This window comes from Benincasa hispida, chromosome 10 (assembly GCF_009727055.1).
Source record: "Benincasa hispida cultivar B227 chromosome 10, ASM972705v1, whole genome shotgun sequence".
NCBI lineage: Eukaryota > Viridiplantae > Streptophyta > Magnoliopsida > Cucurbitales > Cucurbitaceae > Benincasa > Benincasa hispida.
The window spans coordinates 12,649,216-12,705,457 of record NC_052358.1 but is presented as its reverse complement, the minus strand read 5'-3'; the positions used below and the strand labels follow the sequence as shown (position 1 = coordinate 12,705,457).

Below are 56,242 nucleotides of genomic sequence, written 5' to 3'. Positions count from 1 at the left end.
TATGTCACCCTCATTATAATCTTGAACTCTGTTGAACTAACTTGCATGATCCCATATACTAGATTTACTAGCTCATTATAGTCAATGTGCTCGGAACTAGCAAACCTTCAAACGACCTCCAATATAGCATCTTTCTGTGTCGTCCCATGTACCACCATAATGTATGAATAGATACTTCTCCATCCTTCAAGAAAAACAATACAAAAATTAAGCATTTAGGAAAATTGGTTACTGTTAACTTCTTGCTCCCCACTACTAGATACCCGACACTTGTCACTCGATATTCGGTAATCTTAACTCGATGCTTACTGTTTCATAGTTTTCTCTACCCTCATCCTCACTCTATTGGGAGCTGTCGCATGTCTCAGTGCACACTCACGAACTCACACTCACTCATTCTCTTTGCTACATTTGTATGTCTTGCACAATGTGGGAAAAGTAAAAAACATGAGCAAAAAATGAGAAAAAAAACTAGCACATTTACTTACTTGAGGTATGAGACATGATAGTGAAATGATTTGAATGCCTTTATAGTTTGATTTGTCAACAAAATTAGGTTTTGTGAAGTGTTTTTTAGGAAAAGTGAGCTCGATTTTCTCTTTTGTGTTTCAATTCTGTTTGTTTTTAGTTAATAAAAAATATTTCATTTTTCAAGAAATTGATTTGAAAGAATTGTGAGAACTGTCAGGAAATTCCCCAATTTGTGTATGTTTGTACATGAGCATTAACTACAGAGTAGGTCTCCAACGGCACGGGTAATTCAAAATGATCGAGTATAAAGTAATCGAGTATCGAGTATGACATGATATGATCGAATATGATGGATCATACACTGTGCATTGGGGTATCGAGTGACCATGCATCGAGGATTAAGTGGCGTGTCATCGAGGATCAAGTGAAAGCCACCGAGGATGGAGTGGTGAACCATCGAGGATCGAGTTCCTTGGTAGTGTAGGCGCGTGGGGTGCATCTCAAGGGCGAAGCGGTAAAATCACACACAGATGACGTAGCCCCTTCTTCTTCCTCCATCTGAGAGCGTTTTCTCTTTTCTTCCTCCTCATTACCATTGTAGCCTCTTTTCTTCCTCCATCTGGCCGTGAGCTTTTTCTCTTGTTGCTGCCACCGTGAGCCGATCTACCACCCGCTGTCTCCAATCTTTGTCATTGTCCACCTTAGGTAAAGTCTTTTCTTTAATTTTTTCCAATATATGTATTTGTTTATAAAAATGAGGATCAAGTTCGAAAATGAAGATTGCTTCATATATATATCATTTTATTTGCATTTGGGCTGAATTAAATGTATAGTTTATGGATCCATGAGTTAAATGTATAATCTTGATATATGTTGAACTTAGAAATTGGATTTTGTTGAGCTGATTTTGTTGGGCTATTTTTTTGGATGATTTTGTTGGCATATTTATTGGGTTGATTTTGATTTAAGAAAATATATGTATTTGTTTATAAAAATGAAGATTGCTTCATATATATATCATTTTGTTTGCATTTGGGCTGAATTAAATTTATGATTCATGGATATACTATTTTATTTTTATTTAGACTGATTTAAATGTATAGTTTATGGATATTAGATTTTGGTTGATTTAAATGTATAATATTTAGATCTTATATGTTGAACTTAGAAATTGGATTTTGTTGGGCTATTTGTTGGGTTGACATATTAACATATTTTTTGTCAAATATAACAGTTGAAAAAATCATAATAAATATGTCGATGCATCCTAAAGATTTAATCATTCTTGAATCTGAAAATGATGGAAACAGTGATATTGATATTGAAATTGATGAATTATTTGGAAACGATAAGAGTGGGGAACATGATCTTGAGTTGGTACCATCAGATATGTTCATCCAAATAGATTGGGAAATTACTAATTCAACATGTGAACTAGGGTCAACTTTGGAGGAAAGGAGTATATATGTAGATAATTCTAGTTTAATACAGAAAGGAATGTTATTTAATACTAAAGAAGATTTACAACTTAATGTAAAAAAATACTGTGTGACAGAACACTATAAGATTATTGTCGTGGAATCAAATCAAGATATTTGGTATGTCAGATGCAAACAGTGGAAGGATGGTTGTGATTGGAGGTTACAGGCATGTCGGCATAAAACTCATGGGATGTTCGAAATCACCAAACTTGAAGGGGAAAACTCATGTTTGTTTTCAAAATTGACACATGATCATTCACAGCTTGATTCAAATTTTATGAGCATCGAAATCCAAAATTTGGTTAGAGCTAATCTTGGGGTACCTGTGGCCCTACCCCAAGAAGCAATTAAAAAACAATATGGCTATAATGTTAATTATAGACGAGTGTGGCAAGCCAAGAGAAAACGTTGATTCCTGTGCTTAGTAATTGGGAGAAATCATATTCAGAGCTTCTGTATTGGTTGAGTGCTCTTGTACATTACAATCCAGGAACACGATCAGATTGATATTTCCTTTCGTCTGATGTGTCAGGTACGACTATTTTTTGTTGAGTTTTCTTGTCCTTCGGTCCTGCAAAAGAAAGGCTCAAATATTGTAGACCATTAATCCAGATCGATGGAACTCATCTCTACGGAAAGTGGAGAATTATTGACTGCCTTATCTATTGATGTAAACGGGCATATATTTCCCCTTGCTTTTACTATTGTTGAAGGTGAAAATTTGTCCAATTGGTCATGGTTTTTGTGGGCATTGCGTGAATATGTCACCCAAAGCGATGGTATTTGCTTGATTTCTGATAGACATAAGGGCATTCTTGCTGCAATTAATAATAAGAAAATTGGTTGGAATGAACCTAGAGCGTACCATCGATATTGTCTTTGCCATATTGCCAGTAATTTCAATACGAAATATAAATCAAAGCAACTAAAAGATTTGGTGTTTAAGGTAGGAAATCAACACCAAAGGTGCAAGTTCATTCGGTGCATGAAAGAATTGAAATAATTGAACCCTGAATGCCTTGAATATTTTTCTGATATTGACTTGGAAAAATGGACCCAATCACATGACGATGGGTACCGCTATGGGTGGATGACAAGCAATGCAACTGAATGCATGAATGGTGTTTTCAAAGGTTCTAGAATGTTACCAATTACTTCTTTGGTTAGGCTAACATTTTATCGAACAATACTGTATTTTGAACGTCGAAGACAAGAGATTAGTGAAGTACTCGACTATGGGGACATATATACAGAATATGCCCTGAGAAAACTTAAGAGGTGGGAAAGACAAGCATCTATACACACAGTGACATCTATTGACAGGGAAACTCAAACTTTTAAAGTACAAACTGGCATAAATATGATTTCTCCCTATAAAGGACAACACACACAAGTTTTGAGCTTGAAAGAAGGAATTTGTTCTTGTAATAAGTGGCAGTCATTCAAGATTTCATGCTCTTATGTAATTGCAGTTTTCCTATAAAGGACAACACACATGAGTTTTGAGCTTGAAAGAAGGAACTTATTCTTGTAATAAGTGGCAGTCATTCAAGATTCCATGCTCTCATGTAATTTCAGTTTGTAATTACATGTGTTTGACATACATACCTCTTATTGATGAATGCTACAAATTGTCTCATTTCAAACGATGTTATGAAGGTCGCTTCCATCTAATAGAACACCCAGATTATTGGCCAGAATTATCATTCATAGAAGTTCGTCCGAATGCAGACTTACTAAGAGAATAGGGTCAGCCAAAAAGTACGTGCATTCATAATGAAATGGATTGGAGAGAGGCAAACCAAACAGTTCGATGTACAATTTGCAAGAGAGAAGGACATAACAGACGTATTTGTCCACAACGTACATTAGGTGCTTCCTCTTCGGGTCATTAAATTTTTTAGGTAATTGTATCTTTTATGCACTTGTATTTTTCATGTAATTGTATCTTTTATATACTTGTATTTTTTTTATGTAATTGTATATTTTATGTACTTGTATTTTTTATGTACTTGTATTTTTTAAGTATTTGTATTTTTTATGTACTTATATTTTTTATGTAATTGTAATTTTTATGTAATGAATTTACTTTATCTAATTCATTCTTAAGAAATAGATTTTGTTATGTGATGGATTTTGTTATGTAATGTAATTTGAACTTCTTAAGTAATGGAGTCTGGTCTTCTAATCCTGTACAACTATATCAACAAAATACGCATCGTTCACAATTGATATGTGATAGTTCTTCTAACGTAGTTTTGAGTTGTCAGAGAAGGGAGGCATCTGCACAACATACTATCCCATTTGATCAACGTATGTTCCTATGTTGAACAAGCAGGTTTTCTTGGGGTTGCACAGATCGGATTTATCCAACTTGATTGGCAGCCCATTACTGCTTTAGTTGAGCCTTGGAGACCAGAAACCCACACAGTTCACCTCGCTTGTGGGGAATGTACAATTACCTTGCAGAATATTGCCATTCAGTTTGGGTTACAAGTGGACGGAGAACCATTGAAAGGTTCATTACAACATTATTGGAAGAATGTTTGCGAAAGGCTCAAAGATTGAGCTCTTAGGCGTTCTACCAGATGATCTGAAAGGCTCAAGATTGAGTATCCCGTGGTTGGCGTCCCAATTTCCAGAATTACCTCCCGATGACGATGACATCAACATATGTAGGTATGCATGAGCATACATTATGCAACTTATTGAAGGATTTTTGTTTGTTGACAAGTCAAACACTCTAGTACATCTCATGTTTCTCCCGCTGTCTGATTTGAGCATGCTGGTACGTACCATGGGGTGGTGCCTATCTTGCGTGACTTTATAGAGAACTCTGTCGGGCTACCAATGCACAAGCGTTAGAAATAGCGGGGCCGCTGATACTACTAAAGGTATGGGCTTATGATAGATTTCCAATTATAGCACCACAAGTCCAGTTACAAGCCCCAGGTCATCATCCACTTAGTACCAGGTATTATTTCATTTATATATTTATTTCATGTAAGAATATAAAGTAATTGTATTTTTTATAATTTTAGATGGAGTAGTGTATTAGCTGCCTCTAAATAGTCAGCAAATATATTGCTGGTATACCAAAAAGTATTTGACAGACTGATGCACAATCAGGTAACAAATGTATATATAAATGAATATTTAAAACATTTTTTATGTATAATTATCTTTCTTTTCTTTTTTTTTTTTGTCAGATTAATTGGACCTATACAAGATATTTGGTCATCACTACCTGATTACTATCGTGATGATGAAGACATCTGGTTGACCGTTAGCCCTCTTATATGCTTCCATATAATAGAGTGGCATCATCCAGATAGTGTGTTGAGACAATTCGGCCTTCGACACAAATGATTACTTCGTTGTCCTATACATCCCAGCACTACACCAGATTGATTTGAGAGGTAAGCACGACAAAACTGACGTTGAATTAATTGATACCTTCGTTTAGCCCTCTTATACAAGATATTTGGTCATCACTACCTGATTACTATCGTGATGGTGAAGACATCTGGTTGACCGTTAGCCCTCTTATATGCTTCCATATAATAGAGTGGCATCATCAGATAGTGTTTGAGACAATTCGGCCTTCGACAAACGATACCTTCGTTGTCCTATACACTCCCAACACTACACAGATTGATTTGAGAGGTAAGCACGACCAAAACTGACGTTGAATTAATTGATACCTTCGTTAGCCCTCTTATACAAGATATTTGATCATCACTACCTGATTACTATCGTGATGGTGAAGAACATCTGGTTGACCGTTAGCCCTCTTATATGCTTCCATATAATAGAGTGGCATCATCCAGATAGTGTGTCGAGGACAATTCGGCTTCGACAAGATACCTTTCGTTGTCCTATACACTCCCAGCCTACACCAGATTGAATTTGAGAGGTAAGCACGACCAAAACTGACGTTGATTAATTGATACCTTCGTTAGCCCTCTTATACAAGATATTTGGTCATCACTACCTGATTACTATCGTGATGGTGAAAGACATCTGGTTGATCCGTTAGCCTCTTATAATGCTTCCAAATAAATAGAGTGGCATCATCCAGATAGTGTGTTGAGACAATTCGGCCTTCGACAAACGATACCTTCGTTGTCCTATACACTCCCAGCACTACACCAGATTGATTTGAGAGGTAAGCACGAAATATATATCCTACTGGCATGAAAGACATGATCGTTGTGCACAGGGAGAAATAACAAATGGGCCAGCTGTATCAGATGACTACTTTTCCTGGTACGATTCAATCACAAGGCAATTTATCACACTTGACAGCGCTTACTATTACTGCATGGTAAGAGATTTAAAATCAGAAATTTTCCAAATATATGATATGAATATTGTTTAAGATTTATTTTTTTCATCCGAATAATTTTATCGGAGACGTACAACAAAATTTACCAGAGTTAGGTGCTGACACTAATCGAAGACGTATGTGTCATCAAATATGTGTCATCAAATATTATTCAACAAACAAGACGACTCAATGTTGCTGACACTAATCGAAGACGTATTCTTCGTAGATGACAACGACAATAGGGTGAAGCTAATTTAGAGGCACATGAAGGCAACCTCATGTGGGGTGAGGGTCAAGGGGTTGTCTTTAAATTTCATGTAAACTTCTATTTTCAAATTAAAGAACTAATTGTAAATCTTCTTTAATATCATGACATCTTTTTTTTTAATATGAGTGCAGAATAATTATGTTTTCATTGTAAATTAAATATATAATTAAGTTTAATAATGAAGAAATTTTTGGACCTAGTCCTAAAGTCTTAATATTGTTGTACATCTACATGATGATTGGATTAAATGCTAATTGTGTACGGGACCACAAGATTGATAGTATGAGCACTATGCCAATTGAGCTACGCTTGTTGGCAAAACTATTATCCTACTTTTGTCAATACTTTTCATTCCCACCCAGTTTTAAAAATAGGTTCCCATGTACCCTATTTTTGTCAATAATTTGAAAATCCACAATATTTTTTAACTTGATCCTAAGTGAGACACTCCTTTCTTTAAATTTTTTTTAAATATATAAGGCAACAAATAAGCAATTCTCAAAAAAGTATTTAAAAAACATAAAATAATTTCATATCAAATCCAATTTTTTCATTTAAGTGGCGAAATCAAACGTGAAATTTAAACATCATTTTAAAATTTCAGTTGATGCCACCAAGTGTTGTATCACAAAATATTTAGTTATTTCTTTCTTTTTTTAATGTCCCTTGAAGAGGGAAAAAAAACTACAGATAGAAATATCTTAATTTCACATATCAAACTATATTTTATTTAATTCTAATTTATATTTACTTTACTTCGTTCTTTCTTTATTTTTTTAAAGAAAAAAATTGTTAGTCACTATCTAACTAAGATTTAACAAACAAAATCTCTCATTGATGTGTTTAATTCCAATGACTAGCAATGTAAACATTTTAACTTAAATTAAAAGAAAATTAATGGATATAAATGAAAGATTTGACAAAAATAATTCAATTTTCTCTCCCTAAATCCATGCAAATTCAAGAATTAAGTGTTACTCTTGATAAAAATAAAAAGGTTAAATAAAATTGAATAAAAAAAATAAAAACTTCGTGCTCAATCAAGAACTAATAGTGGATGATTCGACAATTGATTTGTATGAGTAACGAAACAAAGAGAGATTCTAAGAGTGAATCGTCCTCTTCGTCTTCCTCCCTTCTTCATTTATGAAACTGGGATTGAGTTTCTACCCCTGCGGTTTTTTTCCGTTGCTCGGATTTACACTCATTATGCTTTGTCAAATTTGTTATCACCTTCTACCTTCTTCGATTGCTCATCCATGGCCGGTTGTTTTCCTTCTTTTATCGATGAATGGTTTAAAGAACCTAACCATAAAATAGGAAAATACACTGCAAAATGGGAAGAATAAAAGTAAAATTTTTAGAGAGTGGAAATTAAATGGGTAGTTTATGAGCGTACATCATAACAATCAAATGAAAATCAAATCAAATCATTAACTAACCCTTAAATCTAAAATTATGGAAGGGTAGGAATTTTACAAAAAGGTGGGTTGAATGATAACTAACCATTAAATCTAATTTCATTTAGAAGGAAAAAAAAAAAAACCATAAAATCCAAAGGGTATAGTGGGTATATGTTGAAGAATGAAGGGCAAAATAAAAATGAAAATATTCTCCCATTTTGGCCCTTTTAATATAGTATAGATATATATATATATATTTTGAGTTCCATCACAAAAATGAAAAATCTAAAGGCTAGGTTGCAAAAGTAATTGCAAAAAAAATCTTAACCATCTACATCAAATTATATACTAATTTATCATTTTAAATTTTAAAGCAAATATCAATTTAAACTCTAAACTAATAATTATATCAATTTAAACCTGGGAGTTTGATGTGATCTAAAGAGATAAAATGAGAATTAAAAAGTTATTTAACCGAGAAGACAATCTCTCTATTTATTGAGAAATAAAAAGCAAACTAATCTTAATCCTAATTAATAAAAGAAACTAATTCTAATTCTAATAAACCAAAGAAACTAATCTTAATCCTAATCAATCGAATAAAGTAATTGCAATCCTAATAAATCAAAGATTTGACCAAGATAACCTAAGTTACTCTACACATCATTCTATCCCTCCCAACAAAAAAAAAAAAAAAAAAGGAAAGAAAGAAAGAAACTTGTCCTCGAGTTTAAAAATAAAATGAAGGTAAAAATAAAAAGTTAAGCCACTTGAATGGAAATAATTCTGAACAACTAATATCAACAACATCAAAATTACACGAGTTGAGCCAAGATTTATCTTTTGAAATGGAATAAAATTTTTAACAAAATCGTCATGAATTAATCGAAGAATTATGTTGTTCAAGAAATCAATTGCTAGTATAACCAAATCAGAAGAAAACCTTAGTCTCCAAGTCTGAAGTAATTTGACTTAAGTTGGGCCATATTTGGTGTAGTGGGTTTGAGTATGTGCTGGTATGAAGCCTTCAATAAAAGGAAATGGACTCTAAATTAGAATTGGGTCTGGAGTTGTTTTAAGTTAAAAAAAAGCATGAGTAATAAGTCGGTTGGGAAAAATGAATAAGGGTGGAAAATTGGGTCACTTCGGCGAAAAAAATTGTACGAGTGGAAAAATCTCAAAATAATTAACCTCGTGTTGCTTTATCTTCTTCTCTCTTGTGAACGATTGCAATGGGTGAACAACCTTCGATAATCTTCTTCATTAGCCACACAATCTTCTTCTTCTTCGAGTCTATCGATTCGACCACCTCAACCTTCCTCGCAATTTTGCCAGAATACCCACATTTTTCTGATTCCAAACATGTCATCTCTTACGTTGCTTCGCAATCAACATGAATTAGGTTTTCAAGTTTCTTCAAATAAGTTTGTCGTGGATATTTTCTTCTTCTACCTTTTCAAAAGCTTCGATTTCAACATCTCTTATGTTGTGGTGAGATTTGCAGGTAGGGTCACTTTCCTCTTGTTTCAACGTTGATTTCCTTTCCAATTTGAGTCGTTCAAGCACCAATTTGAAAACAACTTTGTAGTCGTTGTATTCCTCTCTTTGAAAGTGTGGTATGTGAGTTCTATCCATGTCCCACTCCTTATTCTCTTCTTCCTCATCTATTGTCGTTGTCTCTTCTGTTAAACACTCAATCTTGATTGTTCTTTAGCGTTTCTTGGAAAGATTTGAGGTTGGTATGCGTTATGTTGTCGTTCTTGATCACCAAGATTCCTTTCGGCTTCAACTTTTAGGTGGGGTTTACCAAATCTTGAAGTTGTTTCTGCCCTTCGGATAATCAATCCAATTGAAGAAAAATTCTCTAGTAACCTCATCATACCATCGACAGAACTTAAACTTTTGGTCGTAGTCTTTAGTGATAGGGCGATGGGTGTCTCCGCATCTTTGTTTTGGGAAGTTTATGTTATGGAAGACTTCTTTCTTTCTATTAAGTCCACTTGATCTTGATGCTCTAATACCAAATTGATGTATCCTAAAGAGATAAAAGGAGAATTCTCTCCAAAAATCTAAAGTAGTCTTTATTATGAATCAAAGTTATCTAAACAAGAAGACAATATATCTATTTATAGATAATTGAAAAACAAACTAATCCTAATCCTAATTAATAAAAGAAACTAATTCAAATCCTAATCAACCAAAGAAACTAATCCTAATCCTAATCAATCAAGGAAACTAATTCTAATCCTAATAAATCAAAGATTTGACCAAGATATCCTAAGTTACTCTAATTCTACCACATCGAAGTTGTATCAATTTAAAGCTTAAACTAATTATATCAATCTAAACCTTGAATTTCACAAGTATATCTATTTAAACCCTGAACTTTCAGAAGTATATCAATCTAAATCAATACACTTGTGGAAGTTTAAGGTTTAAATGGACACACTTGTGAAAATTCAAGATTTAAATTTATATAATTAGTTCATCGTTTAAATTGATACATTTATGAAACTTTAAGATTTAAATTGATACATTTACGAAACTTTATGGTTTAAATTGATACAATTATTAATTTGGAGTTTAAACTAATACAATCTCAAAGTTCAAGGTTTAAATTAATACAATTATTAGTTTAGAGTTTAAATTGATACATTCCAAAAGGATAAAATTTGACGCTTTGCCCTAAATTTTAACTAAAAATGATAGAAACATTTAGATTTAACTTTTCTAAAAATTTGCTATCTTTTCAATAGTATAAGTAAATATATTATAACAATATCCTTCACATTAATGTATTTTGTCACGTCTATTTTCAAATTTTAATTGATTCAATCTTCATAACAATTATCTTTAACTTTTATCAAATAATTCAAATTAAATCAAATTAGTTGAAATTCAAATATATAAAATTTTAATAAACTACAAATAGTTGAAATGATAAGTCTACTTTGATTCATATAACTAAATTACACGAATTTAATATTAATTTATCAAACATTATAATTATTTTTTTAAAATTTAAAATTAAAATTTACTCAACATTATTTTCCCTTCTTTTCCCAACTGATTTTTCTATCTCATATGTAGAGTGAAAATCAAACAAAAAATATATATATATGCTCAATTCTCAATTTAAAATTATAATCAAAGTAAAATATATTATTGTTAGTTATCTTTTAATAATATTTACAGACATGGAGTAAAATTTTGAACTTTCAACACCAAAGAAAATTTTGTACTCTAAAAAAAACACCAACAAAAATTATAAATGCATTCATCGTAGTTTTTGTCCCCCAAAAAGGCATTCATCGTAGTTGATTCATGTAAATGCTCAAATTATAAAAACAAATTTGATGGAACGAATTTAGTTTGCATCAAAACTCTAAAATTATTTTCTTTAGTAAAAAAATCTAAAATAATTTTTATTCAGCACAACATCAAATTTTATAATTGTTTTAACAGTTAATTTAAACCCTCAAACTTCCTAAAATAATAATAATAATAATAATAAATAAATAAATAAATCCACAAACTCATTTTACTAAAATAAACTTATACAAAACGAGTGTTAAATTCTATATATATATATATTACAAATTTAATAGTTCTATCTAGAGAATTTTAAAAAATAAAGAAAACTATTTAAATAGTAAAATTTTAATTTTTTTTTAATAGAGATTAATAGAAGGAACTCTATTAGTGATAAAAACAGATAGAAGTCTATTAATATTTATGAGTATTTTTTTTATTTTTATAAATTGTTTAACATTTTTTCTATCGGTACAAATTTTTCGTCTCTAAAATACACATAACTATTTTCATGATTTTTTAAAATATTTCTCCATTTTTAGTTTTGTATTTATTCTATATTATTTGTTCACTTTTCTTAACTTTTGTGATTCCAATATCTACTCTAAATAACATACTTATTCATGTAAAAAAAATAAATCTATTTTTTTCTAAATATAAAAACTTTAGGATAATTACAATTGACAGTATTTTTAGAGATAATAATCAGGTATATAACATCATTTTAAAAAAAATAAAAAAAATATAGCAAAGTATATCAACAACAACCTATAATAGCTAATAGACTTTAACCAACCAGATCTATCACTAATAAATTCTTATCAACGTAGCAGCCTATCTCGATAGATTATCTAAATTTTGTCATATTTGTAATTTTTTTACATTATGTTTATTAATATTTAAGTCTGATTGCTATATTTATAACTGTCCCTAAACTTTATACACATTCAAAGATTTAGAGATTAAAAAGAAATAATACGAAAGGTTTTTTTTCCACGGACGATCAATATGAAGGTAAAACTAAAATATCAAGAGAAAGAAGAACTAAGATAATAAATTGTTATATATTCGATCCTATAACGAAAACCATAATTCTATTTTCCATCTTATTTAAAAAAATAATTGTCATATCTAAAAATATTTGTTTTAATCGTAAATTTTATCTGGATGATATCCCTATTCTTATACTAAAGAAAAGTATGAATTTTTTTCTTTGGGAACTACAATGGATTAGTGTAATGCTAAAAAAATGAATGTTGCATCTCTCTTTTTTTTTTTTTTTTTTTTTTGTATAAATTTCAGTTTCAACCATTTAAATTGACTCAAAACTAACCAAATCCATCAGCTCTTAGGTGGAGCCTATGCCTAATCACGTGGAAAATTTTAGCATTGAAAAAATTTATTTGTCGTAGCAACAAAAGAAGAAACACATAAATGAAACAAATGGCACGTGTTCTTAGCTATTCAAGCGAAAGACTCTGTCATGGTCTGAATGTCCCTCAAAAATCTCAACTGTGTCTAAATTGAAACTCGCCAGCAAAACGCAGAAACTTGCATGAACGACACGTGTCTCCCTCGATCTAATGAACTACATCTTCATAAAGCCTCACCAAACGTCACTCATTGCCACCAAAAAAGAAAGTATTACACAAGTACCTCCGGCAAAGATAGAAAGAAACGGAGAAGCAAAGATGGGGAAGAAAGACGCCCTTCTGTTGCTGTTGATTATTGCTGTTTTGGGAAAGGCAATTGGGATTAAGGAAGAAGGAGAAGAAGAATGGTGGAGAGAGAGAGAGTTTGGAAGGAAAGAAAGGTTTCTAATGGAGGATTCGAAGCAAGTGATAGAGACAGAAGCAGGAGAAATGAGGGTGATGAGAAGTCCAGCTTCAAGAATTCTTGACAGACCCATGCATATCGGCTTCATCACAATGGAACCCAAGTCCTTGTTTGTCCCTCAGTATTTGGACTCCAGCTTGATTCTCTTCGTCCATAGAGGTAATGCAATCTTCTTTCTCAACTCTTTCTTGCTTACATGCATTCATATATCACCATTAGAACTCCAAAAGCACTCCAGCATAGTGAACCAATAAGAGATTTTCAATATTAATGGAAGGAAATGAAATGAAGAGCAGGCTTGGGAGGGATTTTGAAAGGGTTTAAATGACTTTGAAATATGCTTATGATCCTCCACAATCAATTATAATGGTATGAAAATGATTTCGAAGGTAAATATGACAAAAGTGATTTTAACTCCCGGGGATCGAAGATAGGATTCCTGTTATATGTTATTCACATTCTTAACATGCAATTAGATTTCAGAATCTAGAATGTGAATGAAATGGGAAAATTTTAGCTAAATGAAAGGAATGGGAAATGTAAATGATTGCAGGGGATGTGAAAGTGGGATTGGTTTACAAAGACGAGTTAGCAGAGAGGAGGATGAAGGCCGGGGATGTGTTCCGTATCCCAGCCGGTTCAGTATTTTACATGGTGAATGTAGGGGAAGGACAGAGACTTCAGATTATCTGCAGCATTGATAAATCTGAGAGTTTGAGTTACGGTACTTTCCAGGTAATTACTCAGTTTGGTGATGATGGGGTTGAAATGAAATACGAATCTGATATTCGAAATGGAAATTTGATCCTTGTTTCTCTGTTCTAATAATGGCAGTCCTTCTTCGTTGCCGGAGGAACCTATCCGTCATCAGTTCTTGCCGGATTCGACCAGGACACACTGGCTACAGCATTTAATGTAAGAAATTCGACTGAATTCTCTAATCTGCTTCTCTAATTTCAAAACATTATGCTCACAGCTCTCTGCTTGACGTTAGCAATGGAGTTTTACATAAATCAATATACTTCACAGGTTTCTTATACAGAACTGAAGAGGATTCTATCGAGACAACGACAGGGTCCAATCGTCTACGTCTCAGATACTGAATCGCCTAGGGTTTGGAGTAAGTTTCTGCAAGTGAAAGATGAAGCCAGACTGAGTAAAATAGCGGATATCGATGAAGATGGCGAAGAAGCAGAGAAGAATGAGCCATGGTCGTGGAGGAAGCTCATGGTTTCGATTTTTGGAAACGAAAACCGGGACAAAAGTAAAAAAACAACAACAGGAAAATCCCCCGATTCGTACAACCTCTACGATAAAAACCCAGACTTCAGCAACGCCTACGGATGGAGCGTTGCCCTAGACGAAACCGAGTACCATCCTCTAGGTCATTCCGGAATCGGAGTTTATCTAGTCAATCTCACAGCGGTAAATCTAGTCTATCAAATCCCTAATTGTGCTATCAATTAGTTCATGTACCTTCCCCAATGTCCGATTCAATAATGAATAACCTCGATTACAGGGATCGATGATGGCGCCGCACGTGAATCCAACCGCGGCGGAGTACGGCATCGTCCTCAGAGGCACAGGTACGATACAGATCGTGTATCCAAACGGAACATCCGCCATGAACGCAGAAGTAACCGAAGGAGACGTATTCTGGATTCCAAGATATTTCCCATTCTGCCAAATCGCATCGAGAACAGGTCCGTTCGAGTTCTTCGGATTCACAACATCGTCGCGCAAGAATCGGCCGCAGTTCTTGGCCGGTGCGAGTTCGATTTTCCACACTCTGAGAAGCCTGGAGATGGCGACGGCTTTCGACATAACAGAGGAGGACCTGGAGCGGTTGCTAGGGGCGCAGTATGAGGCGATCATTCTGCCGTCGGCGGAGATAGCGCCGCCGCACAAGGAGGAGGAGAAGAGGAGGAGGAAAGAGGAAGAGAGGAGGGAGAGGGAGAGGGAGAGGGAACCGGAAACGGAAAGGAGAGTGGATGAGGCGATTAGAAGCTTTGAAAGGAATATGGTAATGGGATATGTTTAGTCAAAAGTTGAAACGGCGGGAAATAAACTGTAATTTCCATTACTTTACTTTTTCTTTTTGGGGTTCTTTTGTTCTTTTTTAGGTCTGCTTCGTCTCGGTTTAGGGTTTGTTCATGTGCTCGCAGATCTGTGAATAAAACCCTCAACTTTTTATTGCAGTTGTTTTTATTTTTCCTCTTTGTAGTCACGTATCAGAATTGTTTATTCCAAACCTAATAAATTAATGAATTCCAAATATAATTGGATTTTATGAGGTAAACTACCAATAAACAATACAAAAAGTAATTAAATGTGGTCTATTTTTTACACTATTATTAATTTATTAGTTTTTTTAATATCAATAGTGGATTTTATTTGACTGTCTTCGGTGTGATTTGTTTTACTGCTTTTTTCTGCATTCCTACTGAGACATGGGATTCACTTTCAAATCATAAAATGATCGACGAGTAGACTGCATCCTATGATAAAAATTATAATTCTAAGTAAACGTAGTCATCATAAAGTGCCCAATTGAATGGTTTTTTTCTTAGCTGTAACTTTTAATTTAATTCAAAATCATACTTAGAAAAAACTACTCTGGTAAACTTTCAAGTTGTTTAAAAAAAAACATATATTTTTTATAAAAATAAATGACAGAAATTGGAGAAATTTGATTAAAATACCCTACCGAAAACCCAAAATGATTTTTATCCCTACACTTTAAAACTTGGGAATTTTGACATAAGCAATCTTGCAAAGTTTGCTCTTCTTCGGGTGCTTTTCTTCGCTATGCGACCAACTTCACGAGACTACACGTCTATTTTGGACTAAAATTCATAAATAGTAAATATAAATAATTGACTATCATCAATAAAATAAAATTAAAAAAAAAAAAAAAACTATCGATGTTATTTCAATAAGTATCATTGATTGTGTTGTACCAATTTTATTAGACAATATAAAATCTAATAAATTGAAATCCTAAACTCTATGTGGAGACATAGAGGGATCTATGTTCAAGATACAACAAAAAAAATGACACGTGTAATGCGAATGAGATATCATATACAATGAGTTTGCATAAGGCCGGACCGTGAAATAGTAATCACTAAATGTAACTCCGTTGACTAGTTAGGTTTCTATTTTAATTGGATGACCTAAGCAACATAGTCTTAATCTTAATTCAATTATGAACTTTTGTTCACGAGAGATTGTCCTTTGATTTGTATAGGTGATAGTGGTCAATTCACTGACTCAATAAGCTTACATTCTAGGGACAACCAAATGGGGAGTCGAGAACATAATAATACAAGATGGATTCCACTCCTTCCCGACTTTAGGATAAGTAGATGAGTGTCCCTTAAGTGGTGTCTTCGGGACTTGAACAAAGGGTCCTACCCTCTCACTGGCCCGATAGGGGTATTTGTTTAATGGTTGAACCATAAATAAATTGTTCATTAGAGGAGCACCGGTACTTTAAAGGATACAGAGGTAACCTAGGGGTAAAACGATAATTTGACCCAGCTGGTGTTACGAACACTTGTGAAGGAATCTGTGGACATAGAAATATATGTGTAGTGAAAGGAGTATAAGTGTGGGCCTTTAGTAGAGTGTACCTACAGTTAACGAATATTGATTAATTTTGTTAATGAGTTTAGCCAGTTAATCTCATATCGTTTGAAGTTCTGATATGTAGGTCCATGAGGTCCCCTTTCTAGATCATAAAGAGAATTGGGGTATCTATGTCTTGAATAGAGTTTAAAATGTTCAAATTCACTTAGGGAAATAATATAATATATAATGATACATCATGATATAAAGTTTATATTTTGATTAAACTTTATAAAATAAATTTAATTTTGGATATGATTCAAAATTAATCTAGGGGAGAATTAAACATTTGAATGAGTTCAAATATTAATTTAATATGAATTGGATTCATATTATGCACATTAAAACTATAGGTTATAAGAGAAAGACAGATTCATTTGTATTTTAAATTAAATATTCGATACTTAATTTAGTAATTAATGAATTGAAAAATTAACTAATTATTAACTAATTGAATTAAAATTATAGGTTAATTAATTATTAATTTAATTAATTAATTAAATCAGATAACTCCCATATAGGGGAGTTATCTGAAACATTGACTCTTCCACGTTCCATCTCTCTCCTTTGATCAAATACCTACAAAACGTATGCAAGGTGTGGTTGTTGCAAGTGATTTTGCACCGAAGAGTTCTATACATTAAAATCTATCTCCCTCTCAAATTCTTCTCCTTCTTCCCATATTCATTTGGTTCCCACAAAACATTGTACCAAAAGTTCTCAGAGAATAGGAAGGAAACCCTTGGTGGTGTTGATTTCAATCTCAATTGGAGAATTTGTGATTTTCATTTGATTCTATAAAAGTAAGTATCCGTTCCCTTTTCTCTGTAAAATTTATTTTCTAATGCATGCTTAACTTAGATTTAATTTACAGTAGGTGTAATTTTGTAAATCTCTATGATATTCTGAATTTCTCATTTTATTGATATTTTAAAAATTCCTAAATTAATTTCAAGTGTGGTCATGTGTTCTTTTCTATTGTGTTAGGGCTTTTATCCTTACAATTGGTATCAAAGCCATCTCGTAGAATTAATTTAGGTTTCTGAAATTTGCACTGGATTTGGGTGGGATGAATTGCATTGTGAATGTAGTTTTGCAAATGAATGTCTACGGTAGTTTTTTGCCATAGAATTTCACGTTTTGATTCGATTAAATTGTAAAGCTCCCTACGTTTTTAGGCATTTAATCATGTAATTCGAGTCTTTTATAAGTATGTGTCTAGAATTTGGATGGTAATCGATGAAAATCGAGAGCAATTTTGGCAAAAAACGAAAGAACAATTGACGAATTGCCAAAAATCACATTTTGGTGACGCAGTGTTGCAACGTTGCTCACGACGTTGCAACCCTATGACACATGCGACGCTAGGGTTGCATTGCGCGTGGTTCAGCTGCGGTCCGGTTCGGCTGGTTCAAAGTGGTTTGGTCCGATTTTACACTGGGTTGGCTTGATTTGTGGTTTTGGGGACCGATTCGAAGCGGTTCGGGTTAGTTCGAGTTGGTTTTGTCCGATTCTGGAGCGGCAGAAGCAATTTTATGATTAAATTAGCATAATTATTGTAATTTATTGCTTTATTATATCTTGTGGGCCAAACTACCAGTTCATTTGCTATTTATATGGATGTCATTTAGAGAAATCCAACCATAGGTTAAGCATGTTCATGCATTTTAATATATTATAAGCTTTATGATGTATGGTATTAATGCATGATATGTAATATAATTTTATGAGTTATTTAAAGTATTTTGATATGTGAAATATATGAAATTGGAAAAGCATGATGCATAGCATTACTTAGGTAAATTATAAAGATTATATTTATTAATGTCTTGTACATGCTTGGTGGATTTTCATGAGTTGTTTAATATAAGCGTTATATTAATAAAGTTGAAAATCAATTTACATTGAACATGACACATCCAAAGCTTAATATAATTGTTATATTAAAGTCATGAAATGCATATAATATGGTTTTCTTGTTAATTAGAATTTGATTGTTAATCAATTAAACTATAGAAAGCATGATTATATGGCTAATAATTAATTTTGTAATAGTTATAAAATTAATATTTAGTAATCTCAACCTATAATAAAAAGTTGCATGCAAACTTAGGATCTTAGGGAATTTGAATTAATTTTAAAATGTTTAAAATTATTCTAGACCTTAGATCACATGAATTCTAATAAGATTAGAATTATGTCCTATTTGTTCTAATAGATTTAAAATATGACTAATAGGACAAATAGGACTTTAGGCTATAAGGGAACTTTACCGATGAAGTTTTGTCTAGGTTGGGGTTTCTTAAGATAATGGTTTACGGAACACCTCCTACCTGTGAACTGACCCGAAACTTGAGTTGAATTAACCTTAGTCCTGTTAGCATGCAACGCCACTAGGTTAATTAAATGGTTTAATTCACCTAGAACATCAGAATAAAAACCTTATTATAAAAGTTATAATAGGCATAGACTTAGATAGATTCATTAGTCGAAATTTAACTAAGTATAATAAAACTCTAAAAATAATAGAACACGTTAGTGGGAGAAAAATGGTATATGGGATATATCAATTTTTAGCTCTCACATCCCTAAGAGTTCACACCGTGAGATTCATGCTCGGCTTCATGTCTCCCTGGGCGCAGCATCCCTTCGAAAAGTGTTTGCATGGGTCAATACCAAGATGAATAGGGAATGTGTTCATAGTAAGTGGGAGAAGAACACGTGTCAATATATCCTACGGTCTCCTCCATTAGGTTGTACCGTGAGATTTCTATGGTCTGCCTGTGTGTCGTCCTGGAGCGACCATCCCTTCAGAAGGTCTGATCATAGGATTCGGAACAAAGCAAACTCCAGTAATAGATAGAGTTTATTTGGTTAATTTTCAACAGTTGTCTTCCTTTATGGTAGCTTGTTGAAGTGTACCTCTGGGATTCGAAAATGATAGGGTCACATTTATGGAATCAATTAAGCTAGTTAATGAATCTTTTTCCGAAAAATTGTAGCTAAAGACTATAGGAATAAAAGTTATTTTAGTATTAGTAATTAGATGAGATTGTCTCAATTTAGGGGAGGGGTAGTTGATCATCGTTCGGTGGTTTTTGCTCTAAACCTCTAAAGTATCGTTGCAAAAACTAAATCAATAATTTAGTTAGGGTTATTTGATTACTTGTTTTTGCTGAATTTATTGGATACTTGTTTTTGTGTAATGGAATAAGGCAAATATAACTTATATAGTCAATTGTTTGTTATTCATTTTAGCACGTCTTCCACAATTATTTCCTTGCTTAAGAACGAAAAATTAACCAGTGAAAATTATGCGACATGGAAATCTAACTTGAATACGATTCTAATTATAGATGATCTATGGTTCGTTTTAACGAAGGAGTGTCTTCCAATCTATGTTTGGAATGCATCCCAAGCATTGAGGGATACTTATGACCATTGGACAAAAGCCAATGACAAGGCCACTGTCTATATCTTGGCAAGTCTGTCTGATGTTCTTACCAAGAAACACGAGTCCATGATCACTGCAAGTTAGATCATGGAGTCCTTCTAGGAGATGTTTAGACAATCGTCTTCTCAGATCCAGCACGAGACCCTCAAGTACGTTTATAATGTGTGAATGAAGGAACGTCAATAAGTGAGAGAACATGTTCTCGATCTTATGGTCTACTTCAATGTCGTCGAGATGAATGACGCGGTCATGGACGAGTAAAGTCAGGTGTCCTTTATTTTGGTATCTCTTCTGAAGAGTTTCCTCCAATTCTACAGTAATGCGGTTATGAATAAAATAGAATACATTATAACTACCCTCCTGAATGAGTTACATTATAACTTATTATGAACTACTTCCCTCATTCACTTGGTATTGACCCATGCAAACACTTTCCAAATGGAGCAGTCGCGGTAAAAGCGACACGAAACCGAGCATGGATCTCATAGTGTGAACTCTTAAGGACGTGAGAGCTAATAACTATATATCGAATATATTGTTAATCTCCCACTGAAGTGTTCTATGTGTTTGGGTATTTACTTAGGTATAACGGCTAAATTTAAACAACCTAAGTCTAAGTAGTTTATCCAAGTAAAACGCTTATAATTGGATTTTAACCTACAATGTCTAGGTGATAAACCGTTTTATTACCTCACATCGCTCACGCAAGCTCATAAAATCAGTTAACAATGCTCAATCTTTCGGACATAATCCCCAGGTAGGAGGTGTTTTGTAAACCGTAAACTTAAGTACCCTCAGCCTTAGACAGGTTTATGAACCGATTTGAGTTTGTAACCAAATTTTATAAGGTAACAATCTATTTTCACGATTAAAACTAGTTGTTAATCTAAGTGAGCATGCAACTGTTCTTCATTATAGATTTTAAATCTCGCTAAGGCTGATCATGTAACATTGAAGACTATCGTCTAATACAATCGCCTAGTGTTGGGCAGAAGTACACGATCGCTTAGTGTTGGGCAGAGGTAGACAATCGCTTAGTGTCTTCCATCTATCGCATAGTGCCATCATTTAGTGCTCGGGTAGAGCTACACGATCGTTGAGCACCATCGCATAGCACCTCTTGCCATCGTTTAGCATCTATCGCAGCTACACGATCGTATAGCACTTCCAACACATCGGTTAGCTCCCATGCAAAGCTACACGATCGCGTAGTGCTATCGCATAGCATTTCTACACATCGTTTAACTCCCACAGGTATACGATCGCTTAACACACAACATCACAACGACCAATGCTTGTAGCTACACGATTATCTAGTTTTTCTTCACATCGTTTAACACGTGGGGCTAGACGATCGTTTAGCATTTAAACCTTAATGACGATTTTTTAGCAGAAGCTGAAAAAACTGGAAACTGTAACTCGGCCTTCTTCACTTGTTTCTTCAATTACATTTTAATTTCAACTCTAATGACTCCAAATAAATTACAGACTCTTGATAATACATATAAGTTTGTGAATCAAGATCCGTTTACAAATTTAATTAAGAAATTAAAGAGAAATAAAATTCCAAAACTCAGAAAACCATATCAGTGCATCAGTTTCATATATCTCATGAAAAACACCCACCACACCAAAATTAAACTGAATTGAATGTTTATATGATTCTTTAATACCTATTTAAGAGTATATTACCATGCAGAAGAAATAACAAGGATCAGTAAGTATTCTAATTCATTAATTTTGGTAGAAACTAAAGCATGCTCACCTAATATAAGAGGGTTTGAAGTCATACCTTTGTAGTACTCTTCAAGATCTTGATCTTCAGCAATTGTCTTCTCCAAAACTCACCGTGAACCACCTCAAAATCTTCCCCACTATCCTCTTAGAGCTTTAGAATGAGTTGTGGGACTCAAGAACAACTTGAACCAACGAAAAACAAGGGAGAAGCTCACTGCACCAGTTAGTTTGAAGAACTCTTTCCTCAACACGAAATTTTCTCTAAAATCTCTTTGAATGCATGTCACAATTCCACTTCAATCTTCTTTATTTATTGTAAATGAACATGCAAAGAAGATGGTTGCAGAGATGCAGCTCATATCTGGAGTAATCGAGAAGAAAGTGAATGGTTTTTTAGTGAGCTAGTTGAAAATGGTAATGGAAAAAACCATTTTCCCATTTTGTGCATATTTTTGTAATTTTCTAATTTTTCCAAAAACCCAAATGATTTCAATAAATCAATTTGATTTTAAAACTAAAAATATTATTAATTTTATAAAATTAATTTCACAAATTAATTTTCTAATAAAATTAATAAATAATCATTTAAATAATTCTAATTAATTTAATATCAAATATTAAATTAATTTTTACACAAATCCACCATCATATATTTAAATCATATTTAAATATAAATTCTCCTATTCTGTTTCAATCTAATTTGACGTTTCAAATTAATTTATCATGATACTCTAAAGCTTATCCATTTACGAGCTAGTAGCGGGACCTCGTGGACCTACAGATCATGGGCTCCAACGATCTGAGATTAATTGGTTAAACTCATTATACCGAATTAACCCTCATTCGTTAACTAATGGGTCACTCCACAATAGTCCATAGTTGAACTCCTCTCACTGTAGATATATTATGTCCACTTGATATAACTATAATCAGTAAGTCGATCTTTCACAGGTTGTTCGTAATCACAGCTGGGTCAAGATCACCGTTTTACCTATGTGAATACATCTTGTTCCTTAAGTTCCTACTGACCCTCTAATGAACAATTTTGATTCATAATACCTATGAATCAAGTCATTTCTCTATCATGAGAAGACGGAGCCTCGATTATACAAGACCTGGAATCAGTGCTTAAAAGAACAACTTATCTGCTAACCCTAAATCGGGTAGGAGTGAATTCCATCTTGCAGGGCTATATCCCCAGCTATTTATTCGGTCTTATCTCCAAAATGGGAGGCTTATTGAGTAGTGCTGTTGAACTACTCTCACCTATGCATATCAAAGGATAATCCCAAACAAACAGGAGATCATAGTTAGCTCAGAATTAAGACTGAGTTAACATAGATTACATAATAAATGAAATAGTCAGTTTTAATAGTAAACGGTCGCTATAAAGAAAAGTGACTATTTTCGCAGTCCAATTTATATGTAAACTCATTGCATAGGATGCCCCCACTCACATGTCTTAACATGAATGATCTGTGGATCACAACATTTGTAGCACTTTACAACTCTTTGTAACAACTATAGATTGGGTCGCATCCAATAGTGTTACTAGGATGAGATACCCAATTTCATCCATATACTTATTAGACCATACATAGCAGTCCCAGCTGAAATACTTGGAATAATTCTACCACTTCTACTAGGAGTAGCCTTTTTAGTCCTAGCTGAACGTAAAGTAATGGCTTTTGTGCAACGTCGAAAGGGTCCTGATGTAGTGGGATCGTTCGCAACCTCTAGTAGATGGTTTGAAATTGATTATAAAAGAACCTCTTTCACCAAGTAGTGCAAATTTCTCCCTTTTAGAATGGCTCCAGTGGCTACATTTATGTTAAGTCTAGTCGCTCTGGCCGTTGTACCTTTTGATTATGGTATGGTATTGTCAGATCCGAACATAGAGCCATCTAAGGCGTTAATTTACCTACTAAAATATCGCCCGTCTCCACCCACGATCCCAGCATCACAATTCCATTTTTGTCTAAATTACGGAGTAAGCGGGCTTCTAGATGGGGTATTTCGTTAGTGATTCTTTCAAGTCCGTGCTATATACTGTTAACTTGATCCTGTTTATGTCACCACATAAAGTTAAAGTATTCAGACTATAGTCGTGGATATATTTATTGGATTTTCACAATAGAATGAAAAATCAACAACTTATTATTATTGATAAATAGAATGTTTAACACGAGTTGCGAGTTTTAGGACATTCTCAATAGTTAATTCGGTGTAATGAGTTTAACCAATTAATCTCGGATCGTTGGAGTCCATGATCTATAGGTCCGCGAGGTCCCCCTACTAGCTCGTAAATGGATTAGCTTTAGAGTAGCGTGATAAGTTAGTTTGAAATGTTCAAATTAGAATTAATGGAATTAGTAATTATATGTATTATAATTACGCGTTTTATTATGGAATTAAACGGAATTGGATAATTAATTAATATTTAAATATGATTTACATATTAAATTCATGAAGGTGGAATTTGTGTAAAATGAATTTAATATTTGATATTAAATTAATTAGAATTAATTAAATTGTTTAATTAATTATTTATTAATTTTAGAAAATTAATTTATGAAATTAACTTTGTAAAATTAATAATATTTTCAATTTTGAATAAAATTGATTTTTTGAAATCATTTTGTTATTGGAAAATTTGGAAAACATACAAAATTGAGAAATGGGATTTCTCCACTATCATGAAGTAGCTCTCTCAACATCCACTTCTTTCAAGCGTCAAATCTCCAAGCATGAGCTGCATCTTGAAGGAACTCTTATACAAGAGTACCTCTGAGCGAAAGTGGATATTTCCAAAAGCATTGTGACAGAATTACCACATTTACATTCACACATATAGATATGCATCAAACTACTAAATTACCGGCATGCTAAGAAACAAATAAACAAGAGAACCAAAGAACTTATCAGTAGAAGACTCTCTTCACAGCAAAAAAACTCGTTCTCTACACGAACGGAAGGCTATCGTTCAGCAACACCCGATCATCTACCACGAACGAACTCCACATGAACATATGAAGATGGGGAGACACCACCATTTGGAACCCTTAGTATTCTCAGAGTGAGAATCCAAAAAGTGGGCTCTGTTCGGATTTGGTAGAGGGGAGGAGGAAAAGATATCATATACAATGATCAAGCAAGTGGGAGAAGACAGCGTCTATCATATAGACAGGGTGCTTGATCATTTAGGTGAGGTACACGATCGTGTAGGAAAAGGTAGGCGATCGTCTGTACAATCATTTAGTTAAAGCTCGTCGCTAAGCGATCGTTTAGGAAAAGGTAAACATTCGTCTAGTAGGAAGCGCGCGCGTGTAAGCGATCGTTTAGTAAACACAAGCTATCGTATAGGCTCTAACTTACTAAGCGATAGAAAGCAAAATACACCATGAGTAATTAACCGTGTTCTTTCGATATCTTTGCAAAATGAAAACAATTTTCATTTTATTCTTTAGTTACGATAACAGAATGGAACTTCATATTAACGCACGATTACAGAGAAAACGATGGCCAATTGTCTCATTATTGTCCAATTAAAAAATATTAAATATAATCAATGTATCTCATATATTCACATATCAATATAGTGATTTCTCTTCCACTAGATATAAATCATATTTATATCCATTTTCATCTAATTAATGTATCTCATATATTCAGTCAATCATGTCATATATAATTAACCAGTTCAATCATATCATATATAATCGAACTCCCTCTTGTCAATTTGAACATTTCAAACTGACCTAAAGACTGATTCTCAACTTGAGTCCAAGCTACCAAGGGGACCTTATGAACCTATGGCTCGAAGCTCCAACGGTACGTGAATAGCTGACTAAACTCTTTAGCCACAAGATCCACCATCCGTTAACTACAAGGCATTCTACTAAAGACCGACTGTTGAACTCTCGTTACCACAGATATATTTCTGTGTCCATCGGATATAACCAATCATCAGTACGATAACCCTTCATAGATGCTCATAAGTATAGTTGGGTTAATTTACCATTTTACCCATGTAGTTACATCTTTCTCCTTAAGTACCACTGATCCCTCTAATGAACAATACAACATAATCCTACTATATGTGGACACCTCTCGGGTCATGAGAAGGTGTATGGCGCCACATCGTTCAAGCCCCGGGATCACCTTTAAGGGAGCAATTTATCTACTTACCCCTATTTCAGGGAAGGAGGGAATTCCATCTTGTGTATGAGTTCCTAGCTCTCAAATCAGACGAATCCCCAAAGTGGTAGGTTTGAGTCGACGACCTAGTCACTCGCACCCATGCAAATCAAAGGACCGCCTCAAAGGCAGGAGTTTCCAACTCACTCAAAATTGAGGTCATGTTACCTATGGTCATCCTAGTAAAGTGAAGTCTCTGTCATGAACGGTTTTATATAATGAGACGTTAACACTTTATGGTCAGGTCTTATACAAACTCGTTGTATAGGACGCTCCCATTCGCATGTCCCCAACACGAATGATCAGGATCTGACCATCCGTGGCAAGTTACGACACTTGTAACCATCCCACAAAATGAGCCGCATCTGTAGCGTTACCAGAATAAGGTTTCCCTCCTATATCTATATACTACAGACCATTTTGGTTATCATTTAAGACATGATCCACTTGTATGTCACCACATACATGCTTAAGTTACATAATGACAACCAGGGATTTTAGTTTATTGATTTGTAGTAAAGCAAATAAAATATCCAATGTGCAAAGTTAAGTATTGAAAAAAATATCATATATTATACATCACAAATGTTCGTACAAACTGTTTTCAAATTACAGGACACGAGACTTTAGGGCATCATTCCCAACACATCTCATGCAGCCATCTTCTTTACATGAGAGTCCTGCAATAAATAAAGAAGATTGGAGTGGAGTTGAGGCATGCATCAATTGAGTTTTTGCTGAAAAATTCAGTTTGAAGAAGTTGTTCTTCTAGTGGGTTGTTGTAGTAAGTTATTCTCCAAGTTCCCTTCATTCAAGCTTATTTTGAGTCTCACAACTCAATCTAAAGCTCCAAGAGAATAGTGAGAAAGATCTTGAGGTGGTTCACAATGAGATTTGGAGAAGTTTGTAGCTGAGAATCGAGATTCAATAAGTTCTACAATGGTATGACTTGAAACCCTCTTATTATTATATGAGAATGCTTTAGTTATAGCCAAAATTAATGAATTAGAATGCTTATTGATCCTTGTTTCTTCCGCTTCATGCTATATACTCTTACATCCTGCACATGTGCTAGTGGCAAGACCTAAAAAATTGGAACCTCATTCAAGATTATGCCAATTTATTGGTTACTCTAAGAAAATGAGAGGTGGTTTGTTCTATGACCTTCAAGAAAACAAGGTGTTGATATCGAAAAACACTACATTCTTAGAGGAAGACTACATGAGAGATCATAAACCACGAATCAAATTAGTATTAAACGAAACTACTGAAGAATCAACAAGGGTTGTTGATGAAGTTGGTCCTTCATCAAGAGTTCGTGAATAAGTCAACACTTCAGTCAATCTCGTCATTCTCAATCGTTGAGAGTGCCTCGACACAGTAGGAGAGTTATATCACAACCTGATCTTTACTTGGGTTTAACTAAAACTCAGGTTGTCATACTAGATGATGGCGCTAAGGGTCCATTGTCCTATAAGTAGGCAACGAATGATGTAGACAAAGACCAATGGGTCAAAGCCATGAACCTCGAAATGGATTCTATGTATTTCAATTTAGTATGGAAACTTGTAGATCTACTTGAAGGGGTTACACCCACAGGGTGTAAATAGATCTATAAAAGAAAAAGAGATGTAGCTGGAAAGGTACAGACCTTCAAAGCTAGACTTGTAGCAAAGGGTTATACCTAGAGGGAAGGGGTAAGGAAACTTTTTCCCCTATTGTTATGCTTAATTCTATAAAAATTCTCTTATCCATAGCCACATATTATGACTATGAGATATGAAAAATGGATGTCAAGAGGCTTTTCTGAATGACAACCGTTAAGAGAGCATCCTTATGTCTTAACCCGAGGGGTTCGTAGTCCAAGGTCAGAAGCAAAAAGATTGCAAGCTGAATCGATCCATCTATGGATTGAAGCAAGCATCTAGATCTTGGAACATTAGATCTGACATTGCGGTCAAATCTTTTGGTTTTGATCAGAACATTGATAAACCTTGTGTCTACAAGAAAATCATAACGGTAAAGTAGCTTTCTCAGTACTTATGTGGATGATATCCTTTTCATTGGGAATGATGTAGGGTACCTTACTGATATTAAAAAATGGCTAGTATCCCAATTCCAAATAAAAGATTTGGGAGAGGTGTAGTATGTTTTTTTGGATCCAAATCATTAGGGATGTAAGAATAGAACATTGGCTCTGTCTTACGTAACTTATATCGTCAAAATGTTGACTCGATGTTGTTGGGGTTGATGCCCTAAATCTCGTAGGGTCCTATAGTTTGTAATTATATTGTACAAAAATTTTATATATTTAATAAAATATGAGATGTTTTATTTGACATTTAGTAGTATTAAACTCACAAACCAATAAACTAACATCCAAGGTTATCATTTGTAATTTAAACATGTATGTAGAGACATACAGATGGATAATGTTTAAATGATAACCTAAATGTTCTGTAGTAGATGGATAAGGCTAGATACCTTATCCTGGTGACACTATGAGTACGACCCATTTTTAGATGTTACAATTATTGTAAAGTGCTACAAATTATCTGATCCTGATCATTCATGTGGAGACATGTGAGTGGGGGTATTCTATACAAATTAGTTTGTATAAGATCAGACTACAAAATGATTAGTCTCATTATATAACGTCGTTCATAATTGAGACTTACATTTCACCAGGATAACCATAGGTGACATTACTTGAATCCTGAGTGATTTACTATTATTATTATTATTATTATTATTATTAATATTTTGAGAAATTTGAGGGTAGGATTTTGTACCCATTATAAAATTTATGAAAATGAATTTATATTTTGACTTGACATGGGTCTCTTCAAGAATCCGACTATCAGATAACCTAATTAGATATTCTATGGGGTTATTTGAATAAAGGCATGTTGGACACGTCTTATATGTTGATTGGGCTCCTATAGGTGGTCGACCTTAGAGGCCAATGATGAGGTCAAGGGATAAGTTAGTCTAAAGGCGCAACTTCCTCCCCTTGCACAATTTTTCTTGTCTTGGCTTAAACCAGATTCCATTTTTTTTAGATTTATTCGTTTGGTTCAAAATTACCCATAGTATCTTGTGTGTCAAAACCTACTGAACCTTTTACAAATAATAGACATATATTAAAGTCCATCACTAATGGATTGTGATATTCCATTGCCATTTTATACAAAAATAACACTCTACTGGGGATATATTCTATCATGTTACTAGTTTATTTTCCATGTAAATGTATCACTGATACAAATCTGTCATTGTCACGTAAATACTGTGAATAAATTATAGTATTAATATACTGATATCACAAATTAACATTAATCTATAATTGATAGACTACACTGGGATACTTAATTCTATCCATTATAAATATAATATGTTACCAATATAATGGACTTACATAATGTTTTTCCCATTTTCTTAGTTTTTTTGCATTAATTTAAAACTATGGTCAATATTTCCGTAGTTGTTTAGACTATGAAATCATAATAATTGCTAAAAAACAATATATGAACAAAGTATAGTATTAATACACCGATATCACAAATTAACATTAATCTATAATTGATAGACTACAATAAGATCTTAATTCTATCAGTTATAAGTATAATATGTTACCAATATAATGAACTTACATAATGTTTTCCCTTTTTTTTTTTTTTTTTTTTGCATTAATTTGAAACTATGGTCAATCTTTCCATAGTTGTTTAGACTATGAAGTCATAGTAATTGCTAAAAAAACTGTAATGTTAGTGTACTCCAATCAAAATACACGTAGTCTATCATCAATGTACCACTTATATTTTCATTGAAGCTTATCAGTAATAGACTTCAATCAAGGTGCGTGTAGCTTATTAATGATAGAATCCTATGATTATAAATAACATAGTAAATGACAAGTCATTAGTATCAATATGGAAATCTATCACTTTTGTCAATGATATATTTTCATGGCAAGTCAATTACATGCACAAGAGATGTACCAGTGATGTCTGATCTGTTGAGGTTGATGCCCTAAATCTCGTGCATTCTGTAGTTTGTAATTTTATTTTATAAATAGTTTATTTATTTAATAAAATCTAAGGTAATTTATTCGACATTTAATAGCATTAACCCACAAAATCAATAAAAAAAAAAGTCCAAGGTTATTTTCTATGGCTTAAACATGTATATAGAGATATATAGGTGGATTGTGTTTAAGTGATAATCTAAACTGTCTGTAATAGATGGATAAGGTTGGGTACCTTATCTTGGTGACACTACGAATATGACCCACTTTGTACATGTTACAATTGTTGTAAAGTTCTACAAATAATCTGATCTTGATTATTCACGTAGAAATATGTGAGGGGGGTATTCTATACAAAAGAGTTTGTATAAGAGGGGACCACGAAATGAATAGTCTCATTATATAACACCATTAATAGTAGAGGCTTACATTTTACCAGGTTGACCATAGGTGACATGACCTGATCTTAAGTGAGCTGTGAACTCCTGCTTATAAATGTGGTCCTTTGATTTGCACGAGTGAGATTGGTCAGTTCGCCAACTCAATATGTCTACCACTTTTGGGGATTCGTCTGATTAGGGAGCTGGGAACACAAGTACACAAGAAAAAATTCAATTCTTCTCTAATGTCGGGGTAAGTAGATAAATTGCTCCCTTAAGGGCTGATTCTGGGGCTTGAACAATGTGGCGTCACGCCCTCTCTTAGCCCAAGAGGGGTTTGGTCATAGTTGGACTATAATTTATTGTTCATTAGAGGGATTGGTGGTAATTAATGAGTTAGATGTAACTATAGAGGCAAAACGGTAATTTTGGCCCAGATGTATTTACGAACAATTTGTAAAAGGTCGTCGCACTATTGACTGGTTATATCTAATGGACACATAAATATATTTGTAGTCTGAAGAGTATAATTGTTGGTATTTAGTGGAGTGACTGACAATTAATAGAAGTTGAGTAATTTAATTAATTATCAAAGTATCATTGGAGCTTCAATCTACAAGTCCATAAGGTCCTCTATGTAGCTCAACTGGGATTATTGAGATTAATTTTGGATTAATTTGAATTATTTAAATTAATCAAGGGATTAATTATATATGATATAATTAATTTAAATTAATTATATATATGATATAATTAACATAATGTATTTGATACATATAATATAAAGTTTATTTGAGAGAATATAAATATTTGAATATGATTCAAATATTAATTATATGAATTGGATTCATATATTTAATATAAATTTGATTTATATTAAATTTCATATATTATTAAGAGAATTCTAACTATAGATTATATTGTATTTGATACAATATAAAAACTATAGGTTATGTTAATGTTCGATATTGTTGGGTTTTATGTCCTAAAACTCGCAATTTGTAAAATGATAAACATTTTCTATAATCAATATACTTATTATTGATTTCATAAATTGTATGAAAGTCTTAATCCAATAAACTAAGACCAATGCCTATTGTATGAGTACTTGAACTTTATGTGGAGACATAAGAGTGGATCAGGTTCGAGTAAATAGTCAAAATGATCTATGATACATGAATAAGTTTGGGCACCTTATTCTAGTAACACCATTGGATGCAGCCTACTTTGTAGTTGTTACATAGATTGTAAAGTACTATATACGATGTGATCCTAATTCGTACATGTTATGACATGAGGAGTGTGGGCGTCTTATGCAATGAGTTTGTATAAGATCAGGACCAAGAAATAAGTAATTCTTATTTTATAACGTTGTTTACTGTATGAAGATTGACTATTTCACCTAGATGACCTAGATAACTCGATCTTAATCCTGAGCTAACTATGAACTCTTGTTTATTTGAGATTGTCCTTAGATTTTCATAAGTGAGGGTTGGCTCAACAACGCCAGCTCAATAAGACTTCCATCTCAGGGGTAAGAACAGATATATAGTTGGGGACATAGGGTGCAAGGCGGAGTTCGCGCTTACCCGATTTAGGGATAGGAGAAAAGATTGTTCTCTCAAGTATTGAATTTAGGTCTTGAACAAGGGGCCCCACCCTCGATTGGATCACAAACCAGTTGTTCATTAGAGGGGGACTTGAGGAATAAAATGTAATCTCGGGGTAAACAATATTTGACCCACCCGTTATTACGAACAACCTGTGAAGGGTCGACTTGCTGATTATGGTTAAATCATATGGATATAATATATCTAGAAGTGCAAAAATTTGAAATTAGATTATAATTATATATTAGTTGTGTGTGTATGCTACAGTCCGCTTCTCAAACGAGGCAAAAATTATGATTTTTTTTTTATTTATATTACATTTGAAATTAGGTTATAATTATATATTAGTTTTAAGGGAAATTCTTATAAATAGAAAAATCTCAAAGATATTTACACTTTATAGTAAAAAGTTCCAAATGTGCTTCTATTTTTGAAACTTTTTGCTATAAAGTGTAAATATTTTTAAATATTTTTTGATACTAGTTTTAACTTTTAATTTGGATTTTTTGAAATTAGGTTTATAATTATATATTAGTCTTAACTTTTAATTTAAATTTTCCAACATTTAAACATTTATATATTATTTTAATTCTCAATAGGTTTATTTAGTTATTTTATAGATTTTGTAATTTCAAATATTGTAACATACATGTTTATATGTTGTTTTAATTTTTATTTTTATTTATAGTACATTTAAATCTGGTTAGAATTTTGCAATACATAAATCTTGTTCATTAAAATATTTAATTAGCATCACTTAAATATTTTACAATAATGACATTTATATAATAATATGAATTTGAGTCGATGTCATTTAAGATAAATAACTTTAATGAGAAATAATATTACAAATCAAATTTGAAAAACGTATGAATGATACGAAGTACAAAACAATTGTACAATTATTATATTTGTATTTCATAATATAAACATTTTGTAATTATCTTTATATCTTAATACATGTTATATATTGGAATATTATTTTAAATGACAAAATTACTACAAATATTTACAAATGATAATAGTCCAACTACTATTTGTGTTTATTTATCATGATAGACATAGATAGTAGTCTATCGTTGTCTATTGTGATCTATCACAGATAAACTGTGATATTTTGCTATTATTTGTAAATATTTTAGTTTATTTTCCTATATTTGAAAACAATCCTTATATATTTAACATAATTAAATTATATTTAAATTATAAAACAAAAAGAAAATTAAGAAAAAAAAATACAAGAAACTAAAAATAGTTTTTAAATAAGTTTATGAAACAAGAAACAAAAATGGCTACCAATATTTTAAAAAAATAGTTAAAAAAATAAGAAAGCAGAAACAAGGAACAAGAAATGGGAAATCGAGAAATGGAACATTATCAAACGAGCCCCTAAATACTACTACACCTATAAGTTTATTTGTTTTATTGTCCACTTTNATATATTCTACCGCCAAACCAAAATTTGAAAACTAACAAAAATAATTGTTAAAAACTTGTTTTTATTTTTAAAATTTGACTAAGAATTCAAATATTTTTTTTAAAAAAAAAAGTGGGAGCTACAATATAAAATTTAGAAGAAAACAAAAAATAAATATAAAAGACAACAAGATCATTATCCAATTAAGATTAGGTGCATGTTTGAGAGTGATTTTTAAATTTATTAAAATTATTTTTATCATGTTTAAAATTATTTTTCTATTTCTCAAAATTAATCTAATATTTAATTTTATAATTTTATATTTATATTATCAAAATTGATTTTGAAAGATTAAAAACATATGTGATTGTAACCCATTTCAAAATCAATAGAAACTGATTTTGCAAATTGAAAAATTTGTTAGATTTGTCATAGTTCTATTTTATTTCGCTCCCCCTTTATTTTTAGAGCAGTACTAGCTGGGCATGCCATATATAAGTTTTTTTCGAAAAATTACCGATTTTGACCCAATTTTTTTTTTCCAATTCAAAATTAACCTAATTTTTAAAATCTACTATTTTTAACATTTTCTTCCCCATCTTTTTAATCTTTAGATGGAGGGACCCACCACTTGAAAATACCATTTTGCCCCTCAATAAATGGTCTTCGATTGCCTTAAATATGAAACCACCCAACTTACCTATCTGACATATTTTAAATTAGAAACTTTAATCTTCAGTTCAACGTTTTTTTTTTCAAGATAGAAATTCTTTATGTGAGGGTCCCAACTTCAGAGGAATAATCCTTTTCTAGAGAGTCCCAAGTTCAGAGGAATAATTTCTTTCTTTTTTTAGAGTTCTAAAAGAGACAAGTATGTTGAAAAGTAGTTTTTTATTTTTTTTAGAAAGTAGGCAAAATGGAGCAAAAAAAATTACTTTTTAAAGAAAGTTTTCAGTAACCAACGAAATTCTTACTTCTTTTAACTTATTTACGTTATGGAGGATAATTCTTACGTTTTAGAAGAAAAAGTAGTGAGAAAAATGAAAAATGAAAAGTATTGGAACATGATTGAAGTGGGAAAGTTATTTCTGGTGTTTTCTGATTTTTCTCGTAAAGTTCAAAGCATATGTCTCATGAAGTTTTCTTTCTCGTGAAGATGACTTTCTCTAACTTAATGCAAAAGTTAACTCGGTTCAACTTTACGAGACAACTCCTTTGTTCAACTTTTGTCTCATGAGGTTGAACCAATCAAGTTGTTTTGTAAAGTTAACCAATTCAACTTTCTCGTAGAGTTAATCAAGTCAACTTTCTCGTAGAGTTGACCAAGTCAACTTTCTCATAGAGTTGACAAGGTCAACTCTCTTGTAAAGTTGACTTGGTCAACTTAAGTCAACTTTTTCCTAGTTTTTTTTAATACTTATTTATATATTTTCTTTCGGCCAATAAGTTTTATCTTCACTTGCAGAATGCTTCGTGTATTTGTTTGCTAGGGTGGTATTTGGAATGAGGATGAATGAGAATACACCGGCGGTCTAGGGGATTTGGACATAAGAGGTGACATTTGCTTTCAAGACTTCTTGTTGGAGTTGTATAATCTTGAAGGAACTCTTACTCAAGAGTACCTACGGGTGGAAGCGGATCTTTCCAATTCATTGTGACAGAATTACCGCATATACATTCAAACATACTTTCATAATACTAAAGGGATCAAGAAATTATACCAGATGAAGATTTCTCGAGTCTGAAGCCCAACCGTCTACCTCGAACAGAAGGAATCGGAGAAGACAACACCACTTAGAGCCCTCAGTATTCTTGCTGTCTCTTATACACATCTAGATGTGTATAAGAGACAGAGATAATAGCGCGCGACGGTGTAACCAGTATACGATCGCTTAGCAATATCGTATATGTAAGCGATCGTGCAATCCTATCGTATAGGCACTGATTTTCTAAACGATGACACTATCTCACACCCCGAGATCTGTCTCTTATACACATCTAGATGTGTATAAGAGACAGCGTCTATACGATCGTTTAGTAAATACCGGGAGCTAAACGATCACTTGGGAAAAAGGTAAACAATCGTTTAGATAATAGCGCGCGACGGTGTAAGCAGTATTCGATCGCTTAGCAATATCGTATATGTAAGCGATCGTGCAATCCTATCGTATAGGCACTGATTTTCTAAACGATGACACTATCTTTTTCACAATACCCGCGCACCCCGAGATAAACATATCGTCTGCTATTTATAATGCACTCGTCCATTATTTTAAACAAAGAGGTGCCTTCCCATTTCCTTTTAAAATCGTCCAATTAATGTAAACTTATCACATTCATAATTTATAAATTAATATCAAATATTAATTATAATATTTTTTCCACTACTAAATATAAATCATATTTATATCCAATTTCCTCCAAATTAATGTATCTCATGCATAAAGTTAATTATATCACATTTAATTAACTCGTTCAATTATATCATATATAATCAAACTCCCTCTTGTCAATTTGAACATTTCAAATTGACCCAAAAACTTACTCTCAACTTGTATCCAAGCTACTAAGGAGACCTTATGGACCTATGGCTCGAAGCTCCAACAGTACGTGAATAGCTGACTAAACTCTTTAGTCACGATATCCACCATCTGTTAACTGTTAAACATTCCACTAAAGACCAACAGTTGAACTCTTTTTGCCATAGATGTATTTCTATGTCTATTGGATATAACCAATCATCCGTAAGATGACCCTTTACAGATGCTCGTAAGTACAGCTGGGCCAAATTATCATTTTGCCCCTATAGTTACATCTCACTCCTTAAGTACCACTGATTCCTCTAATGAACAATAAACATAGTCCAACTATGTGTGAACACCTCTCGAGCTAAGAGAAGATGTGTGGTGCCACATCGTTCAAGCCCCGGAATCAGCCCTTAAGGAAGCTATCTTTATACTTGCCCCTGCTTCGGGGAAGGAGTGAATTCCATCTTGTGTAGCTGAGTTCCCAGCTCCCAATCAGACGAATCCCCAAAATGGTAGGGTTGAGTCAGCGTTCTGGCCACTCGCACCCATGCAAATCAAGAACCGTCCTCAATGGCAGGAGTTCCCAACTCACTCAGAATTGAGGTCATGTTACCTATGGTAATCCTAATGAAGTGAAGTCTCAATTATGAACGGTTTTATATAATGAGACGTTAACACTTCGTGGTCAGGTCTTATACAAACTCTTTGTATAGGACGTTCCCGCTCGTATGTCCCCTACACGAATGATCAGGATCAGATCATTTGTGACAAGTCACAATACTTTTGACCATTCCACAAAGTGGGCTGCATCCGTAGTTACCAGGATAAGGTTTCCCTCCTATATCCATATACTATAGACCATTTTAGTTATCACTCAAGACATGATCTACTTGTATGTCACCACATACATGCTTAAGTTACATAAGATAACCAAGGATTTTAAGTTTATTGGTTTGTGGTAAAATAAAAAACATTTAAATGTGCAAAGTAAAGTAGTGAAGTAAATATCATTTATATTATACATCACAAGTGTTCGTACAAATTTATTTACAAACTACTGGACACGAGACTTTATGGCACAAACCCCAACAAATCTAAATGGGATTGACACAAACAACCACGATCTCACCCTAAGATGTTTATACAATTTTGGATCCAGGCTTATTACATATTCGGTACGATCAAGAACATAGGTTCTTTTAAAATGGTGAGAACACATGTAGGCCTCCTATCTATTTATCAATGAAGTTGAAACCTATGTATGGCGATAGTGACTTAAAGAACCCTAGTTGCTCATACCAACCAAGCTTTCCATACAATTTAGCCCAAGAATATCCATTTCGTTATTGTCCTGCACAACCTTTCGTCGAACAAAATTATCCATCAAGTTATGATACATTACTAACCTTGTTAGACATTAATGTTGTTGGGATTAGCGTCCTAATTCTCCTGGAGTCTCGTTGTTTGTAATTATACACATTGTTTATGAATAAAATAATTGTTATTTCATTCTGCCATTTATTCATATCCAATAAACAAAGCTCTATGGTTATCTTATGTAAACTTAAACATATATATGCGATATACAATTGGATCATGTCTTAAGTGATAATCTAAATAGGTCTGTAGTATAAGGATTAAGGTGGGATACCTAATCCTGGTTACACTACGGATATGACCCGATTTGTAGAAGTTTGCAAGTGTTGTAAACTACTACAGATGGTAGATCCTGACCATTCATGTGAAGATATGCAGGCAGGAGTATCCTATAAAAAGAGTTTGTATAAGATCGTACCACGAGATGACTAGACTCTGTATATAACGCCGATGATACTGGAGACTTACATCTCACCTAAACGACCATAGGTGACACGACCTCCATCCTAAGTGTTTTGGGAACTTCTGCCTTTGAGGGCGGTCCTTTGATTAGTATGGGTGAGAGTGGCCAGATTGCCAATTCAACATGCCTACCTTTTTGGGGACTTGTCTGATCTGGGAGCTGGGAACTCAATTACACAATGGAATTTACTCCTTCCCCGAAGTAGGGGTAAGTAGAAAGATTGCTCCCTTAAGGGCTGATTTTGGGGCTTGAACATAGTGGCCACAGTTCTCTTTGGACGAGAGAACTCAGTCATAGTAGGACTATGACTTATATCCATTAGAGGAATCAATGGTACTTAAGAAGTTAGATGTAACTATAGGGGCATAGCGGTTATTGGTCGAGCTATACTTACGGGCGATCTGTGAAAGGTTGTCACACTGTTGAATGGTTAAGATGGACACATAATCTATCTGTAGTAAGGAGAGTTCAGCTGTCGGTCTTTAGTGGAGTTCTTGACAGTTAAAGGATGGTGGATCCCATGATAAAGAGTTTAGTCAGTTATTCACGTACCGTTGGAGCTTAGAGCTATAGGTCCATAAGGTCCCCTTGGTAGCTCAATGGATTCAAGCTGAGGATCAGTTCTTTGTGTTGATTTGAAATGTTCAAATTGATAAGTGGTAATTTGATTATATATGGTATGATCGGTATGGTGTATGAGATACATCTAGTGGGGGACTAATATAAATGAGATTTACATTAAGTGTCATGGAATAGAAAAAGAGCTATAGTTTGTATGTTTCATGAGATGAAATATTAAAACCATAGGTTATAAATCTATTATGATAAGTTGGTTATCATTTATATTTATAATAATATTAATTATTGGATAGTTATCTCTTTTTCTCTAATAACCAATTGAGTAGGAGGTTATTGGTGGTTTCATGGTAACCGTGAGATAAAAGAAAAAATGTTTTCCTAATTTTAGTAAGTTGTTAATTTAAGATTTCTAATCTCAGAAATTACTCACGGATAGTTGTCAAGTAAATCAAATTTACTAAATGACAGCTTGGAGAGACTAGACGATTGTGGAGTGTTCTTACACGATAGACAATTAGCTAGACGATAGCATAGCTTTTGATAAACAATTGGGCATCGACCTATACAATAGGCTGTTTCATCTCCCACTTGCTCATTCATTTATATGATTGTCCTCCTTCAATTTCTTCCTCTAACCAAGTCCACATAGAGCCCACCCTCTGGATTCTCACACCGAGAATACCGAGGTAACCTTCTTGGTGGTGTCATACTCAACTCGACACAGTCAAGATTCTGTGGAGGTCGTTCGCCGTGTTCAGGGTGTTCGTGACCTTGGTGATTGATTAGTTTGAGTTCGCTATGATCGTGCAATGTAGCAGTCATGTTGGACGAACGTTCATGTGTTGTTATGTTCCCTTGATCGAGTGTTTATGATCAAGGAAATTGAAGATGAGCCTTCAAAGGTTTGTTAATTCCTTCCCTTGATCATGTAGTAAAGCATGCTATAATTTCTATTTTATGCATAACTGCATGTTTCCGTTTGTGACTATAATTGTTGTTGTTCATATACGATTGAAATTTGAAAGATCCTTCCGCTGCTCATGGAAATCCTCATGTCTAATTTCCTTCAATTGGTATCAAGGCTAGGTTCTTCTGGTGTTCCAAATTTCACTTCTGTTTTGAACTTCTTTTACAGTCGTGATAGGTTTTCTGCATTTTTGTTTAATTGTTAAATGCTTTTGTGGATGGCATTGATGGATGTTTTTGGGTGTAATTGCCTTTGTTTAAAGCTTTCTTCAATTACAAAGTGTTAATTCGTAAGGGGCCCTTGTGTTTTTTGGGCGTCATTAACATGCAATCGAGTCTGTAATTCAAAGAGTTTAAGTTAGTCGAGTCGTTCATGATGAAGTTTCAAAGCATGGAGATGCTGTTCTCAGCGAAGTAGAAAACCAAGAATTGGTCATGTCGTGTAGCCTTAGGTAAACGATCGTTGGGATTTAACTAAACGATCGTGTAGCTTTTTCTATATGATCATGTAGTATTTACTAAACGATGGAATAAATCGTTTACTCTATCGCGTAGCGTTGGTTGCTCGACCGCGTAGATGCTGGAGGTAGATGATCTAGTGGGAGCATATGATGCTTATCGTTTAGAAGAAGGCATACGCTAAACGATTGTGTAGTTAGCATGCCTCATCGCATAGTTACTACCTACACGATCACGCGGTATATGATATGAAGGCGCTCGCTCAGTAATTGTTTAGACAATGGTGCTTTGCCGCATCGTAGTCGTTTAGACGATCATATAGAGTTTGCGTTGTGCGCGGCGCACTAGACGATCGCGTACCTCATGCTTCATTGCTTAGTAAAAGGTACACGATCATTGATAAACAATTGTTTAGCTCTGGGAGCATTGGTAAACGATAGAGCAAAGCGTTTGTTTTTTCATCTAGACGATCGCGGGGTGTTTGGTGCACAATGAGTGGAGACGCGTTGCTTCGCCTAAACGGTTCAAGACCCGGTTCGCCTGTTTGAACTGGAGACTCCTTGATTTTATAATAGTTAGCTTGTTTCTTTTGAAGAATTGAGACAATTTTACCTGGTTAAGCAACATTTGTTTATAATACATGTGATGTATGGTGTTTATATGGTAAAGTGTTTGACATATAGTTTGAAACCCACCTTAGGTTGTGTGATCATTCATGCATCATGTATTATAAAAGTTATAATCTAGCATGAAGAAATTACATGAAAGCATACACATGCATCATAAAATATAAGAGTTATATTTTGCATGCAGTGAGTATATTCATGCATCATCCTTTTATTATAAGTTTTATAGTATAAGGGTGTATGGAAGCATGTTTTGCTTGTTTTCATTGATGTTTTCTATAAGCGTTATATTAAAGAAGTAGCAATAAATGAACAATGCATTGAGCATGACACTTAGGCTGTTTATAAGTTATGAATGTCTTACATGTATTAGCTTTGCATTGTGGTTTTGGTTGTTTCCATTTATAAGTGTTATAAAGGAAATTTGAACTAAAATCAATAAGGAAGAGTTTCATGCGGACTTAGGGTGAACTCAAGTTTTTTTAAAAGGGTTTTAAAATTGGATTGAGATAGACCTAAGTTCAAATGGTTCTAAAGAGTTTAGTAACCTAGATTAATCTTTTAAAATCGGTTTAATAGGATTGAACTGTGTAAAATGTATTTAGGAGTAAACGGCCTTGAATTTGTCATGGTTGAAGAATGTCCTCAAGTCCCGACCCTTGATGCACCGCGAAATGTTTGCAATGCATATGAGTTGTGGATGAAGGCTAATTCATTGGCTCGCATCACATTTTGGCTAACATACTTGATGTTTTGGCCAAAAGGGTTGAGAACATGGTCATTGCACGCGAGGTCATGGACTCGTTACAAGATTTGTTTGAACGTCAATTCTTACTTTTCAAGCACAAAGGGATGGATGACAATACCAGTAGTGTCAGTTGTCTATAATGAGTTATGCTCATCTTCCAAACTCATTTTGGGGTTTTGCAATGGAGACTGCATGCTATATCCTGAACAACATTCCCTCAAAAAGTGTTTCTGAGACACCTTTTGAGTTGTGGAGAGGTTGTAAAGGTAGTTTACGTCACTTCAGGATTTGGGGCTGTCCGGCACATGTGCTAGTGACTAACCCGAAAAAGTTGTAATCGCATTCGAAGGTTTGCCTCTTTATAGGTTACCCCAAGAAAACGAGAGGTGGATACTTCTATGATCTGAGTGAGAACAAAGTGTTTGTTTCTACAAATGCTATCTTCTTGGAAGAAGACCACATTCGGGATCATAAGCCATGGAGTAAGCTCATTTTACGTGAGAATTCTAGTGAGATTGAGACTGCTGAGGGTTCAACAAGAGTTGTTGAACAAGTTGACAAATCAACGAGAGTTGTTGAAGTCGGTACATCTAGTCAACCAGCTTAAGAGTTGAGACTGCCTCAACGTAGTGGGAGGGTTATGAACCCACCGAATCGCTACGTGGGTTTAACTGAAGCCCAGAACGTCATTTCCAATGATGGGGTTGAGGATCCATCGTCTTTTAAGAAAGCAATGGAGGATGTTGACAAGGATGAATGGGTTAAGGCCATGAACTAGGAAATGGAGTTTATGTACTTCAATAACGTCTGGGAGCTTGTTGATCCGCCTGATGAGGTAAAACCTACTAGGTGTAAGTGGATCTATAAGAAAAATAGAGGTGTAGATGGAAATGTGCAAACCTTTAAGGCTCGACTCATGGTAAAGGGTTATACCTAGGTCGAGGAAGTTGACTATGAGGAAACTTTCTCACCTGTTGTCATGCTCAATTCTATCCGGATACTCCTGTCCATAGCCACATTTTATGATTATGAGATATGGAAAATGGACGTCAAGACTACCTTTCTTAATGGTAATCTTGAGGAGACCATCTATATGACTCAACCAGAGAGGTTTGTCGTTTCAGATCAAGAGCAAAAAGTTTGCAAGCTTAATAGGTCATTTATGGGCTGAAACAAGCGTCTAGATCATGGAACATTAGATTTGACACTGCAGTCAGGTCGGATAGCTCTGATTAGAATGTTGATGAGCCTTGTGTCTACAAAAAAATCATCAACAACTCAGTAGCTTTCCTAGTACTGTATATGGATGATATCCTACTCATTAGGAATGATGTAGGGTATCTGACTGACATTAAGAAATGGCTAGCTGCCCAGTTCCAAATGAAAGATTTGGGTGAGGCACAATACGTTCTAAGGATCCAGATTATTAGGTATCGTAAGAACAAAAGGTTAGCCTTGTCTCGGACATTGTACATCAATCAAATATTAATTAGGTACTTGATGCAGGATTCCAAGAGGGTTTTATTACCCTTTAGGCATGAAATCGTTTTGTCTAAGGATTAATGTCCTAAGACACCTCAAGAAGTTGAGGAGATGAAATGGATTCCTTATGCTTCAATTGTAGGAAGCTTAATATACGCAATGTTATGTACCAGACCCGAAATTTTTTATGCAGTAGGGATTGTCAATCGGTATCAGTTTAATCCAGTATTTCATCACTAGACGGCAGTCAAGACGATTCTTAAGTATCTTCGGAAAATGAGGGACTACATGCTCGTGTATGGAGATAAGGATATAATCCATACAAGATACACGAACTCTGACTTTCAGATCGATAGAGATTCTCGCAAATCGACATCGGGGTCAGTGTTCACTCTAAATTGAGGGGTTGTAGTGTGGCAAAGAATTAAGCAAGGATGCATCACGGACTCTACTATAGAAGCCGAATACATAGCCGCTTGTGAAGCAGCTACGGAGGCTATTTGGCTGAGGAAATTCCTTACAGATTTGGAAGTTGTTCCAAATATGGATTTTCGATCACTCTCTATTGTGATAACAACGGGGCTGTGGCAGATTCAAAGGAACCTTGGAGTCATCGTAGAGGCAAACATATCGAACGAAAATATCACTTGATCAGGGAGATTATGCATCACGATGATGTGATAGTCATAAAGATCGCGTTGGAGCACAACGTTGCCGATCTGTTTACAAAGACTCTCACGGCTAAAGTGTTCGAAGGTCATCTGGAGAGTCTGGGTCTACGGGACATGTGATATCTTGTCTAAGGAAAATGGGAGATGATAGTGGGGTATAGAGTATGCCCTAGTTTATTGTATATTGTACTTGTAATTTTTCTTGTATTGTACATTAGTCTCCCGAGGCATTAGGGAAAGTGGGAGATTGTTGGGTTTGGTGTCCTAATTCTCCCAGAGTCTCGTAATTCGTAAACTATACACATTGTTATGAATAAAATAAAGTTATTTTATTTGGCATTTATTCATATCCAATAAACAAAGTTCCATGGATATTGTATGTAAACTTGAGCATGTATATGAGATATACAAGTGGATCATGCCTTAAGTGAGAACCTAAATAGGTTAGTAGTATAAGGATTAAGGAGGGATACCTGATCCTGGTGACACTACGGATACGACCCACTTTATAGAGGTTTACAAGTGTTGTGAACTACTACAGATGGTAGATCTTGACCATTCATGTGGAGACATGCAAGCGGGGTATCCTATACAAAGAGTTTGTATAAGATCGGACCACGAGATGACTAGACTCTGTATATAACACCGTTGATTCTGGAGACATACATCTCACCTAAATGACCATTGGTGACACGATCTCAATCCTAAGTGTTTTGGAAACTCCTGCCTTTGAGGACGGTCCTTTGATTAGTATGGGTGAGAGGGGCCAGATTGCCAACTCAACATGCCTACCTTTTTGGGGACTTGTCTAATCTGGGAGCTGGAAACTCAATTACACAAGATGGAATTCACTTCTTCCTCGAAGCAGGGGTAAGTAGATAAATTACTTCTTTAAGGGCTGATTTCAGGGCTTGAACATAGTGGCCACAGCTTCTCTTTGGAAGAGAGGACTCAATCATAATAGGACTATGACTTATGTTCATTAGAGGGATCAGTGGTACTTAAGAAGTTATATGTAACTACAGAGGCATAGCAATTATTGGTCGAGCTGTATTTACGAGCGATCTGTGAAGGGTTATCACACTGTTGATTGGTTAAAATGGACACATAATATATCTGTAGTAAGGAGAGTTCAGCTATCGGTTTTTAGTAGAGTGCCTGGCGGTTAAGGAATGGTGGATCCCGTGACTAAAGAGTTTAATCAGTTATTCACGTACCGTTGAAGCTTCGAGCTATAGGTCCATAAGGTCCCATTGGTAGCTCAATGGATTCAAGCTAAGGATCAATTCTTGGTATTGATTTGAAATGTTCAAATTGACAAGAGGTAATTCAATTATATATGATATGACCGGTATGGTGTATGACATCCATCTAGTGGAGGACTAATGTAAATGAGATTTACATTAAGTGTCATAAAATAGAAAAAGAGTTATGGTTTGTATGTTTCATGAGATGAAATATTAAAACTATAGGTTATAAATATATTATGATAAGTTGGTTATCGTTTATATTTATAATAATATTAATTATTGGATAATTATCTCTTTTTCTCTAATAACCAATTGAGTAGGAGATTATTGGTGGTTTCATGGTAACCATGAGATAAAAGGAAAAATATTTTCCTAATTTTGGTAAGTTGTTAATTTGAGATTTCCAATCTCGGAAATTACTCATGGATAGTTGTCAAGTAAATCAAATTTACTAAACGACAACTTGGAGAGACTAGACGGTTGTGGAGTGTTCTTACATGATAGGTAATCAGCTAGACAATCACATAGCTTTTGATACGATTGGGCATCAACCTATATGATAGGTTGTTTCATCTCCCACTTACTCAATCGTTTACACGATTGTCCTCCTCCGATTTCTGCCTTTAACCAAGTCCACACAGAGCCCACCCTCTGCCCTCTGGATTCTCATGCAGAGAATACCGAGGTAACCTTCTTGGTGGTTCATACTCAACTCGACACAGTCGAGGTTCTGTGGAGGCCGTTCGTCGTGTTCAGGGTGTTCTTGACATTGGCGATCGATTAGTTCAAGTTCGTTGTGATCGTGTAGTGTAACGGTCGTGTTGGACGAACGTTCGTGTGTTATTGTGTTGCTGTGATCGAGCATTCGTGATTAAGGAACTTAAAGATGAGTCTTCCAAGGTTTGTTAATTCCTTCACTTGATCATGTAGTAAAGCATGTTGTAATTTCTGTTTTATGTATAACCGTATGTTTCTATTTGTGATTGTTATTGTTTCTGTTCATATTCGATTGAAATTTGAAAGATCCTTCCGCTGCTCATGGAATTTCTCATGCTGATTTCCTTCAAATGTAGGCCCATATAACCTATCTAATGATAGTTTTTTTTTGTTTATCCATACAATCCCAAGGATAATGATCCATCATCCTCAATGTACGGTAAGGAGGATAATGTTTATGCAGATGGGGTTTTTGGGAATAATGTAAGTGAGGAGAATGAGATAGAAGATGAAGAAGTATGTGTTGAAGGGGTTTTTTAGCACAGTGTAGGAGAGGATAACGTGAACCAAAAAGAGAACATAGCTGAAGCGATTCACACTATGAATGGGAATTACCAAAGAAATTGGATGATGAGTCTTATGAGTCTGATGATCTGGCTGAAGAGGATGACAGAGACGCTCGAATGAAGGGTGAGATTGTTAACCATCAATGGGAAGATACCAATCTGTACGTGGGAAATACTCATGCGGAACCTGATGCGTTATTTTATGTGATGAAATAATAGAATGAAATGCGATGATGAAAATGCGTTGAGCATCAAGTTTTCTCAGCAGAATCTAAGTATAAATTCCACTGAGTTTCTTGGTAAGTCCAGGGTCGAACTCAGGGACTAGGGAAAACGGTATGCGGTGATAATTTCTAAGAAGACTTTATGGTAACCAATCAATCAAAGAGTTGTTTTTGAGTTGTTGTTTGCGGTATAAAAAGTATGCAGCGGATTTGAGAAAAGATCGATTATACAGTAGATACACTGAGTATATGGAGGAACGGGTTGAGAAGGTCTTTAGCTAGCATTTCTCGGGAATGCGTCAAACTATGCGATCATGCTACACTCATGCTACAGTAAATCATTTTCCAATGCAAATGTGTTGCTTCTAGTTCTAGGACGCATGTGTTGAATGCAATAATGTCCATACAGCTTATTCCTAAGTCTCTACTTTTTTTCTATGCGATGATGTAAGATGCACACAAAGACAAAGTGATCACACACAATCATATCCTATCTCTAGGATGCATACGATGCGTTAATAGCAAACAGTGCTTATTCCTAAGCTTTTATCTCTTGATTATGCATTCTAATCTAACTCTCCCGAGCCTAGATTCTAACCTAACTTTTCCAAGCCTAGATTCTGCCCTTGGACTACCCTTTCGAGTATCTCTAATGGATGAATGATGCACACATAATACAAGATAATTGCATAGAATGAAGATCCCCAGTTATACTAGCTAAGTGCTTCTCAACCCATTCGACAGATTTAGCTACTTATGCATAATAAATAGAGAGTGAACAAATATAAAGAAGTAAATTCCATTTCTATAGATAAGTTTAAGTACAAAATGACAATGGAAGATAAGGATAGAGAGTCTGGTAGCAATCCCTTGCTTCCTAAGGCTTTTACACTGTCAACTCTATTTTGCTCAAAAGATATTCTTGCTTCCGCAGGAGCTAGCCCTCACTCTGATCTTGACGCTTCCGACACTCTTCTAAGTTCACCGGAACGATCTCTCAGCATAATCTCTCTTCTCTCGTTTCCGCCTTCAATAAAAAAAAACTAAGAACAAGGCTATTCTATCTAAGGAAAAATTCTCTAACTATCCGAACTTCTTTTCTGAAGGTTTCCTTCGGTATTTATAGAGCTTCGGGGTGAAAGGCGTCTTCTCTCTTATGATTGCATTGATGAGATGACATTAATTCTCTGTCTGATGTGCCGAATATTTGTCACCGAAAAGCTAAGTGTACTTGCTACAGTTGTTCGTTAGCGGCTTGTCAACTTAATTCGTACTCGACCATCATTAGTTTTCTGTCCCATCGTGATTTATTATGCTTTTCACCCAGATGCGCCCACCAAGTTGCATTGGCTCTATGTGGCAATCCTTCTTGAGCAAATGTTTGTGGGCACAAATCACCGTAAAGCCTTACGGTAACTCTGCGCTCAACCGTTGCTTTCTTGTGATCACATTTTACGCTTTGCGTCAATGCATATTCTGCACAACAATAAAAAAGTTAACTATTTTTATGCGATGAACGCATGCGACCGAAATGTTATAAACTTATTGCTTTTTGGACACAATCTTATACATTTTATCAACACAATCATGCATTGTTTAATAACTTAGTAATGTAATAACATGCATTTCTGCCCGTTATCACACCCCCAAATTTAAACAATGCTTGTCCTCAAGCATAAGCTGAAGATTTCTTTTAGAAAGTCGACCACATTTTCTTTTCCTAGATTTCTCAAGGATACTTCATTCAAATTCTATACGCCAAAATTTCCTTAATTCTTATTCAAGTCTCTTCTTAAAATATTTCTAAGACCTAGGGACCGAAAGTTTAACCTTCAAAAAGACTTTACTATATTCCATGACATCGCATGATTTATTTAAAAAAAAAAAATCACTAGGGTGTTAAATGATTTTTATCCTTGCATATTTTTTACATTATTATGCGCTGATCCAAGTGCCTCACCTTCGTTTTGGCTGGCCCCCACGTGTGTCATGCAGACATCCAACTACGAGCAAGGCGCTCTTTCTCAGACTAAACTCATACCTACTCAGCAATGGAGTTGTGTCATTTATTTATGCGTTGATCACGATTCCTACCTTCGTTTTGGCTTGCCCCCATGTGTGTCATGCAGACATCCAACTACGAGTAAGATCCGATCGCAACGTTATGATGATGATTTTTTTTAGAGGTAAAAACAGCAAGGTCGAAAATAAATACCTCACCCCCAAATTTAAAATGCAGCAATGTCCTCATTGCCAAAGGATTGAAAAAAGTCATGTGATGTTCTTAGGAAGTTTGTTAAAAGGACAGTTTGAAAGAAAACTAGCAGACCACAGACTTTTAAAAATATTTCATGAGGTTATTGTCCTAAGATTAAGTTGACTCTAATGTACATGAAAAAAATAGAAGCATGTGTTTCATCATTGAAATCATAATTGGCAAAGAGAAAGCATGCAGTGACTTACAAAATTTATCAATGTTAAATGATTGCGGTAATCAAAGAGGATGCAATGATAAAATTCTCAAAATTGCAGAATTTGTAATAAAGTCAAGGAAAAATACAATCCCCAAATTTGCGCTATCACCCGCATTATTTGTTGACGCATCCTGCTTTGGGGCGATCTTCTTTCTTTGCAATGCGGTGACGAAATGAAGTAGTTGCGTCTTCGTGTAGCGCCTCTGGAATCGTGTACCTTGATCGTTTGCGAAGAAAACATTGAGAGAGTCAAATAATAAGAAGAAGAAGTTAACAAAAAATTTTCTTGCTTTTTTTTTTTAAAGACGTATAAAAACAAAGATATGATAGCAACTAAAAGACAGGATAAAAATTCATGAAGCATTGATATAAAACAAAAAGGATATTCAAAAGAATTGCGTCCCTGATGAGGTTGAGTCGCATAGTAACTCAGGGACTGCTTATTTCAAGCTGAGCTTTTCACGTCCACGGTGGTTTTTTCTTTTTTTCTCAATCTTCCAGAATCTTAACTGCCTTAATCCGAAGCCTTTCCCCATTAATGTTCATCGCAATCTCCCTTTTGCGCATATAAGTTTAAGCGCGACCAGTTAAGAGGAATGGTCGTTCCAATATGATTGGCTCATCTTCGTCCGCTTTATAATCCAAAATGATGAAGTCTGCCGGCAAGATGAATTTATCAATCGAGATTGCAGAATCTTTCAACTCTCTCTCAGGTTGGATTCGGGATCTGTTCGCAAGTAGGAGAGTCTCCATCGTGGGCATGAGGTTGCCCATATTCAATCATTTGAAGATTGATAGCGGCATTACGTTTATACTCACCCCAAGATCGCATAGCTCTTGGCCACTGTAGACCCCTCCAATGAAGCATGGTATCATGAAGATTCTTGGGTAGCACATTTTTTGTAGGATTACCGCATTTTGCGTTACTGCCACTGTCGCGATCTTTTCTTCATCATTTTGTTTCTCTTTCAATTTTTGCGAGACTGGTGGTAGCTGGACTTCTTCTGTCTCATGTTCTAAAGGCTTGAGGGTGGACGCAACTTCGAGATTCATTTTCTCGGGCTTTTTCGAATTACAAGTCAACGAGTCCTTGGTTGTTACCGCATTCAAGTTGGTTGTGATGGGTTCCTCCCCTATTTCCGCAGTCATTTTGTCGCTTAGCAAGAAGATTGCTAAGCATTGTTCTTTCCCTGTACCCCCAGCATTGCAAGGGAGCTCCGTTGAGCTCGGCAAAGCTCCTTGCAGTCCATTTTTTAGCTCGCCCACAATTTATCCTGGCTAAATTTCGAGATTTCGGATGAACATGGCTTGATTTTGAAGCACTGATTCGTTCTTCTCAATGTATTGCTTCAGCAAGCACTCTAAGGACGAAGATTGTGGTGTCTACAAACTGCTAGCTTGGTTATGTGTTGGACCATTGGTTTGCGGGAAACATTTGGGTGGCCCTTCTTTTTGCGCCACTGGTTGAAAGCTTTGTTGTTGATTTTTCCACGCGAAATTTGGGTGGTTTTTTCACCCGGGGTTGTATGTATCAGAATAGGGATTATTCTTTATGAAGCATACTGAGTGCGGATTTTCTGGGCATCCTTCCATCGGATGGGCGTCTCCACAGATGACACAACTGACGGGTATCGTGTCTTGAACAATTGCATTCACTCTCGCCTTTTTTGCTCTACTATTTATTGTGATGCCTGAATCAAACTCATCATGCATCATATTGGTTCTGAAGGATGCGATGGCCCCGTTGTTTACGTCACTGTCTTTAATTCTTAATCTTTGATCGCTTTCTCGTTAGTCTCGTGATTTTTGGAAATGCATCATAGTATATTTTTGGCCTCCTCATACGTTTTGTCCAGTAGACCTACTGTTGTTGCCGCATTGGCAGTGGTCTGCAAAAGCAGGGTTCAGTCCTTGGTAAAAGATCTCCATCTGTAAGCAGTTTTGGTAAGCTTTTGTTTGTGGCAGTCTCTTACCAGCCTCTTAAACCTTGTCTAAGCATCGCTGAGCGATTTGTCAGTTTCTTGTTCAAAATTGAATTATTAATTTTCTTCACCTGGCATTCTTAGTTGGTGGGAAATATTTCTTCATAAACTTCTCACCACTTGTTCCCAAGAAGTAATCTCCCCATGTTTTGAGAGAATACCCCATTTTTGTGCCTAATCACACTGAGAAAATGGAACACAAGTTAGTCGACTTCTCATTCGATCGAAATATTCCAGGAACACGAAAATGTTGCAGATTCTATGAAGCTCCGGAGGTGGCGTGCAGGTCCTCGCCATCGCCTTCCTCCGAACTACCTAGCAGTCGGATCATCTGCAGCATCACCGCGTTTCATTTCGAATCGGGATCCATCAAGAGTAGGCCTCATGATTCCTAAGGAGTAAATCGTAGAGGTGGGCGATGCAGTAGTACCCGATATGGGTGACCTATTGTGATCGTTTGCCAATAGGATTGAATTTTCCATGACATTGTTTTCATTTGGTGCTCTGTTTCCAGGCTGCTCCGCCATATTATCTTTATATGGTTGTTATTGTTGTTGGCGGCTGTTTCTTAATCTTCATCGGAACATCCTCTCAATCTCTGGATTGTAATTTGCCAGAGATTGAGAGCTACAAACAAATCAGAAAAATTACCATTAGCACACTAAATTGTCGAAGTCCTCGGCAACGACGCCAAAAACTTTATGAGTTATTTTATGTGATGAAATAATGGAATGAAATGTGGTGATGAAAATGCATTGAGCAACAAGTTTTCTTAGCAGAATCCAAATATAAATTCCACTGAGTTTCCTGGTAAGTCCAGGGTCGAACTCAGGGACTAAGGAAAACAGTATGCGGTGATAATTTCTAAGAAGACTTTACAGTAACCAATCAATCAAAGAGTTATTTTTGGGTTGTTGTCTGCGGTATAAAAAGTACACGACGGATTTGAGAAAAGATTGATTATGCGGTAGATACACTGAGTATGCGGAGGAACGGGTTGAGAAGGTCTTTAGCTAGCGTTTCCCGAGAATGCGTCAAACTATGCAATCATGCTACACTTATGCGATAGCAAATCATTTTCCAATGTAAATGCGGTGCTCCTAGTTCTAGGACATATGTGTTGAATGCAATAATGTCTATAGAGCTTATTCCTAAGTCTCTACTTTTTTTCCTATGTGATGATGCAAAATGCACACAAAGACAAGGTGACCGCACACAATCATATCCCATCTTTAGGATGCATGCGATGCGTTAATAGAAAACAGTGCTTATTCATAAGCTCCTATCTCTTAACTATGCATTCTAATCTAACTCTCCCGAGACTAGATTCTAACCTGACTTTTTCAAGCCTAGATTCTGCCTTTAAACTCCCCTCCCGAGTATCTCTAATGGACGAATGATGCACATAATACAAGATAATCGCATAGAATGAAGATCCCTAGTTATACTAGTTAAGTGTTTCTCAACCCATTCGACAGATTTAGCTACTCATGCGTAATAAACAGAGAGTGAACAGATATAAAGAAGTAAATTCCATTTCTATAGATAAGTTTAAGTACAAAATGACAATGGAAGATAAGGATAGAGAGCCTGGTAGCAATCCCTTGCTTCTCAAGGCTTTTACACTGTCAACTCTATTCTATTCAAAAGATATTCCTGCTTCCGCAGGAGCTAGCCCTCTCTCTAATCTCAACGCTTCTGACAGTCTTCCAAGTACACCGGAACGATCTCTCAGCACAATCTCGCTTCTCTCGCTTTCGCCTTCAATAAAAGAAAAACTAAGAACAATGCTATTCTATCTAAAGGAAAATTCTCTAACTATCCGAACTCATTTTCTGAAGGTTGCCTTCGGTATTTATAGAGCTTCGGGGTGAAAGGCGTCTTCTCTCTCATGATTGCACTGATAGAATGACATTAATTCTCTGTCTGATGCGCCGAATATTTGTCACCGAAAAGTTGAGTGTATTTGCTACAGTAGTTCGTTAGCGGCTTATCAACTTAATTCGGACTCGACCGTCATCAGCTTTCTGTCCCATCATGATTTATTATGCTTTTCACCCAAATGCGCCCACCAAGTTGTGCTGGCTCTATGCGGAAATCCTTCTTGAGTAGATGTTTGTGGGCACAAATCACTACAAAGCCTTGCGGTAACGCTGCGCTCGACCGTTGCTTTCTTGTGATCGCATTTTACGCTTTAAGTTAACGCATATTCTGCACAATAACACAAAAGTTAACTGTTTTTATGCGATGAATGCATGCGATCGCAATGTTATAAACTTAATGCTTTTTGGACGCAATCTTATACATTTTATTAACGCAAACCTGCATTGTTTAATAACTTAGTAATATAATAACGTGTATTTCTGCCCGTTATCAGAACCTCCAAGTTCATGTCCTGAAATAACAATGTTTATATGAGGTCAGATGTTTATGTGACTTATATATTGTACACCCCACTAGCATTAGGACAAGGGAGATTGTTGGGTTAATGCCCTAAATCTCGTAGGGTTCTATAGTTTGTAATTGTACTGTACAAATATTTTATTTCTTTAATAAAATATGAGATGTTATATTTGATATTTTGTAGCATTAAAACTCACAAACCAATAAACTAACATCCAAGGTTATCCTCTGTAGCTTAAACATGTATGTGGAGACATACAGGTGGATCATGTTTAAGTTATAACCTAAATGGTCTATAGTAGATAGGTAAAGTTGGATACCTTGTCCTGATGAAATTACGAGTATGACCCATTTTGTAGATGTTACAATTGTTGTAAAGTGTTACAAATGATCTGATCCTGATCATTCATGTAGAGACATGTGACCAGGGGTATTCTATAGAAGAAGTTTGTATGAGATTAGACCACGAAATGACTAGTCTCATTAATAAACGTCTAATAGAGACTTACATTTCACCATGATGACCATAGGTGACATGACCTCAATCCTGAATGAGTTGTGAACGAGCCTTTTAAGGTAGTCTTTTGATTTGTATAGGTAAGAGTGGCCAGATTGTCAATTCAATAAGCCTACCATTTTGGGGATTCGTTTGATTGGGGAGCTAGAAACACAGCTACACAAGATGGAATTTACTCTTTCCTCGTGGTAAGGGAAAGTAGATAAATGACTCTCTTAAGGGTTGATTCTAGGGCTTGAACAATGTGACGCCACCCTCTCTCTTGGTCCGATAGGGATTTAGTCATAGTTGAACTATGATTTATTCTTCATTAGAGGGATCGGTGGTACATAAAGAGTTAGATGTAACTACAGGGAAAAACGGTAATTTTGGCCTAACTATACTTACGAGTAATTTGTGAAGGGTCATCGCACTGTTGATTGGTTATATCTAATGGACGTAGATATATATCTTTAGTGCGAAGAGTGCAGTTGTCGGTCTTTAGTGGAGTGGCCGACAGTTAATGAATGTTGAGTAAATTAATTAAAGAGTTTAATTAATTATTCGAAATTAATTATATGTGATATAATTATTTTAATTTAATTATATATAATGTAATTACTATAATGTATTTGATACATTATAATATAAAGTTTATTTGAGAGGAAATAAATATTTGAATATGATTCAAATATTAATTATGTGAATTGGATTCATAAAATTAAATTTAATATAAATGAGATGTATATTAAATATCGTTGATGAGTGAATTCTATAGGTTATATTGTATGTGATACGATATTAAACCATAGATTATATGCTATATATATATATATATTAAATTTAAATTTATTTTTTTAATATTAATTTTGAAATTTAGGGTTGGAAATAACTTCCCTCCTTTATTCTCTCTCAACCTACCTATTGTATGGGTGGTTGGGAGATTCTTCCTTCTGCTTCTTCATTTGTTTACACAGAAAGTCTTCTGGTTTTTTTTACAGAAGAATTCTATAATTGGTTTTCTCTTCCCAATCTTTCAATTTTCCTCTCAGTTCTTTCCCTTTCCAAAAACATAGAGCCCACAAAACTTTTAGATTCTCATTCCAGATAACACAGAGGAAATCAAGTAGTGGTGGCATCTGGGTTTTTAGTTCGTTGTGATTCCAGAGAAAAGGAAAATCATGAAGATTAAATCTTCAAGGATAAGTCTCCTTATTCATTTTTCTTACTTGTTTATAAACATGTTGAATTTTATATTAAATGCATAATGTTCTGTTTTTCTTCTGTAAAATTTGGGATTTGGATTCGATCCCATTTCCACTCAAGGACTTTCACCGGATCCTTCACTTACACGGTGACGATAGTTTCCACAAAACCAACGAACCGATCTGGATCGGCCTCCTTACGACGCCACTGGAATGTGCGATATAACTATTGTTGGGATTGGTGTCCTAATTCTCACAGAGTCTCGTAGTTTGTAAACATTATACACATTGTTATGCATAAAATAAGAGTTATTTTATTTTGCATTTACTCATATCCAATAAACAGAGATCTATGGTTATTGTATGTAAACTTAAGCATGTATATGAGATATACAAGTGGATCATGCCTTAAGTGATAACCTAAAAGGTTTGTAGTATAAGGATAAAGAAGGGATACCTTATCCTGGTGACACTACGGATACGGCCCGCTTTGTAGAGATTTACAAGTATTGTGAACTACTATAGATGGTCTGATCCTGACCATTCATGTGGAGACATACGAGTGGAGGTACCTTATACAAAGAGTTTGTATAAGACCGGACCACGAGATGATTAGTCTCTTTATATAACACCGTTGATACTTGAGACTTACATCTCACTTAAACAACCATAGGTGACATGACCTTAATCCTGAGTGTTTTAGGAACTCCTGCCTTTGAGGTTAGTTCTTTGATTAGTATGAGTGAGAGTGGCTAGATTTCCTACTCAACAAGCCTACCTTTTTGGGGATTTGTCTGATTAGGGAGCTAGGAACTCAGTTACACAAGATAGAATTCACTCCTTCCTCGAAGCAGGGGTAAGTAGATAGATTGCTCCCTTAAGGGTTGATTCTGGGTCTTGAACATAGTGGCCACATCCTCTCTTTAGAAGAAAGGACCCAGTCATAGTAGGAATATGACTTATGTTCATTAGATGGATCAGTGGTACTTAAAGAGTTAGATCTATTTACAGGGGCAAAATGTTAAATTGGCTGAGTTTCCTTGAGCGATCTATGAAGGGTTATCACACTGTTGATTGGTTGATATGGACATAGAAATATATCTGTAGTGAGGAGAGTGCAGTTATCGGTCTTTAGTGGAGTGCCTGGCAGTTAACGGATGGTGGATCTCGTGACTAAAGAGTTTAGTCAGTTATTCATGTACCATTGGAACTTCAAGCTATAGGTCCATCAGGCCCCCTTAGTAGCTCAATGGATTCAAGTTGAGAATCGGTTCTTGGAGTTAGTTTGAAGTGTTCAAATTAACACGAGGAAATTCAATGATATATGATATAATTGATGTGATGTATGAGATACATCAAGTGGAGGATTAATGTAATTATGATTTACATTAAGTACCATAAAATAGAAAGAGAACTATGGTTTGTATGTTTTATGAGATGAAATATTAAAACTATAGGTTATAAATATAATAT

The 56,242-nt window shown here is 34.8% G+C and overlaps 1 protein-coding gene and 1 long non-coding RNA gene across 2 annotated transcripts; one reads left to right on the top strand and one right to left on the bottom strand.

Moving 5' to 3' along the window:
- Positions 1-7,465: 7,465 nt before the first annotated feature.
- On the bottom strand, positions 7,466-11,454 carry LOC120088506. The gene is made up of 3 exons (XR_005484943.1): positions 9,145-11,454; positions 8,897-8,978; positions 7,466-7,879 (listed from the first exon to the last, which is right to left on the bottom strand). It is a non-coding gene; the product is annotated as an uncharacterized LOC120088506 (long non-coding RNA).
- Positions 11,455-11,723: 269 nt separating this feature from the next.
- On the top strand, positions 11,724-15,355 carry LOC120088505 (vicilin-like seed storage protein At2g28490). The gene is made up of 5 exons (XM_039045870.1): positions 11,724-13,260; positions 13,655-13,836; positions 13,936-14,016; positions 14,131-14,526; positions 14,621-15,355. Exons 1-5 carry the CDS (start codon positions 12,849-12,851, stop codon positions 15,140-15,142), a joined length of 1,593 nt encoding a protein of 530 aa, XP_038901798.1. The 5' UTR covers positions 11,724-12,848; the 3' UTR covers positions 15,143-15,355.
- The last annotated feature ends 40,887 nt before the right edge of the window (positions 15,356-56,242 follow it).

Coding starts and splice junctions, on each gene's coding strand:
- LOC120088505 (XM_039045870.1), top strand. CDS start 12,849: ATGAACTACATCTTCATAAAGCCTCACCAAACGTCACTCATTGCCACC. Junction 14,017..14,130: donor CACTGGCTACAGCATTTAAT/GTAAGAAATTCG, acceptor TATACTTCACAG/GTTTCTTATACAGAACTGAA. Junction 14,527..14,620: donor ATCTAGTCAATCTCACAGCG/GTAAATCTAGTC, acceptor CCTCGATTACAG/GGATCGATGATGGCGCCGCA.